The 72,089-nt window shown below is 35.7% G+C and overlaps 2 protein-coding genes across 4 annotated transcripts; one reads left to right on the top strand and one right to left on the bottom strand.

Moving 5' to 3' along the window:
• The first annotated feature begins 34,296 nt into the window (after window positions 1-34,296).
• Window positions 34,297-45,770, top strand: LOC129880388 (uncharacterized). Its single transcript, XM_055954393.1, has 4 exons — window positions 34,297-35,060; window positions 42,810-42,962; window positions 43,053-43,258; window positions 45,427-45,770. The coding sequence occupies exons 1-4, from the start codon at window positions 34,566-34,568 to the stop codon at window positions 45,632-45,634; spliced, it is 1,062 nt and encodes a 353-aa protein (XP_055810368.1). The 5' UTR covers window positions 34,297-34,565; the 3' UTR covers window positions 45,635-45,770.
• A 626-nt stretch (window positions 45,771-46,396) lies between these two features.
• LOC129880386 (protein DETOXIFICATION 30-like) lies at window positions 46,397-61,085 on the bottom strand. 3 transcript variants are annotated; one of them, XM_055954390.1, is made up of 9 exons: window positions 60,726-61,085; window positions 60,345-60,540; window positions 59,867-60,212; window positions 51,649-51,735; window positions 48,461-48,517; window positions 48,096-48,334; window positions 47,774-47,892; window positions 47,572-47,658; window positions 46,397-46,793 (listed from the first exon to the last, which is right to left on the bottom strand). In XM_055954390.1, exons 1-9 carry the CDS (start codon window positions 61,053-61,055, stop codon window positions 46,713-46,715), a joined length of 1,542 nt encoding a protein of 513 aa, XP_055810365.1. In that variant the 5' UTR covers window positions 61,056-61,085; the 3' UTR covers window positions 46,397-46,712. The 3 variants fall into 3 exon arrangements, with proteins under 3 accessions (XP_055810365.1, XP_055810366.1, XP_055810367.1); XM_055954391.1 differs by having other exon boundaries at window positions 46,397-46,773; XM_055954392.1 differs by lacking the exon at window positions 51,649-51,735.
• Between the last annotated feature and the right edge of the window lie 11,004 nt (window positions 61,086-72,089).

The raw sequence follows: 72,089 nt of genomic DNA, 5'->3' as shown, positions 1-72,089 counted from the left end.
TTAAGTCGGGAAATTAGCCCATTTTTCATATTCCATAGTTTTTGCTCGGTTTGAAGCTTAGAGAGACGATTCTTGGGGAGATTTTTCAGAGGAAATCATTTGGGTAAGTTTATCTATTCAAATATTTATCGTTTTCCATCAATTTCATCTTCTTAAATCATTGTAAAATCAAGATTTCAAATGGGTTTAGGAGGTTTTTCTTCTCAATTTTAAGTTTGAAGATTTAATGATTTCTAACTCATTTCTTTACCAACTTTTATAGGTTTTTCAACTACAAACTCCCCTTGATGAGTATAACCTGATCTTAAAATAAATTTCCACATTCGCCCTTTTAGTTTTTAAGTAGTTTTTGGATGATTTTAACCCCGATTTTAAAACTTAGTAATACGGGTATCATTAGACTCCTTTTGATGAACTCTTATCATTCTAGATAGTGAGTAATCATTTCATAGTCGGTATTCGTGGGTTGAGCTCTAGTTAGAGCATTCGTGTAAACTTTTGGCATTCGAGATAGGTTTGGCTATCCTTTTTTGAGATTGGGATTGGATAATTACTCATTCGTATGTTATAGACTTTGGGATAGGGTTGTAGTATGAGTTGATTGTTAATTTCATTATGATGTCATGTGGGGGCTTATTTGTCTTGTGTAGCTCATGTGGGATCCTTATTTGCCATCTTATTTGCTTTGAGAGCATGTAATCTGTGCTTTGCTTGTGATAGAGGCTTCAGGAGACTTTTTGACTTGTTATGCCCGTCTAAGGGGTTTCGTTGGTGTTTTTTGAGTATATTTGAGTACTGAACATTTTCAAAAAGGGTGTACACTTATTTCAATGTATTTCCTTCCCATTACTATCAATTGAGGGTATATATCATGTGTAGGTTGAGTTTTGAAAAAGTTGAACCTTATATTACATATAGAGTTGAATATGGCCTCCATGACATATATGTTATGATGCATTCATCCCCATTCATCATATCATTGATCATGGAAAGTTTGGAACTGTGAAGAATTCTTTTTGAGAAAGAAAATGTGGCACCTTTTTATATCCTTGAGCATGAGCTAGCTGGCAAGTTTATGAGATATTGAGATTATGATTTGGTATGTAAAATGTGATCCCTCATAGGTCCTTTTCTGAAGCCTTAGGTCGACAAGTGTATACGACAGGTTGTGCGACAACCTTGATTTCACTATACCACCATATCATTGCATCATCATATTACATTGTATGACATTGCTATTTGTACTACTTGATCTATCTACTTCATTGTGATACTGTACTGTCTTTACGTGTTTACTTTAATAGTGTTATTTTAAATAAATTGGTGGCACCGATGTCGGAATAAGACTTTTCTATATGCAAGCGGAAGCGTTCCTTAGTTTATTTCATAGGTTTGATTAATTCCTTATTCTACACATTCAGATTAGTAGTGAGATTCTGGGAACCCGATCACCACTAGTCCTATCCTCTATTTTTCAGCCCTTTGTAGTATTCAAAGACTTATGATGTATTTTCAGATTCATACTTCATATTAGATGCTTTTTAAACTTATGAAATAAGGTTTTGGGATATCTTCATTGTTATCTTTCTTTTCCTTTACTTTGTGTCCTGACTTCCCCTTTGGGAGTCTTGTATGTTACTTTTAGGCTTACACATCAGGTTGGGTATTAGGATATGTGCCATCATGAACTCAATTTTGGGTCATGACAAATTGGTATCAGAGCACTAGGTTACTGATATCATAAGTTAAAGAGTATGATATCTAGTAGATTCTTGCAGATCGGCACATAGACATCCGAACCTATATTTGAGAGGCTATAAGATACTTAATAGGAGAAACTTCTTTCTTTGATTCCTTTCATGCAATTTATTCATATCAAATATTGTATACCTCTAATTTATTCTTTCTGCGTTAAAAGTGATGGCAGGGTTTGAAAGGGTTGCTCCAGCTTGAGAATGATCTAGTAAGGCCCTACCCGAGCTTGATTATGAGTATGAGGATATGGAACAATAGAATGACAAGGTGGGGAAAATGATCGGTTAGACTCCGAGTGTTGGATTTTAAATTTTGAATATCTAATTAGCCCCGTTTTTCATTTCTTTGAGATTTATGACTTCACCTATTTTTGTTGGTGTTGCTATGTATACTTCAGAGTAGAAGAGTTTGGGAGAGATGTTTTAGAGTAATGCCTCCCAAGTTTGATGGTATGACTAGTGAGAAGGCTTATGACCTTTTGACCAAGTATCAGGATAGGTTATTCAACTTGAGTATCTTAGAGACACATGGAATGCCTTATATCTCTTTACATCTTGCGGGAATGACTAAGGAATGGTGGATATTGGTACTAACTCATAGGCCTGTTGGTCTTCTTATAATGAGTTGGTAGTGGTTTACTAAGGTATTCCTCAAGAAGTTTGTCCCTTGTATCCTACGTGATCAGCATAGGGATAAGTTTAACGAATTGGAGCAGGGCTCCCTATCAGTTTTTGAGTATGAGGCTAACTTTCATGAGTTATATTGTATGTTATAACGAGTATACCTACAGATTTTGAGTAGATTCGTAAGTTGGTAAAGGGATTCGCCGGTTATCTTTAGGAGGCTACAACCTCTATTATATTATCAGGTGGCTCATTCTAGATTATTATCGACCATGTCAAGATGATCGAGAGTATTCAACATACAAAATAGGGTAGGGCCAAGAGGTTTCATCGCTAAGTCCAGTTCAATGGTCATTCATTCAGAGGTAGAAATTATTTGGGTCAAAGAACCAGGGATATTAGGAAAAACCAGTACAAGCGGCGATTTAGAGTATAGATAGTACAAGTGGATCCCGATCGAGTCAGGCTAGTTATAATAGTTCTTCAAGTTTAGGAGGATGTATTGACATCCCTGGTTATCCTTTGTAGGGTTTGGGTCCTTGAGGCTACTTTGTGTGTGATGAGTTCGGGCATAAGGCAAAGGGTTTCCCCAGACATATTTTTTCTACTATTCAGCCTAGGACACCGGTTGTTCATTATACACCCGCCCCAGTTGTATGAGGTGCATCGTAGAGTGCTAGGGGTGGCACTCAAGAGGCCAAAGGTGGAGCTCAAGGTGGTGCTCATGGTGGTTCACAAGCTGGTAGTGACCGTCGAGTATGCTATGCTGTACTAGGTAGATCTGAGACAGAGACTTTTGATGCAGTTATTACATGTATTATTCCAGTTTTCCATTATTCCGCTTCAATATTATTTGATCTAGGGTCTACCTTTTTTATATGTCAACTTATTTTAATGTGGGTGTTGATTATGTGTGTGAGCCCCTTGATGTTCCTACTACATATTCTACCCTGATAGGTGAATCTTTAGTGGTAGATCGGGTATACCAGGGGTATGTGTGATATTTTTGGGTAGAGAGACCCAAGCAAACTTGATTTTATTAGATATGCTTGATTTTGATGTGATACTAGGTATGGACTAGTTATGTCCCTATCATATGATCCTAATATTGATAAGCCAAGGCTGTGACCTTAGATTATCCCAGTTTGCTTGGTTTAGTGTGTAAAGGTAATTCGAGTTTGTATCTAAAGGGTATGATAACTTATATTCTTGCTCGCCATATGATGGATAAAGGTTTCTTGTCTTACTTGGATTATGTGCGTAATTTTCCTAAGGAGTCATCTTCTTTAGAGACTATGAGGGTTGTGAGAGAGTTTATGGATGTATTTCCTACATACTTATCTGGGGCTCTTCCCGACCGTGACATTGATTTTGTGATTAATTTGGAACCAAGCACGAAGCCCATCTCTATTTCTCCTTATTAGATATCTACGGTAGAATTGAAGGAGTTGAAAGAACAATTGGAAGATTTGTTGAAGAAGGGTTTATTCAACCTAGTGCATCTCCGTGGGGTGCACCGATATTATTTGTAAACAAAAATGATGGTACTATGTGGATGTGTATTGACTATCGACAGTTGAACAAAGTCACCATCAAGAAAAAGTATCCTCTTCCACGCATTGATGATATATTTGATTAGCTTCATGGTGCATCGGTGTTCTCTAAGATTGACTTGAGTTTGGGTTACCATCAGTTGAGAGTTTGGGAATCTGATATCCTGAAGATTACTTTCAGGACTCGTTATGGGCATTATGAGTTTGTGGTTATGTTCTTTGGGTTGACTAATGCCCTAACAATTTTTATGGAGTTGATGAACTGGATATTTCGACCTTATTTAGACTCATTTGTGATTTTGTTTATCGATGACATCATGGTTTACTCCAAGAATGAGGCCGACCATGTTAGTCACTTGAGGGTTTTACTTTAGATATTGAGAAAGGAAAAATTATACGCAAAATTCTCTAAATATGAGTTTTGGCTTGAGTCAGTGGCATTCTTGGATCATGTAGTGACCAAGGATTGGTGGTTTTTTCAGAGTTTCTCTTTTATTACATCCCCATTGACTAGGTTAACTCAAAGACCCTGGCATTTCAGTAAGTTGATGAGTGTAACACGAGCTTTCAAAAGCTCAAGGAGTTATTGACTTCAGCACCTATTCTAGCTTTACCCGAGGAGGGTGTAGCTTTCATTGTATTTTGTGATGCTTTGGGTGTCGGTTTGGGTGGTATATTGATGTAGAAGGGGAGAGGTATAGCCTATGCTTCTCGACAACTAAAGCTTCATGAGAAGAACTACCCTACTCACGACTTAGAGTTAGTGGCAGTTATATTTTTCCTGAAGTTGTGGAGGCACTATCTCTATGGTGTGCATTGTGAGGTCTTTACCAATCACTGTAGACTCAAGTATATCCTTTCTCAGCTGAACCTAAACATGAGACAACATAGGTGGTTGGAGCTATTAAAAGACTATAACATCACCATTCTTTATCATTCGGTAGAGCTAATGTAGTAACTAATGCTTTGAGTTTGGAAGCACCTAGTATGGGTAGTTTGGCCTTTCTTAAGGTGGATGAGAGGCCTTTGTATTTAGAGGTTCAGTCATTGGCTATACAGTTGGTCCGACTTGATATTTTTACACCTCATAGTATTTTGGCCTTTGTGGAGGCTAGGTCTATTTTGATGGATCATATTTGTGCACACCAGTTTGATGATAACAAGTTGAGGACTATTCGAGACAAAGTGTTAAGAGGTGAAGCTAAATCAACCTCTCTTGATCCCGAGAGAGTTTTGAGGATTAGCGATTGTATTTGTGTGCCCTAGGTTGGTGACTTGGTACATATGATGTTGGATGAGGCTCATTGTTCTAAATATTCTATTCACCTGGGAGAAGCAAAGATGTTTCATGACTTGAAACAACACTATTAGAAGTGTGGCATGAAGAGGAACATCATTTAAATTATAGACAAGTGAAGTATGATCATCAGAAATTGGTTGGTCATATGCAAAAGATGCCCATTCCTAAGTGGAAGTAGAAGCACATTACCATGAACTTCATGATGGGGTTACCCTTGACTTTGGGTAAGCATGATTTAGTTTGTATGATTGTGTATTGGTTGATCAAATCATCTCATTTCATTCCAGTGAAGACTAGATACAATGCGGGGCAGTTGGCTAGAATTTATATCCGTATAGTCAGTTGCATGGAGTTCCCATTTCTATTGTGTCTGATAGAGGTACACAGTTTACCTCTTACTTCTGGAATTCTATGCAGGAGCAGATGGCTACCAAGCTTAAGTTAAGCATAACTTTTCATCCTTAGACCGACGGTCAGATGAAGCGGACTATCCAGGTGCTTGAGGACATGCTCCAAGCTTGTGTCATGCACTTTGGTGGTCATTGGGATAGATATCTTCCTCTTATGAAGTTTGCATATAATAACAGTTACTATTCTAGTATCCAGATAACTCTATTTGAGGCCTTATATAGGAGGAGATATAGATCTCTCGGGGATGGTTTGATTCCTTTGGGGTACGACCTTGGGGTACTAATTTGTTGAGAGATCCCATGGATAGAGTAAAGTTGATTCAGCAGCGTCTTGTGACTGCTTAGAGTAGGCAAAAGAGTTATGCGTATAGGTGTATTCATGATGTGTCATTTGCTATTGGTGAGCAAGTTTGCTCATGGTGTCACCCACTAAGGGTGTGATGAGTTTTGGGAGGAAAGGGAAGCTTAGTCCGAGGTTTATTGGCCCTTTTGAGGTGTTAGAGAAGTATAGAGAGGTGGATTATAGATTGGATCTACCCCAAACCTTTCATCTGTTCATCCTGTGTTTTATGTATCGATGCTTAAGAGGTATCGGCACGATGACTACCATGTGATTCAGTGGAACCCGATTGCTTTGGATCAGGACTTGTCATTTGAAGATGAGCATGTTGTTATCATGGATAAGCAGACTAGACAGTTGAGATCAATGCATATTGATTTAGTAAAAGTGCAGTAGAGGCACCGACCTATTGAGGAAACTACATAGGAGGTAGAGTCCGACATATATCGCAGATATCCTCAACTTTTCGCCTCTATAGGTGCTTTACTTTACTTTTCGTTTGAGGACGAACATGTATTTTAGTAGTAGATGATATAATGTTCCAATTCTTGAAAACTTACATATCCGTGAAAATAACTATTTTTCCTTCCTCATAGTGTTTTTGTACTTTTTTCTTGATATGGGGATGGTTGGCATGTCAATGCGATTGGGTGTGATTTTAGCGATTTAAGGCCTTAAGTGGAAAGTTTTATTGATAGGGTTGACTTTGGTCAACATATTGAGATTCAAGCATCGGATGAAAATTCCATCAGCACCGTTGCATACGGCCATCGTGTTTGGTATAGTTGAGTATTGACTTAGAAGCTCGGAAATTTAGGTTTTGTTTTAGTAAAATAGGCTAATAATTGAGTTTTAGGCCTAATAGGGATCCGGGAGGGTGATTTCATCATAATAATCTTTTTTTTTGGAAAGTCAATTATTCCATTGAGTCTAGAATATCAAATTCTGTATGGTAGTATGTCAAGTTTAATTTTATCTGACCTCGAATGAATCTCGAAAATCCAATCGGAGACTTTGAGAATTTACCAAATAAGGTTTCTGGTACAGGTGTCTTCTTCTTCATGTTCGCGGCCACAGGCTCTGCGTTCGCGAAGAGTAACCCTGTTGTTCTTTGCGTTAGCGTGGAGGGTCCCGCATTCACGGAGGTTAACCCCCCTTATGATTCACGATCGCGATAGTGATACCCATGTTCATGAAGGATTGGCCTCTTGTACTCCGCGATCACAAAGGGTAACTTCCAGCGATCGCAGAGGGTGTCGACTCGCGAAGGCCATTTTTCAACTCAAATATTGTTAAGTCGGAAAATTAGTCCATTTTTCATATTCCACCATTTTTTCTCAATTTGGAGCTTAGAGAGTCAATTCTTGGATAGATTACTTAGAGGAAATCATTTGGGTAAGTTTATCTATTCAATCTTTATCGTTTTCCATCAATTTCATCTTCTGAAATCATTGTAAAATCAAGATTTTGAATGGGTTTTAGGAGGGTTTTTTCCCAATTTTAAGTTTGAAGATTTAATGATTTCTAACTCATTTTCGCGAATTTTTATGGAATTTTTGTCACGCCCCAAACTCAAGGGGCGCAACTGTCACCTAATTCCAAAACTCAGGCCTGAGCTGACCCTGCAGAACCATTTCTCCTAGCACATGATAGCCACATGCAATCAAGAAAATAAACAAGTATATCTCAGCTTAAAATTAAGCCCTCGGCTGACAAGGCCCCTGTCAACATCTCTATAAAAGAAATAGCTACACTAAACAATTCATATAAATAAATAGCAAACTAGCACACAAGTCATGATTCGGCCATCAAGGCCACCATAATCTCTATACAGAAGCTGGAAGTAGGTATATAAAAAGACAATGTATCAAACAACTATCAAGCCTAGCTAACCCAACAAACTAGGCCAACGAGGCCATAATATATACGCACTAGTCTGCAAGCCTTTAAAAGTAGTAAGACTTTATGGGATAAGGCCCCAGCCTATCCAAAAAAATATATAAAACGAAAGTTAACAAACCTCAAAACTCTGGTAGCTCTAGAAAAAAGGGGCTAGCCAATCTGATAGAAGTCAACCCTGTTGCTGAGGAGGTATACCTGATTATCTATTGAGACCTGCAGGCATGAATGCAGTGCGTCAGGCAATAGGGCATCAGTACGAAATAATGTACCAAATATGAAAGGTGATAGACTATGAGCAGGTATCATAATATACTGCGAGTAATAAGATAAATAAACCAAGACTAAGATAAGCATACTGACCTGCTCCTAAATATAAATACATCAAAAATAATAAAACAACAACCTAACCAACCCCCCATAAGCTCGTCAGGTAAAACAACAAACAAGACTACATGCATAGGCCCCTATAAGCCTAGAAGGTGCCAAGTCAGTATATATACCCCTATCGGTAGTCCCCTAGCCCCGTAGACAGTCACATAGCCCTCTTAGGCAATAATATAGCCTCATAGGAAGCACATAGTCTAGGCATCAATATAATCTCATAGTCAATTCATAGCCCTCTTGGCAACAACATAGCCTCATAGGCAATATATAGCCTTCTCAGAAATCATTATTGCCCCGTAGGCAACTTATAGCCCTCTTAGGAAACACCATAGCTCAGTAAGCAGCACATAGCCTTCTTAGGCACCAATATAGTCCCATAGTCAACACATAGCCTTCTTAGGCATGATCCCATTCCTGCAGCTAACCACAATAGCCCCAAGGGCAACAATAACAATTAAATAGGATAAAAGCGAGCAATTTAGCTATAAGTAGCCTATACAAATAGCCTTCAAGCCATGCCCACCTAGGGCCGCTACTAACAGAATATGAATCCCAACAAGTGAGTATTACAATAACTCAGGAAGCCAACAACCAACAATCCTTGCTAAAATATAACAACGATAACAACAACCTTCTTATAGCTCCTAAGCTTTGAGGAGACATGCCAAAAAAAGAAAATAGCCTTAACATACCTTTTTTAATGATTTCAAGATGCCTATGGACTTCTTAACAAACACCCTTTCTACTACAACATAAAAGTATAACAATTAACACATCGAATATAAGACATCACGACAATCCAATAACAAAAATGTGGATTTCAATCGTAGATTGCTATTTGCGGTATATTGAAGCTAGAATCAATAAAAGAAGGGTGTTGGCTTGATCCTAAGCTTTTAAAATACCTCAAAACCTTAAAATATGGTCTAAACCTTTCTTCCCCAACACCAAAGTGTGATACACCATAAAATCACTAAAACAAATTATACCACGATGACGAGCTCAACGCATAGAACAACTTCCGCCAAGGGCTTAGTTCGAGAAAATTACTAATTTGGGTGATCCTAAGAATGGGTTTGAAGGATTTTCTGGTTAAAAAATGAAAAAAATGAAGAAGAAGACATATATAAAGTTCCGCCAATCTAGGGGACCTGCTTCACGTGCCTTTTTGTGCAATCTTACAAAAAATGTGAATATCTCGCTATTCTAAAGTTGTATTAATGAACGGTTTGATATGTTGGAAACTAGACTTGTAAGCCTTTTATTTGATAGGTCGTGGGCCCCATAACTCTTTATATATTTGGAGAAAATCTCCAAGACATTTTACCCAAATTTAAAAGAAATGTTTATAAAGGAACTTACGATAATTTTCGTCAACTTTTATTTTGCAACCAGCTACACTTCAAAAATTAAAATATGAACCTTGAACACTTAAAATGTGATATACCACATAATTCTTAATTTATTAATCACTCTCTTTGTCTTGCCGCAAAGGTACGACCTAATTTAGATTCTTTGAAAAGTCGGGGTATTATATCTTTCCCCCTTAGAAACATTCGTCCTCGAATGAAAAATCTGAATCACGCAGTTAAGTTCTTAGGAGTTGCCAAAATTTGGCAGAGTCTCCTCTGTAAATTAACTATCCAAGAACCTGAAATGCAAAAATTCCAACCTAGGCATCTCACAGGATAACATCAATAGCTATGCACTATAGCTCTACAATATCAGTGCAAGCAAAAGAAATACAAAAAAGACAACAATAATAATAAGCAACAATATAAAAAAAATAAGTAGCTTACCTTACTGCACTGATATAAAATGATATGCCATTACCCTGGGGTATGAAACAAGTGAGAATATTTCGACCTCATGTCATCCTCAGCTTCCCAGATCACCTCTTCTCAATTCTTGTTTCTCCAATACTTGAACCGAAGTCACATCTCTGGTCCTCAATTTTCATACATGTCAATCTAATATGATAACTGGAGTTTCCTCATTGGACAAATCCTTTGTGATTTGAACATCCTCAAGTGGAAAAACCCGATAAGTGTCTCCTATTCACTTTCGTAGACCTGATACATTGAAAACCAGATGAAAAAATTATAGCCCCGAAGGAAATACTAATTCATAAGATACTTGTCCTACCCTCCAAAGGATCCGGTATGGCCCAATGAATCTGGGACTAAGCTTTCCCTTCTTTTCAAATCTCATAACGCCCTTCATAGGTGAGACTTCCAAGAATACCCAGTCATCAACACAAAACTCTAAATCCCTTTGCCACATATATGAATATGACTTCTGCTGGCTTTGAGCTATCAACAACCACTCTCAAATAAGCTTAACCTATTCCATTGTTTGTTGTACTAAGTTTGGTCCAATCAATCATGACTCACCTACCTCGAAACATCTAATAGGGGATCAACGTTTCCCCCCATACAAAGCCTCATAAGGTGCCATCATATCTGGTCCAATCAATCGTGACTCACCTACCTCGAAACATCCAATGGGGGATCAACATTTCTGCCCATACAAAGCCTCATAAGGTGCCATCCTGATGCTAGAATAATAACTATTATTGTATGCAAACTCAATAAGAAGTAAGTGGTCATCCTAAGTTTCCTTGAAATCTAGCACACATGCTTGTAATAGCCTCAAGCATCTGAATTATGCGCTCAACTGGCCATCTGTTTGAGGGAGAAAGGATGTACTAGGATCAATTTATATCCCTAGTCCTTTCCAGAAAGACTTCTAGAAGTTAGTGGTAAATTGTGATCCTCTATCAAAGATAATAGATACTGGGACACCATGTGTCCAAACAATCTCTCTAATATAAAGCCCTGTATAGTCTTTGGCTATAAAAGTAGTTTTGACTAGTAAAAAGTGAGCCAGTTGACCTCTATATCTGAGGACTCCATCTCCATCTATATAAAATTCTAAAGACTTTTTGTCTTGAGCCTTGGCTCTAAGCTGTTCCAAGCTAGGATACTCATGTTGTCGTGCCTTTATCTCCAAACTAGAGATGATATAGTTGTGTCCTGAATTATGGCCCTACTATCTTCTACCTTAGTAATAATCTGACTCCCAAGCTACATAATTAATGAAGCTCTCAAGCTAACTCGTGCCTCTCAACACCTAAATAGGATAAACTACCATAGATCTGTAACTAAAGGCATTGGCTACCACATTCGCCTTTCCAGGATGATATAAAATATCAACATCATAGTCTTTCGGTAAATCAAGTCTTTGATGTTGTCGCAGATTTAACTCCTTCTATCTAAAGATATACTGGACGCTCTTATGATTTGTGAAGATGTCAACATGAACACCATGCAAATAGTGTCTCTAAATCTTTAACACATGAACAACTATCAGATAGCTCTTCTAATGCTTCCTCAATTGCCTTAAAGCATATGTGATCACCTTACTATATTGCATTATAACATATCCTAACCCAACACCAGATGCATCGCAGTACACTGCATCTCCCTCTGAACCATCGGGCAAGGCTAGAATTGGTGCAAATGTCACCCTGTCCTTCAGCTCCTGGACACTATACTCGCAAGCCTCAGTCCACTGAAACTTAGTTTCCCTCTAAGTCAACTTTGTCAGTTGTGTCGAAACTAAAGAAAAACCCTCCACAAACCTTCTGTAGCACCCAACTAATCCTAGGAAACTACAAACCTCTATTGGAGTCGTGAGCCTAGGACAAGTTTTCACTATCTTGATCTTCTTTGTATCCACCATAATTCCTTTATCTAATATAATATGACCAAAAAAAGACATAAATTTTAACCAAAACTCGTACTTAGATAACTTTTTGTAAAGTTCCCAATCTCAAAAAACCTGAAGGACTGCTCGCAAATGATGTACATGGTCAGATTTAGAATGTGATTATACCAAAATATCATTAATGAATACAATCACGAACAAGTCTAGATATGGATTAAATATTCTATTCATCAAGTCTATGAAAATTGCTAGGGCATTAGTCAATCCAAAAGACATTATGAAAACTCAAAGTGCCCGTATCTGGTTCTAAAAGTTGTCTTTTGAATGTCTTTTTCCCAAACTCGCACCGAATGGTACCCTGATCTCAAATCAATCATTGAGAAGCACTTAGCACCTTGCAACTGATCAAAAATTCATCAATCCTTTAAAGGGAATACTTGTTCTTTATAGTCGCCTTATTCAACTGTTGATAATCGATACACAATCTTAGTGAGCTTCTATACCCTGAATATTTTTAAGCTAAGACCCAAGCCATTCTTCTTATGCGTATAGGCTCGAGACCGATGACTTCTAAATGTATATATGTTTTCGGATCAATTCCTAAGTATTCGAGATGTATTAGAGGTAAATTAGGGTCATTTGGAACCCTTAGTACTAAGTCGAGTTCAAATATCCTTTATCAATTGAGTTTTTGTATAAGAGCATATAAGGGTCAACTTCTAATAACCATATCTCTCATAATATTAAAATTTAGATATCCCATGACCTATCAAATTAAATATCTCTGTATCCTCTTTTAACCTCCACCAAGTTTGCCTTTTTTGGAGTTTGGAGTAGACAGGTATGGTCGTTTTACTAAAGCATGTTCAAATAGGAATATTAGGTGAGCTCAATAGTCAATTGGGCGATCCGCCGATTAGTTCGGCGACCCGCTGAATAGTTTAACGACCCACCAAATAGTTCAGGAGACCCCAACTTAGCTCGCCGAATGGACCTAAAAACCTCCACAAATTGTTATTTTAGGCGATCTAAATCACCTTTTTGGCGACTCGCTGAATAGTTCGCGAGGAGACCTCTATCTTGCTAATTTGGCCAATGAGACTCGTTAAAAGGTATTTTTTAAAGTTTTTATAGTTTTCTTATATTTCTAGAAGGGTACTCTTGACCTTTTATCCTCAATTAACTTCCCTAATTCTATCTTATAGCCTTATAACCTCCCTGTTCATTCCAAACCCTCAGAAAAACCAAAATTCACACGTTCTAAGTTATTTTAAGAAGAGAAAAAGCTAGGGTTCCAAGAGTATTCATCGAGTTCTTCAAAGTTCTTCAAAAATTTAATTTTTTCAGGTATGTAAGGCTATTCATAGCATTAGATTGAGTTCGTCCACTCGCCCTACATCTAAATTCTATCAATTATTGAGAATGAGTTAAGTCTAACCCAGTTTCTTAAATTTTGAATGAGTTAATTCTTCTTCTATTGAGTTCTTTATAATTATGCATTGATATTATCATTATCTTATATCTCTCAATTGATTGGAATTTTTATTCATGACTACTTTCCCATGAACCCTAGTTGATTTGATTATCATGACTTTTACATGCATAATTTTTTAGTAAAGGTGATGACTTTTATGCATTGACGAAGAGAGTGATTTGAACTAGTATTATATATATTTATATATTGAGTCTAAATGAGTATCGAGATCGAGCATGATTGATTGAAATTCAGAAAGAGTTTTGACGAGATGTGAATGATTTTGAAAGCATATTTTACTGAAAAAACTTGATGGTTTGAGCATGAGCATTGATTTTACATGAGTTTGAGTTTTCATATGAGTTGAGTTTGAGAAGTCTTTAAAATTATTAATATTTAAACATGAGTATTTTGAGTATAAATGATTATTTGAGATAGAGTTTTGAGGACATCTGATTGAGTTTGATAGCATGTTTTTAAATGAAAAGGCCTGATGATTTGAGATGAGATTGAGTATTGAAAAGGGTCCAATGAGACCAGATGAGATGATTTGAATATTTTACCTGAAAGATATGAGCATCATATATTTTGAGAGTAGTATTGAGTACTAATTTGGGTAAGAGTATACATAACTTAAACCAATAAACTATGTAGCCAATGAAGGATGGAGGGTTAAACCTCTAAAGTCCTAAAATGATGGAATTTGATTGATTGTGGATCCAATGATAGTAATTCATCTCTTACCCTGGCAAAGTATTGGACGGAAGTAGGAATGACACCGCTTTATTATACATCACCGCCTCATAGGTGATAGTTGTCGGATAGAGAAACTCCTAATTAGGACATGATCTTGGATGATAGGATTGTTTGATTGAGATTGTAGATAATTGAGTCGATCTCAAAAAGGATTGCTAAATTCTTAATTTACATATATTTTGAGTTGAGTCCTTTGAGTTGATTATTGAGATTGAGGTAAGTGTTGTTGACTATTTCTCCTTCCTTCCATTTTACATGCTCATACATTCTATGTACTAACGTCATTTGGCCAATATCATTTTATGATGATGACACAGGTATTAGAAATTATCAACAGGCGTATTATTGAGGATCTACTTCTCCAATTTTGGTGAGGCCTCTTGGCATTTGGAGGAGCTCCTTTCTTTTCGGTCATTCTTTTATTATTTAGTACTTTTTTGAGGTAGCCGTGGACTTATCTCAGCACCTTTTTATGAGTCAGTTAGAGGCTTCATAGATAAAGTAGAGTTTAGTAGAATGATTCTTTTAGAGTATGTTTTTAAACCATAATTTCATTATTGAGTTTATGACGTTGAGTTACATTATACTTTGAGTATTTTTAATCTATTATTTATTTATTGATGACAATGTTCTAAATTCCCACTTGAGTTAATTATCTATTGAGTCGAGTCTTTCGCTGAGTGATTAAATGAGTGATCAGACCAAGTGGTTCACTTGGAGCCAGCGATGTCCTCGAGTGCCGGCCATACCTAGGGTACCCTCTCGGGGCGTGACATGAGCCATCTTTATTTCTCACAAATAATACTGGCGTACCCTACAGTAAAGCACTAGGCCTGATAAAGACTTTATCCAATAAGTCTTTCAGTTGATCCTTACACTCTTTTAGCTCAGTAGAAATCATTCTATAAGGAGGGATAGATATGGGTTGTGTACCTAGTAGCATATCAATAGCAAAACAAATTTCTTGTTCTAGGCGAATATTAGGAAGCTCATCTGGGAATACATCTGGAAATTTATTAAACACCAAAATTGAATAAAGAGTTGGTGGTTCTGCATCTATATCTTGAATGCGTATAAGATGACAAATACAACCCTTTATAATCATTCTCATTGCCTTAAGATAGGAAATAAACCTGTCTTTCGGCGTGCTGTACTACCTTTCCATTCTCGAATTGCCTCTCCTAGAAAGTGAAATTTAACAATCTTTTTCCGACGCTCAATGTTAGCATAACAAGAAGTTAACCAGTCCATACCCACAATGACATCAAAATTGACATTATCTAACTCTACCAAAACTAATAGGTCTGACGGTTGATAATTTTTATTGTGCAACCTCAATAGACTCTCTTAGTAATAATAAACTCACCAACTAATGTAGACATAATAAATGTTTGATTTAATGACTTTAATACTATACCCAACTTTCCCGCGGTAAATGGAGTAACGTAGGATAGAGTAGATTCGGGATCTATCAAATCATAAACATAATCAAAGCAGACAATCAATGTACCTATCACAACATCTGGTGACGACTTTTGAGTCATGTCATTCAGCAAGTGCATATGTATAGTTTCGGCCATTACCAGAACTAGATGCTCCCTCTTTGCCTCTACATCTGCCTTTGGAACCCTACATGCAACTCCTAAAATGCATCATAATGCAAGTAACAACACGCAGTGGGTTTGGCCTAGCATGGCTTGAACTCCTTTTCCTTAAAAGTCTGATGTTCCTGAACCATCACCTAGGCTTGACTGTCCCCAATGATCAATTCTACTATCTTGGAACTGCTGAGGTGGAGGTCTAGGTGGCCTGCAGGAATATCGGGGTCTGGGACCACCCTGAAACTCTCCCTATAAACCAGTAGTCCTAGCCCTCTTCCACTACTCTCTCTCAACCCTCTTATTCATATACTGATGATGTCGGCAATCCACTATGTCCTATGCAAAGGCCAAAATTTGCAAGATATCCATACTATTATTTAGTGCGGCACTAGAACAAGCATCAATATAGTTTGAATCAAGCCCTCAAACAAATCTACGTACCCTATCATACATCGTATCAACAATTGTTGGTGCATATCTAGCCAATGAATCAAATTTCATCCTGTACTCTTGAACATACATGTTGCCCTGTCAAAGGTTTAAAAACTGAACTACCTAGGCATCCTTAATCTCTCGAGGAAAATAGCGATCTATGAAAGCTTTTATAAAGATATCCCACATGGGTAGAGATGCACCTTTTCCCTTAGATCTCTCCCAACTCTCATACCATAATACTACAATATCACGCAATCAAAATGTTGCTAACTCAACTGACTCAGTCATTGTGGCATGCATGACCCTGAAGATGCTATAAAGACGATCAACAAAGTGCTGACGATTCTCTCTATTATCTATCCCTATAAATAGTGGAGGATTCAAGACAATAAATTCATGAACTCTCAAACTTCCAGGCCCTTCAGAAGTTTTGAAAATATATGGCGCAACTGGTTGGCGATTTGCAGCTACTAACTATGTTAACATACACACTGCACTCTTGAAATCCTGATTAGATGGAATAAGAAAAGCTAGAAGTGGTACCATTAGTGGGGGCGGGGATCCTGTAGCCCTTAGAGTCTCTTAAAGTGGTAGAGAATCTTTAGAGGGCTGAGAACATATCTCCCCATGTGTCTCTGGATGGGCAACCTACACCTGTGGTACCTTGTTGGCACCATCACCTATAATTGTTTCTATCCTTTGGCAAGCTCTGGTCAGTCTGTGTCTGCCATCTCTCTGTGTAAATAAATATCAATTATAAGCCTAAAAAACTCAACCCTTAAGACACCGCTCTATTGCACGAGGTGAGCAAAATAAGGTGATTATTTTAATATGCCTTGTACCTTCTTACTTCTCGAATGTGGTGCAGAACGCATTTATAAACAAGACTCTACTTGACACAGCTTGTAGACTCCCTAGGATATGACGTTGCTCTGATATCAAGTTTGTCACACCCCAAACTCAAGGGCTGCAACTGGCCTTGCTGAACTATTTGCTACTAGCGCATGATAGCCACACATAATAAAAAAAAGAAAATAAGTATATCTCAGCTTAAAATTAAGCCCTTAGCCGGCAAGGCCTCTGTCAACAGCTTTATAAAAGAAATAGCTACTCCCAATAGTTCATATAAAGAAATAGCAAATTAGCACACAAGTCCTGATTGGGCGATCGAGGCCACCATGATCTCTATAAAAAAGCTAACAGTTTCTGGAGGTTTTTAGGTCCAATCGGTGAGTCACTGAACCTTTCGGCGAGTCTCCAAATTGGAATGTGAGCTCGCTGAATTTTATGATTCGTATATACTTTAGTGAAACAGCCATAACTTTTTACTTTGAATTTTGAATAATGCAAACTTGGCCTCTTTGGAAAGAAGAATCATAGACCTTTAATTTCATAGGTCAAAGGCTATCTAACTCTTTATATAATGAGATATATGGTCATTTAAAGTTGAACCTTATATGAACTCATGTAAAAACATTATCGATACACTTCAAATACCTAGGAAATTAATTTGGTGTTTCAGGTTCCTTATGACCCTAAACCACATTCAATATACTTCAAATACCTAGTAAAAAACTTTAACATCTATGCACAACTTAGAAGTCATCAAATTTTGCCTATATGCATATAGAGGATAGTTCAGATTTGTGCTTAGAAGTTGCGGGGTATTACAAAATAATATCATAAGTTATTTGGATATTTGATATGGACACCATATTTTCTTCCATAGCCATACTTCAGAATTTTATCAAAGTAAAAGGCATTAATTATCTCCTAAACTTGTCATGAAAAGTCAGTTACATGTTTAAACTATCATGACGAGCTATTACACACCTGAATTACTTAAAAGTGAACTTATTTTCATTTAGATGCACAAAAAAAAAGTCACATAATGAGAAAGTGTTTCACACTCACAAAACATCATCACCGTGTCACTACCATGTTAACAATTATGTCAGATTTTAAAAAAGAATGATGATACATCAATTGTTTCTTCTTCTCTATGCACCATCAAACCCACCATTAAATCACCATTGCCGTGATTATCACAAAATTGACATCTCTACCGCTATAGATTTCACCATCCATAATCAAATTCTCCACAAAAATCTTTCCACAATCAAATTCGCCATGGAAATCTTCCCACAACCACTGCCACCATAAAAAAATTACAAACAATTATAATAAGTTTAACTTAATTCACCATTGGAATCACATCACCACCATAGAGATTTAACACAATCATAACCATAAATTTCAGCAAGCACAATTAAAATCACATAAATTTTATTGTGACTTATCAAAATTATAAGTCATATCACCACTAATTTTATCACCCATCACCAAACGCACAACAAAAAATTACAACGATTACCGATTTCGTTCAAGCACAAAGAAGAATGGAGAAATATAAAAAGTCGATCAATAAAAGAAAATAAAGTGATTTGATAAGATAAATGAAGGAGAATAGAGGAGTGGCATGAAGAAAAACAATCAGTTGGAGGGTTGTCCATGTAGAATGGACCGTGTTTTTTTATTCATTTATGTGCTTTCTTTTTTTTCTTTTTTTAGTTCTTGGAATGACCTATTATGTTGTTACTAAAAATATATGCAATAAAGCTATACAAATCTTATTCATCATAATATTAGTATTAATTCCTTGGTATGCGAGTACAATAGTTGTTAATTAAGGTCATACAATGCTTCTATTTTAAATTTGAGTTGAAAGTATCTTTCTGATTTAGTTTCATACTTGAGTTTAAACTAAGATCAACTTCAAACAATCATATCTCTCATCCTATAATGAATTAGGTAGCCATGATGTATAAAATTAAGGGTCTATAAGTCTTTTTTATAACACCACTAATTTTTCCTCATTTAAAGTTCGGAGTAATATGTTATGCCCATTTTACTAAATATTGTCTGTACTGATGCCGCTGTAGCGGGATTTAGGCTGCCGTAGTGGGATTTGATGGGCTAGAATTAAAAAAGGGCAAATTTTTATTATCTTAATCTTCCAATAAGTTCCAAAATAGATTAGGGTTATCCTAAAAAAAAAAAAAAGCTGTTCTAAGTTTGGAGATAAGGAAGAAAGAGAATTTTAGCGCAAGGAAGGTTAGAACCCGCAGATTTCAGGCATGTCTCCATAGTTTCTCCTTTTGGAAGTCAGGAATAGTGCTATAATCCTTCTTGACGCCCAAGTAGGTTAGATTTTCTTAATTGAGTAGTTATAAATGTGTTCTCATTGCTTAATATAATGTAGATTGATGGGAGATTTCATGCCTACGCCTTTAGGCATAGAGTCTAGATGGTTAAATGATTGTCAAATTATTGGTTATAGTGGAAATGTATGATGTGGGTCATGATTACTATACGACTAGTGATAAAGATTTAATCTTTGAATGTCAACCTTGGTAAACTCTGTTTAGAAGGTCAATGACCCTTATAAGATTAAATGTAGACAATTATTAGGTTATTAGGAGATCTTGAGACTTGTGGGTTATGGGCTATTGATGTATATAGAGGGATGTATTTATATACTTGAGCTATGTGTATCACGAAATAAAGGGTGACTATAAATAACTTAGTGTTAATAAATCTCATGCCATGCACCTATTTGATTATCTGTGGTTGTAGGTTATGGTTTAGTCTATATCATAAAGAGACTCTTAATAGTCATTTATAGTGCTTGAGTAATGTTGTGAAGTTTTCTACATATTTAATAGTTTTGGTTGGGTGTTTGATATGTTTTTGAGATTACTCTATAATTCTAAAACCATGAAATTCATAATCTGAAACTTGCTTTATCAAAAGCGATGCCTTGAATAAAGAATGCTTGATAAAATATTGTTAGTGAAGGGGAAAATAGAATGAAACTAATAAAATGACTATTTGTGAACAATTACATGCAATGAACTCGTCACTTGATTATATAAATATTTAAACTATTCATTATGGATTGTGATTGTGTTTGTAATTATGATATTCGATCGTGCATCACATTTTGACATATATATTAGATTGGGTATCACATTCTGCCATATATATTAGATTGAGTATCACGTTTTGATACATATATTAGATCGAGTGTCATATTTTGATACATATATTAGATCAAGTGTCATGTTCTAATACATATATTAGATTGGGTGTCATATTTTGATATATATATTGGATCAGGTATCACGTTCTGACACAAACTAATTATTGGATAGGATGTCACACCGACACACTAACAGTTAGGGTATAGGTTTGATGAGAGAACCATTGTGTAGCTATCATCTTTGAATTGCTCTTGACTATATGTGTGATGATAGAGAAACTGGACAGATTATAATTGAGCAATCCTATTCTATGTAATAATTAATATAAAAGGACGGAAGGTCTAAGTGTACCATATTGACTATTGTATTTGAGATTTACATTATAAAACTGTATATTTCTCTTGAAATGGTAAATTAGTAATGTGTTTCTGTATATGACTGTTCAAACTATGTTATGGTGGTTAGATGCATCCACATTGTAGGTATGATGCCGTGGGTAAGCAAATGGAGAGAATTTGATATGTGTTTTAAAAATATTAGTGACTTAGAGTTAGATATTGATGGTGTCTTGTTAGTACATGTGAAAAGGGAGAGATTGGGAGAGAATTCAGAGATTTTATCTTGTAGGCCATCCTGGAGTGAGGAATCCCGTTGTGGTAAGGCTGCCAGAGCTGGTTAGGTCCTGTCATGGCAAGATAGTAGATTTAGAAGAGGAGACTTAGTCCACCTTAACATTTTCCTTTTGCAAGTGAGATGTTCTTTATTCTACGGCCAGGTGTTGGTGTAAAAGCTTAAGAAAGTAGACTTGTTAGAAAGTGTTAGTGGTGGCTCGTAGTTTGAAAACTCCTCTACGTGTCAGAAGGGCTAGGCCTTGATCTATATTAGATTTGACAATGGACCAACTAGAAGGGATAAACATTAGGCTTGAATGACAGTAAAGAGTTAATTGGGAATGATAAAAATTTGTGCATAAAGGTTTGGCGATGTATTTCCACAAAAGCATCTTTTTTGTTAATTATTTATATTACGTGGTGGGTATTGGGTTAACCTTTGATGCCTACCAGTGCATATAATTTGTACTAAAACTACTCTTGTTATACCACTTGACATAGTCTAGTTGCAGGGTCAGTGATGTTTTATAGGTGAAGATGAATACGATTCTCCAACTACTTCTACTCTTCTTTTTTAATGGTGGGAGCTATGTCATTATTATATTCATATATTGTACTCTTAGAAGCTCTTGTAATTGGATGTTAGAATGATTCTTGTAATAAACCTTAGAGTTTTAAAATTCAATTATGGTGTATACCTGACTCTTTAGGTTGTTATTTTGGTATTTGTTAAACTTTCGCATGATATTACTATAAGGATTTTCCTATCTAGGTATTAGAGTAGGTGCTCGCACGGCCTGGTGGGTTTGATCATGACAAGTTGGTATCAGAGCCCAGATTATCGGTCTTTTAGTTCAAGAGCAGGTATGGAATAGACTTATGGCAATTAGTGTGTTGACGTCTACATCTAATCTTTAGGAAGCTATGAAGCATTCTATAAAGTTGTTCCATTTTTTCTCTCCTTTCATGCGATTTGTTGCTTGTGGTATGGATTGAGTCCAATTGGTATCTCCAAATTCCAATTGGTATCTCAAAAAGAGGTGAACCAGATATTATTTTTGTGGCTGAAGAAACGCAAGGAAGGAAAGTTGGAACCGAGAAGGTTCCAATTGGTATTTTGCCATAGAGGTTGTGTAAGTGTATGGATGATCAATTAATGGTCACTCATGAAGCGAATTAAGTTAATGAGTTTGACTTGCTTGTGTGATGTGGTTCCAAAATTTGTGATTTTATACATAGTGCTGCCTACCTCATGGATGATGTGTGAATTATGCTTACACTAATAATATGATGTGTGAATTATGGTTGAATGGATGATATAATGTGTTGTGAATTTTATGTTGCCTGAGATAAACAGCAGGGTCATAACTTGGTTATGGGCAATGGCCTAGTGATAAACTACAATGTGAGTAATGAATGAATCTCTGACGTATCATATGTTATACTTGTGTGAGGGAATACAACTCTTAATTTTGCCTAGACTTACCATTGGTAAAGATGGTAAAAAAAGAATGGTTTGTGAGTGAAGGAAAACTCTGGTTTTAGGACGATCGGGATTGATTGAAAACCATATGAGAAAAAGGCTATTGTTGCATAATAATGGACATGTTATTATGAAAGATTTCTTTAAAATGTTTCATAACTTGTTTTAAATAATATGATGCCTAATTTTTGTTTATACATCGCCTGGTTTGATCTTGGAATTATGGTAAAGGCCTTAATGAGATGTCATGTGTTTATTAAGTCAAGACTTAAGACTAGGAGTCCGGGCTATTCTGTACTTATGATTATGATTGTTTTAACTATTGGATTGAGTTTATAGAGACTTAATGCTTTAGTTGTTGCTAAATTGTGTGTTTATTTTTCCTAATATTTTTGACTATCGGATTGAGTTTATAGGGACTCAATACTTTTTAGTTGTTCCTAAATTATATTTCTATCTATCATAATTATTTCAACTATTAGATTGAGTTTATGGGAATTCAACGCTTTAGTTATTTCTAAAATGGTATCTCTATTTATGATGACGTCATTGGTTTAAGATGGATGATGAACAAATCTCTATAGTGTGTATGTTTGTTGTAATGACCTCCAAGGTCATTTTCGTATTGTTGTATGTTTTTACCATTTTACCCCTTTTTGTACCTTTTTTTAGCTCATTTGTGATGTTGGGATGGGTGGCATGCTTTCAAAGGTGTCCAATTAAATTTTGAGGTGGTTTGGCAATTTTTGAGGCTTAAGGTTTGAAAGAGTTGCCTTTAGTCAACATCAAGAGATTCGAGTGTCATATGAGAATTTCGACAGTTCCATCAGCTCCGAAAGGTCTATTTTGGTCTAAAAGAAAGGTTGGTTTGGATTATGGAATTCGTTTTGAGTTTATATGATTTTGCCATTTTAACTTTAAAGTTTGGCCAAGTTTGACTTTAATCAATATTTTGAGTTAACGCACTCAGATAAAAATTTCATCAACGCGGTTAGCTCGAAAACGCCAAGTTTGGTCTAGGATGATTTTTGGTTCGGTTCCCAAGGTGATCAGAACAATTTTTGGCAGTTTGTGCATTTTAAGTGTTTTTTTTGAAATTCTTTATCTTTGGACAACATTCTATCGAAATGACCTCTGTTGGAAAATCTATCGATTCCATTGAATACGGAATGTCATTTCCATTTGGGTTACATACCTCATTTGTGCGCACGGGGTTCTGAACGAATTTGGAATGCCCATCGGAGAATTTGGCATGGCAAGACCAAATTTGCACCGGCAGTACCTAGTGCCATCGCTAAAGCAACTCTTGATCGCTAAAGCGAATGCCGCTAACGAAACCAAGCTGCAGGGCCGAGTGTCGCTAAAGCGATCAAATGTCACTAAAGCAAACTGTCGCTTAAGCGACCTGTTATCTAAAGCAACCCCCGCCTCTCTGAGGTGGTCGCTTAAGAGAACACCGGGAGCTCGCTAAAGCGACATCAGAGACCTATTTTTGGTTTTTTTTTTTCAAATTTGAGCCCCAAACTTCCAAACTCAATTTTTCTCTCTATATTTGGGTGATTTGGGTTGCGTGGATTTTTTAGGGGAATCCGTTGGTATGTTCATAATTAGGAGCAAAGGCTTCCTTTGAGGTACATTGCCCTTTTCCTTGTATTTTTTACTATTCTAGGGCTTGAATTTTGGTGGTTATTTGAGCTCTTTCGGTGCTCGAAATGCGCCCATTTTTGGAGTATCAGTTCCTTGAGCTAGTTGGGACCTTAAGAGGAATTGGTTTTTCAATTTTGTGCAAGGATTCCAATGTCGATTTTTGATCCAATTTTAGTTCCATTTTTAATTATAGCAATATGGGTATCATTGTCCTTTTTTTGATGTTTCCTTTGATAATTTGATAAAGAGGAATCATTTAGAGGCTGCCTAGAAAGGAAAGACTCAAGTTTAGCAATTCAGGTACGGTTTCGGCTTTGAGGTAGGTTATGGCTTACCTTTGTTACACCTTGCTTGGTTAGAATTGGAATATTTTGAGTAGTAATGCATGATCAGGTTGGTGATTAATGTGTTGATATCCATTAGACAAGTAGGATTCAATGATCAATAGATAGTGACTAGTTTGGGGTTTTAGTCATTGGATTCTTAGCCTAGGTGATAGCTTGACTTGTTTGCATCGATTAAAATCCTTAGAGCTTGCTCCTAGGTGATTTGAACATAGGATGCCGATTGCTTGACTTGATTGGTTTTGATTGTCGTTTGATGTGATTTCGGTGTGTTGCTAGATCTTGCTTGTTTTTTATATTGAAATGTTGGGCCCGAGGCTGTGCTTTCAGTATACCAGAGTCTCGGGTTAGTGATTTGTCTCCTTTGACAAGATTTTTACTCAGTTCGAGTGATATGTGATTTTTACATGCTACTTTATTTAAATTACCTCGCCGGTGTTAAAAGCCTTTTTTTAAGAATGAAATGGTGATATCAAGTATTTTGATTGACGAATAAGTATTTTCATTAAAGGAAATACCGGTGATATTTTAATTATGGCACTTCTTATCGAGAAGCTCGAGGCGTGAATTTTGTGCAACCCATTGATATATATATATATATATATATATATATATATATTTTGGATTATTATTATTATCATTATTATTGAGAAGCTCGAGGTGTGAATTCTGGGTGGTCCATGATTCATATTCAGGTTACTAGTATTACTACTACTATTGGAAAGCCGAGGCATGAATTTTGGGTGCTTCATGATATTTTTGGAAGATATTGAGCCTTATCTACGAGTTTACATTTGTGTATTCTTTCGGTGTTTTACCATTTGGGATTATTAATGTGCTTACATGATTGGTCGGTCTTTCTTGACTACCGTATGATTATTTTCGTGCCCTCTTTCCCCGTATTTGTAGTTTCTACTCCTCTCATATTGTTATTTGTATCATCGTGTCGCTTATTATATATTTTATTCTTTTTGAACTCGGCCGGCCTAGGATGCCTACTAAGTACCCCATGTTTTGGTACTCATACTGCATTTCTGCATCTTTTTGATGCAGCTTCCAGTTCGAGCCAGCCCCAGCGCGCGCCTGATCATCCATAGCAGTGCCAGATCCAAATTATGGTAAGCTCTCGATGTTTAGAGACTTACCACATCCCCTCTTTTTCTCTGACTTGTATTTTGTATTTTGGACTGTCAGATTTGTATTATATATTTATACATATAGTCAGCTTTTGTACTTAATAGCTCTTGTATAAGTGACACTAGGTCCGGGGTTTAGTCTAGTGTCAGTTAGTCAAATCTTTTGGTCAATAACGGACCTTTTGTATATTTTATATCGTATTTACATATCTATACCTTGACTCAACTTTTCTTTGGTTATATTCTTTTGCTTCCGACTTCTTATGTTATTAATTATTTAATTAGATTGAGATTTATTTTCCACTTGTCTTGGGTTTGGCTTGCCTACTCAGGGGTTATAGTAGCCGCCATCATGGCCTGGTGATAGAGTGGTATCAGAGCTTAGATTCACCGGTATCACTAATTTAGGAGCAAGTGTCTAGTAGAGTCCTACGGATCGATACGATGACATCCATATTCGATCTTCAAGAGGCTATAGGACATTGTTAGAAATTAATTTACTATTCTTGTTTCTGATCGTGCGCTAATGATAATGAACACTTCTAAATTCTAATTGTTTCACTCTTTCTGGCGAGGATGAGATCTACTAGGGGTGGATGAGAGACCCTTGTGCCTACAGATAGAGCCCCAGCTCAGGGTAGAGGTCGAGGTCGACATAAAGGCCGGGGTAGAGCTCAAGCCACAGCACCAACATCTGAGCCAGACATTGAGGTTGAGCAGTTTGAGCATCAGCTAGTAGAGGAGGATCCAGCCTAGTCTCCACTCGAATTCTTTGCCACACCACTGTTATAGAATACCCGAGACTGGATCCTCAGCTTCATAAAAGGTGTGTCCCAAAAAGGGACCCTACCTAACACATCTCTCGAACTCTAGGTTCGACAAGAGGCTCAAACTTTAGTAAAGGTAGGGGCACAGTATGATCCGGCCCCAGTTCTACACTCTACTACTACATCTCCCTATCTAGTGATACAACCTATTCCTACGGTTGTCTAGCACATGACAGCTAGGCCAATTATGACTACTGAGGAGAAAAAGATGTTGGGCAGATTTATCAGATTGGGCCCTCTCAGGTTCTCAGGTATCGCGGGCAAGGATGCCTACGAATTTCTGGTTAGTTGCTAGGAGAGGTTGTATAACCTCGGGTTGGTGGAGTCTCACGCGGTTGATTATACTGCTTTTCAGCTGGATGGACCAGCGAAGCAATTATAAAGGTCTTATCTCAGCTGCAGACTCATGGGATCACCATCGATATTATGGACTCAGTTCTCCGATACTTTCTTGGAGAAATATATACCCTGCAGTTTGAGGGAGAGGTAGAGATATGAGTTCACATCACTGGTATAGGGATCGATAATAGTCATAAAATATGAGTCTAGGTTCCATGAGCGCTCTAGGCACGCTATCATGATTATACCGATAGAAAAGGAGTGGGTACGCCGATTTTTTAGAGGGTTAACTGTTCCTTTGACGTTGTTTACAGAGTAGATGGTTGCATTCGACTGTTCATTCTTGCAAATAGTAGATCATACCCATATTATTGAGGCTATGCATCATGAGACCTACGGAGGCAGCGATAAAAGGCCTCGCCGCCAGGGTAGTTTCAGGGACTCCAGTCATATGGTAGGGGTTCTTTTTTTAGAGGTCATCCCCAGCAGTATCCACCTAGTAGACCAGTTTAGGTAGCCTTACAGCTTACCGACAGTGGATAAGTAGGTACCAGCGGTTAGGGGTTCTTTTTTTAGAGGTCATCCCTAGTAGTATCCACCCAGTAGACCAGTTCAGGTAGCCTTACAGCTTACCGATGGAGGATAAGTAGGTACTAGCGGTTAGAGCAGACAGACTTTGATTTAGTCTTCTTGGGGTCAGACTTTCGGGTATTCAGGTTGTGATGGCCATTCAGGTTCAGCTAGGACATCACAGTGAGGTTAATTCAGAGGGCCATGCTACGAGTGCGGTGTGATAGGCCCCTTTTCCAGGGAGAGTCCTACTATTAGCCATCACAGATGCCAAATACAGCAGGGTCAGCAGGTTTAAGCCCCCAAGACCCCAGTTCAGCCGCCCAAAGAGAGTGTACAAAGTGGTAGAGATGAGTCTTATGCTACTTGGTGGGATATTTTATGTAAGCCATTTCATGTGTCTATGTGTGTAGCTACCTTTGTAGGTGATTTTTTAGTAATGGATAGAGTTTATCAATCCTGTGTGGTGACTATCGTGGGGTATCATATTAGAGAGGACCTAATTATGTTAGATATGGTAGACTTTGACTTGTTTCTAGGCATGGATTGGTTGTCTACTCATCATGCGATTTTGGATTGTTTCTCCAAGAATATTACTTTGTATATGCCTGGTATTCCTCCGATCGTATGGGTAGATGTAGTTAGTCATGTGCCGTGTGGTGTGATTTTCTTCTTTATGGATCAGTGATTAGTGGGTAAAGGGTTTCTAGCCTATCTTGTTTATGTTTGTGACACTAGTGCTTACACTCCTTCTATTGATTCTATTCCGGTGGTCCGAGAGTTCCCAAATGTATTTCAACCAATCTATCTGGCCTTTCTCTTGAGCGTGATATTGATTTTAGTATTTATGTTAAGCTGGGAACATAACCATTCTTTGTTCCACCATATCGGATGGCTCCAGTTGAGTTGAGGGAGCTTAAGGTATAGCTCCATAACCTCTTGAGTAAGGGGTTTATCATACCCAGTGTGTCTCCCTGGGTGGTCCTGTTCTATTCGTGAAAAAGAAGGATGATACCTTCGACATATGTATTGATTACAGGCAGCTGAATAAGGTAACCATCAAGAATAGGTACCCGATGCCACAGATTGATGATTTATTTGACCAGTACCAGGGTATAGTAGTGTTTTCTAAGATAGATTTGAGGTCAGGGTATCACCAGTTGAGGATTAGGGAGTCAGATATCCCTAAGACTATTTCAGGACTCAATACGGTCACTATGAGTTCTTTGTCATGTCTTTTGGGTTAACTAATGCCCTCGCAACATTTATGGATTTGATGAACCGTATGTTTAGGCCCTACTTGGACTTCTTTGTCATTGTATTCATTAATGACATTTTAGTCTACTCCAGGAGCAGAGAGCAGCATGATTCGCACCTGAGGATAGTACTTCAGACCTTGCGAGATCAGCAGTTGTATGCCAGATTCACTAAGTTTGAATTTTGGCTTGAGTCTATGGCATTTCTAGGGCACGTAGTGTCCAAGAATGGGATTATGGTAGATCCAACGAAGATAGTGGCAGTTCATGATTGGGCTAGGCCCATTTTTCCTACCGAGGTTCACAATTTCGTCGGGTTGGCATGGTATTACAGATGGTTTGTGGAGAGGTTCTCTTCTATTATAGCACATTTGACTAGATTGACTCAGAAGAACGTTCCTTTCCGGTGGTCTTATGAGTGTGAGGCGAGCTTCTTGAATCTCTAAGCCTTGTTGACTTCAACTTTGATCCTTATTCTTCCTGTTGAGAGTTAGGGATTTACAGTGTGTTGTGATGCTTCATGTATTGGCTTGGGTTGCGTTCTCATACAGCAAGGTAAAGTTATTGCATATGCTTCCAAGCAGGTGAAGGTTCATGAGCGGAACTACCTCACTCATGATTTAGAGTTAGCGGTGGTAGTCTTCGCATTAAAGATTTGGAGGCATTACTTGTATGGAGCCCATTGTGATATTTACACAGACCATTGTAGTCTTCAATACATATTCAGCCAGAATGACCTTAATTTGAGACAACGCAGATGGTTGGAGTTGCAGAAGGACTATGATGTCACCATTCTCTATCACCCAAGTAATGCAAATATGGTAGCAGATGGTTTGAGCTGGAACTCGGTGAATATGGGGAGTTTGGCATTATTATCAGTTGAGGAGCGGCCTCTAGCTTCAGACATTCAGTCCTTAGCTAACCAGATGGTTCGTCTTGATGTTTCTGAGCCGGGCAGGGTACTTATTTGTGTAGAGGCTAGGTCTTCCTTGATGGAGCAGATTCGGGCACAGCAGTTTGAGGACCCACAGTTGAGGGTGATTCATGATAAGGTACTTAGCGGGGAGGTTAGGAAGGTGACCTTAGATCCGGAGGTCATTTTGAGGATTGATGGTCATATTTGTTTTCCTAGAGTTGGAGATCTAGTTAGGCTCATCCTTGAAGAGGCCCATTATTCTAGATATTTCATTCATCCTGGTGCGGCTAAGATGTATCACGATCTATGGCAATATTACTAGTGGTTTGGGATGAAGCGGGACATTATAGCTTTTATGTCTAGGTACTTGAACTGTTAGCAGATCAAGTTCGAGCATCAGAGGCCAGGTGGATTGACCCAGCGACTACCCATTCTAGAGTGGAAGTGGGATCGGATAGCTATGGACTTTATAGTGGGCTTACCACGTACCTCCTGAGGTTTTGATTCTATTTGGATCATCATGGATCTATTTACCAAGTTGGCTCACTTCTTACCAGTTCAGACTACCTACACTTCACAGAAGTTAGTTCAGATTTACATCCGAGAGGTAGTCCGATTGCATGGGGTACCAATATCTATCATTTCAGACCGTGGTACCCAGTTCACTTTGCATTTCTAGGGGGTTATACAAAAGGAGTTGGGTACTCGAGTTGAGCTCAGCACAACCTTCCACCCTCAGACCGATGGCCAGATAGAAAGGATTATTTAGGTTTGGAGGACATGCTATGGGGCTGTGTTATTGATTTTGGAGGTCAGTGGGATTGGCAGAGTTTGCATATAATAATAACTACCATTCGATCATCGAGATGGAACCCTTTAGAGGCATTGTATGGTAGGATATGTTGTTCCCCAATAGGCTGATTTGATGCCTTTGAGTTTAGGCCTTGGGGCACCAATTTTCTTTGTGAGTCAATGGACAGAGTTCATATGATTTAGGAGAGGCTCTATACTTCCCAGAGTAGGCAGAAGAGTTATGCTGATCGGCAGGTGCAGCCTTTGGAGTTTATGGTTGGAGACTGGGTATTTCTGCGAGTGTCGCTCATGAAGGGCATGATGAGATTTGGGAGGAGGGGTAAGCTTAGCCCCAGGTTTATTGGCCTTTTTGAGATCTTGAGGTGGGTAGGGGAGGTAGCTTATTAGTTGGCCTTGCCCCCAGTACTATCAGGTGTTCACCTTGTATTCCATGTTTCTATGCTACAGCGGTACATTCCAGATAAGTCTCACATTTGGAGACTGGGTATTCCTGCGAGTGTCGCCCATGAAGGGCATGATGAAATTTGGGAGGAGGGGTAAGCTTAGCCCCAGGTTCATTGGCCCTTTTGAGATCTTGAGGTGGGTAGGGGAGGTAGATTATTAGTTGGCCTTGCCCCCAGTACTATCAGGTGTTCACCTTGTATTCCATGTTTCTATGCTACAGCGGTACATTCCAGATAAGTCTCACGTGCTTCAGTGGGATTCGGTCTAGTTTGATGAGTCATTAGCCTTTGAGGAAGAGCTTGTAGCTATTTTGGACAGGCAAGTTAGGAATTTAAGTTCTAAGGAGATTGCATCGGTGAAAGTCTAATGGAGGCATCGTCCAATCGAGGAGGCTACTTGGAAGATCGAGCAGGACATGCGGACCCGATATCCTCACCTTTTTTAGGCACCAGGCACCTTTCTCCTGCCTTTCTCCCTTAACTTTCGAGGACGAAAGTCCTTTTAATAGTGCATGTTGTAATGACCTCCAAGGTCATTTTTGTGCTTTTGCATGTTTTTACCATTTTACCCCTTTCCGTAGCTTCTTTATAGCTCATTTGTGATGTTGGGATGGGTGGCACGCTTTCCAAGATGTCCGATTGAGTTTTGAAGTGGTTTGGCCATTTTTGAGGCTTAAGGTTTGAAAGAGTTGACTTTAGTCAACATCCAGAGATTCGAGCTTCGTATGAGAATTCTGACGGTGTGATTCTCCAACGGCTTCTACTCGTCCTTCCTTATGGTGGGAGCCATGTCATTATTTTATTTTTATATTATACTCTTAGAAGCTCTTGTACCTATTTAGACTAGTATTCTTGGGGGTGTTAGAATATTTCTTGTAATAAACATTAGAGTTTTAAAATTCAATTATAGTGTATTCCCGACTCTTTAGGCTGTTATTTCGATTTGTTAAACTTTCGCATAATATTTCTGTAAAGATTTTCCTATTTAGGTATTAGAATAGGTGTCTGCATGACCGATGGGTTTGGTCGTGATAATTCTTTTTTCACATCAACTTCTAGAGTGAAATAAATTCACTTTTAAATAATTCAGATATGTAATAGATCGTCATAATTGTTTAAGCATGTAATTGACATTTCGTGATTAGTTTATAGGGAATTTATGTATTTTTCCTTTTATCAAATCAAATAACTATTAAAAAAATAAGTACAAAAAGATAGCATTGTTTGCGAGAGGCCCCTTAAAACGTGAATACAAATTTAATCAAACTCCAATACATATATCAAATATTAAAGAAAAAACAACAAGTAATCGTGCTTTCCATATGGAGCACAAGCTACAAGGTAGCAATTAATTTCTTGTTATTTTTACTTTTTTGGAAATATATATTAGTATGCTAATAAGTTTAGGTATTTAATTTGTCTAATGGATATCAACGTAGAATAAAACCTTGTCGATTATGTGTGTTTGTTAGGAAAGAAAATATTTTTTAATTTTCTTATATTTGATTGAACAAAATGTTTGGAAAACATTTTTTGTAGGGAAATAAATTTCTTAAAAATGAAGAAAATGATTTTCCAAATGAAAGTAGGAAAACAAGTTGTATAAGTGACATTTCGAATTTGTTTGGAATGCCACCTGGTCATTGGAATTAGTGTAATTACTAGGAGAATAATTACTAGCCTAATAGTTACACAACCTAGTAATTATGATGATATGTTTGTTTGTCACAATGTAATTACAAGTGTACTGTTTGGTTGCACAAATGCAATAAGGTTATATTAAATTTTAAAAATAAAAATTAAATATCTTAATTTTAAAAATTATATTAGACAAATAAGGGCTTTTATAATGATATTAAATTAAATATTTAAGATACATTATCTTTTAAAAATATATTAATTAATAAACATATGTTCTTAACTAATATTATAAAAAAAATTGATTTATATTTTTCAAATTAGTATATTTTAAATAAAATTAATCATAAAAACTAAAAACACAAGATTTCTATGAGCATCATGAAATGCATGTTTAACAAAAAATATTAATATTATAAATATAATGTCATAAAATTATTACAACATTTGACAAAAAGATAATTTATCAAGTCTAACTAAAAAATAAATGACTTGCATTGTGAAATATCAAGTCAATACTATCAAAATAAATAATATAAAAATATAACATAAGTTCTAAATTAAAACAAAAAATTTAACATAATACTCTTATGTCAAATTTCAACATAATGTACATAAATATGATTTAAAAGAAAAGAAAAACCTAAGTCTATAACCTTATTCAATAATGAATTTTACTTTATTTAAAAATTAAAATACTAAAAAAATTATGCTAATGAAAAGAATAAACATAAAAAATAGATAATATAAAAATTGCATGGAATCACATGAAGTAAATGTTGAGAATGAGAAAAAAAGAGAATATCAATCATAAAAATAATAATTATATTTTAAGAAAATATTAGAATGATAGAAATAAAAAAGAATTTCAACTAATTAAAACAAAAAATATATTAAAATAAAAATTAAAGAAAGAAATTAAAAAATAATTAACTTGTAACTAACTCATATAATTACTAGTAATTCGCAGTCTTCCCTGAGTATTGAAGAGCGTAATTACCCCCTGTCAATTATATCAAATTATATGATGACCAAACAATTATATGACCAACCACATGTAAAACAATCTAATTACACTCAATTACACCAAATTCAACTACTCCCTCTATTCCTTTTTACTTGTCAAAAATTTTCTAATTTGATTTTCTTTTTTATTTGTCAAATTTGACAAATAAAGAAAGTACAATTTTTTTTTATCAATTATACCCTCAATTAATTGGGAGAGGTAATATCTTTGGTATCAAAATGTTTTGGAATTTGAATTATGGCTTTAGTGATTAGTAAAGGTAAAATGGTAAACTTATCATATCAATAATTAATTTCTTAATATGTGTGTCAAATCAAAAATTACCAAGTAAAAGAAAATGGAGGGAGTACTAGGGTGGCTTTTCAAACACGCCCCCCCCTCCTTCCAATCCTTACTCCTTAACTATTCCACCCCCCATCTCGAACCCCACTTCCCCATCCCTACCCCTTTCATAATACTGTTAGATAAAATATAAATGCTTTTAAAATAATATAATAAAATATAAATTTTTTTAAAATAATATTTTCTTATTTATGTATCAAATACTAAAAAATAAATAAGACTACTTATTTTCAAAAAAGTATTTTCTAGGAAGTTATTTTTAATGAAAGACATTTTCCTTTTGGCCAAACACAGAGTCTAGATGAACTTATTTTAAGTAACTTATTATTTTGACTTATAAGTAATTTTTAACTTATAAATTCTTTAAAATAAGTATATTCAAACAAACTCAATTATTTATTAGAACTTATTTTAAGTACAAAATGAATTTAAATTAATTACTCAAACACTCAAAGAAAACACCTAATAAGTAACTCATAAATCTATCCTGTCGCATACTTTTTTTATCTCATACTTATTTGTTAATTCGTCCGCTACATCTACGGCGGAGAACGGTGGGTCACCCGTGAAACCAGAAAAGTTTCATGCCGTGACAAAACTCCCAAGTCCGCACTGCTCTGAAAATTCTTAGACCCAATTTCACTCACTGCCACACGGCTCTTGTTAGTGATGGGCCACGTCTCCATTTTTCTTGCACCCATTAATACCCACACAATTTCTCAATATTTACAACAAACTTATCATCACAAAACCACAAACGAAAGGCCTTTTTCGCCATTTCATCACTGATATGCTAAAATATCTAGCTTCCCCAGTTTGAAATTCCAACTCTGTTTTCCTCCTCCACTCATTTGAATAGTCACCGGACATGGCAGTAGTAGTCGGAAACATAGCACTACTCCTTGACGGAACTCACGTGACTACTCCACGTGCCGTCGTCTTACCAGATCGGAAAACAAGGGACGTTCTTTTGAACTTTTTTGTGAAGAAAGACCCATGTCAGAATCAAGGCATGTATGCTTCTAGTGGGTTTGAAAATGAAAGAGAAAGAGTAAATCCGAAAGTGGGTCTTCGGGGGAAAGCAAATTCGAAAGTGGGTGCGGTAGATTATGAGAATTCAAGTGATGATGAGAATGGAAATGGTGTTGAAGATAAAGGAGAAGAAGGGGGAGGAGGGGGAGACGAGGTCGATTGGGAGAAAGAAATGAAGAGGAGAGTGAAGGAGATAGAGGAGATGAAGGAATTGGAGAAAAAAGCAGAGGAATTGCAGAATCTTGTTGATGAGGAATATGGTGAAGAAGGTGAAATCAGTGAAGAGACTGAGGAGGAGAAGCGGGAAAGAGTTCGAAGGGAGCTCGAAAAGGTGAGGCCTTCTTCCTTATATTCTTCTAGTTAAACCTTCAGAGCTCCTCTAGTTTGCTGCAAAAAATAAAATAAATAGAAGCTATCATAGCCAGCCTTATCATTCCCTATATTATTATTGATGTTATTGTTATTAAACTGTATTGGAAAATATTAAACAGTAACAATATTTTCTGAAAGTAATAAAAGACAGAATCTGGAATGAATCTGAAAATAATAACAGTATATGAAAAATTATTGTAAGAATAGAATCGAGCCCACTGAATACACAGTGTGTCCTTAAGAAAATTATTACTCTCAAAGTACCCGAGGTTTTGAAATCTTTCCTCCTAAGATAGAATGATTTACTCACTAAAGTAGATGTACTGCAAATTTTGGTGACTGTGAACCACTCGAAGGTTGTATATCACACGATTTTAGGAAGTGCAGAAAGAAGAAGAAGAAGATGTTATTTCAGAAATTTCGTATGGAACATTCTGAGGATTAACATATATATATAGATTGTTTACACCTTTTAAGAAAAGACACCTGTTGGGAAAATGTTTGCAACTTTTCGGACAAGGTTGCAATCTTTCAAAAATCCGTTGGAAAAATGGAGGGAAATATTTTTTAAATTAATCCGGGAAAGAAACGGATCGCGGGTCACGGGTCAGGATTTTTCCATTTAATTAATTAAATAAATAATATTAATTAATTAAAATTTAAAGAAAATTTGGTCCAAAAAGATTATCAATCAATCGACCAAATCCAAATTCAAATCCAAATCCGAAGCCGTGGCCGAATCCGAGCCGATCGAGCGACGACGACGACGGCGCGAGGGGAGACCCTCTTTTTGACCCTTTAGCAACATGAAGGAGTGCTTCTACTTTTAAGTAGGAGACTTTTTCTTTCCACCACCTATGTAGGACCAAAACTTATTTAATAAAGCAATAGAGAATAAATCATTTTTCCCTCCACTTTTTTTTCCTCAATTTTCTATTCAAACTATCAATTAAACTCAATAATCCCCCACATGAATGGGGAATGTCTCAAGATAAAGGAATGCACGGATAAGTGTGTGATATACAAGCGAAGATTAATTGCATCTGGATAAGTAGGTTTTCCTTTGAACTTTTCATATTGAAATTATATAGGATATACTCGATCAATCGGTAGATGCGATATTTTTGAATCGTCGAACTTTGTTGTATAACTAGACAACATAAGTCACACAATTAATCATCAACCATCTATGGTTCTCACGGTTGTGTTCGTTTCAGCCATGAACACCGCCTGGTTTCGTGAATGCATAGAGAATAGACCTTTACCGTCATTCCCCTTAAAGCGGCTTATACTTCACATTCACATAAGTGATTTCTAAACGTGTAGTCCTATAGACACACTATCTAGTCATTTTTCGCCAGACTTAGATAATCATTAAAAAATCTTTAATGCTTTATTAACTCATTAAAAAGCCTTAAGGTTTTATCCTTTGTCTCTGAACATTGTCATCATCACGAGAATGAGTTGAGTTATTTGACAATGTTGAACCGCCAATCATAACTTTGTTTGATCTCTTTGAACCTAGTTCTTGGAATCTCTAGTCTACTAGGTAGAGTTACCGCCATGATGACTTGTCCTAGGCCTTAACCCCATTCCCCTCGATGATCTTTCAACAGCCTTTCTAGATAGTTTTTGTCAGTGGATCCGATACGTTATCTCTTGACTTTACATAGTCAATAGTGATAACATCACTAGAGAGTAGTTGTCTAACAGTATTGTGTCGCCGTCGAATGTGACGCGATTTTCCATTATACATAACGCTTCCTGCCCTCCCTATTGCCGCTTGACTATCACAATGTATACATATGGGTGCCAAAGGTTTGGGCCAAAATGGAATATTTTCCAAAAAATTTTGGAGCCATTCAGCTTCTTCACCAGCCTTGTCTAAAGCTATAAATTCAGACTCCATTATAGAGCGGGCGATGCATGTCTGTTTTGATGATTTCCAAGACACTGTTCCTCCTCCAACGGTGAAAACATATCCACTTGTGGATTTAACTTCAGATGATCCGGTGATCTAGTTTGCATCACTATATCCCTCAATTACTGCGGGATATTTATTATAATGCAAAGCATAGTTTTGGGTGTGTTTCAAATACCCCAAGACTCGTTTCATTGCCATCCAATGAGTTTGATTGAGATTATTCGTGAATCGACTCAACTTGCTAATAGCACATGCTATATCTGGTCGTGTACAATTCATAATATATATCAAACTTCCCAAAACTCGTGCATAGTCCAATTGTGAGTCACTTTTACTTTCATTCTTTTGAAGTGCAAAACTTACATCAATTGGAGTTTTTGCAACATTAAAATTTAAATATTTGAACTTATCAAGAATGGTTTCAATATAATGTGATTGTGATAATGCTAGACCTTGTGGAGTTTTATGGATCCTAATTCCTAAGATCAAGTCAGCAACCCCTAAGTCTTTCATGTTAAATTTGCTAGCAAGCATACGCTTCGTAGGATTTACATCGGCAATGTCTTTACTCATTATCAACATGTCATCAACATATAAACAAACAATGACTTTATGATTTGGAGTATTTTTAATGTAAACACATTTGTCACACTCATTAATCTTAAATTCATTTGCCAACATTGTTTGGTCAAATTTCGCATGCCATTGTTTAGGTGCTTGTTTAAGTCCATAAAGTGACTTAACAAGTTTGCACACTTTCCTTTCTTTACCTGGAACTACGAAACCCTCAGGTTGTTCCATGTAAATTTCTTCCTCCAATTCTCTATTTAAGAAAGCCGTCTTAACATCCATTTGATGGATTTCAAGACCATATACAGCTGCAAGTGCCACTAACACCCGAATAGATGTTATCCTTGTTACCGGCGAGTATGTGTCAAAGTAATCAAGGCCTTCTTTTTGTCTATAACCTTTGACCACAAGTCTTGCCTTATATTTATCAATAGTGCCATCAGCTTTCATTTTCCTTTTAAAAATCCATTTTGATCCTAAAGGTTTATTTCTAGGAGGAAGATCAACCAATTCCCATGTATGGTTATTCAAAATTGATTGAATTTCACTATTGATTGCCTCTTTTCAAAATGCTGAATCAAAAGAAGACATTGCAGCTTTAAATGATTGAGGCTCATTTTCAAGTAAGAATGTCACAAAATCTGGTCCAAAGGAAGTAGATATCCTTTGACGTTTGCTACGCCTTGGATCCTCTTCGGTTGGTGTACTTTCCTTTGGTTCTTCTCGCGGTCGTTTAGATCTTTCACTTGAGGACTCATATTTGGTTTTATACGGATAAATATTTTCAAAGAATTCAGCATTATCTGATTCAATTACCGTATTAACATGAATTTCAGGATTGTCTGATTTGTGAACCAAAAATCGACAAGCTTTGCTGTTTGTAGCATAGCCAATAAAAACACAATTCACGGTCTTTGGTTCGATTTTTATCCTTTTGGGCAAAGGAACTTTGACCTTTGCTAAACACCCCCACACTTTGAAATATTTCAAGTTGGTTTTTCTTCCTTTCCATAGTTCATATGGAATAGATTGTGTTTTGCTGTGGGGCACTCTGTTGAGTATTCGATTAGCTGTAAGGATAGCTTCCTCCCACAAGTTCTGCGGTAATCGAAACTTATTAATAGAGCATTCATCATTTCTTTTAATGTTCGATTTTTTCTTTCCGCAATTCCATTTGATTGTGGTGTGTAAGTGGCAGTAGTTTGATGAATAATTCCATATTCTAAACATATCTCTTCAAAAGGAGATTCGTATTCTTCACCCCTATCACTTCTAATCATTTTTATCTTTTTATTCAATTAATTTTTCACTTCGTTCTTGTATTGCTTAAATGCATCAATTGCTTCATCCTTACTACTAAGCAAATACACATAACAATATCGAGTGCAATCGTCAATAAAATTTATAAAATACTTCTTCCCACCACGAGTTGGTGTAGACTTCATATCACAAATGTCTGTGTGAATCAATTCTAAGGGATTAGAATTCCTTTCAATAGATTTATAAGGATGTTTAGCATACTTAAATTCAACACATACTTGACATTTTGATTTATTGCAATCAAAGTTAGGCAATATATTTAAGTTAATCAGTTTTCGCAAGGTTTTATGATTGACATGTCATAAATGTGAATGCCATAAATTATTTGACTCAAGTAAGTAAGAAGAAGCTTGAACTTTATTATCATCAACAACCATTACATTTAGTTTGAAAAGACCCTCAGTGAGGTAGCCTTTTCCTAGATACATTTCATTCTTACTGACAACTACTTTGTCTGAAACTAGAACACACTTGAATTCATTCTTGATAAGAAGACCGGCAGACACCAAATTCTTTCGCATTTCTGGAACATGATAAACTTTGTTCAGCGTCACCACCTTGCCGGATGTCATTTTCAGAAATACTCTTCCATATTCTTCAATCTTAGCAGTTGCAGAATTTCCCATATAGATCGTCGCATCAGGTGCTGCAGGGGAATAAGTAGAGAAGGCTTCTCGGACTACACACACATGCAAAGTAGTTCCCGAATCAAGCCACCATTCTTTGGGATTACCTACTAGGTTGCATTCTGATAGCATTGCACATAGATCATCCATACCTTCTTTATTTTCCACCATATTGGCTTGTCCCTTTCTCTTGTCCTTTTTCGGAAGACGATAATCTGGAGCTTTGTGGCCAACTTTCCCACAATTATAACAATTGCCCTTGAACTTTTTCTTGTTCTGCTCTTGATTTTTTTCAAAAGGTTGCTTCCTTTTCTTATTCTTTGGAGCAGCATCTTCAACGATGTTCGCTCCCATAATTGTTGAATTTCCACGTGACTTCTTTTCTGCTGTTTTGTTATCTTCCTCAATCTTGAGACGAATCACAAAATCTTCCAACTTCATTTCCTTGCGCTTGTGCTTTAGATAATTTTTGAAATCTCGACACGAAGGAGACAATTTTTCTATCATTGCAGCCACTTGAAATGCTTCATTAACTATACCTTCAGCAATAAGGTCATGAAAAATAAGTTGTAGTTCTTGAATTTGGGTTCCAACAGTTCTGTTATCTATCATTTTATAGTCTAGGAACTTAGCAACCACAAATTTTTTCAAGCATGCGTCTTCAGTCTTGTACTTCTTCTCAAGTGCATCCCACAATTCTTTAGAAGTTTTCACAACATTGTAGACATTGTACAAATCATCATCCAAAGCACTTAGGATGTAGCCCTTGCATAGAAAATCCGCTTGTGTCCATACCTTAGTAATTATAAATTTTTCATTGGCCGGCATATCAGCAGCGGGCACAGGAGAGTCTTCGTTGGTGAACTTCTGCATACCAAGAGTGATAAACCAAAAGAACACCATTTGCTGCCATCCTTTGAAGTTGGCTCTAGAAAATTTTCCTGATTTTTCTGCCGGTGGCACTGAAATGCGGCTTGTTGCAGCAACAGTCGCAGAAGTAGTAGCAGTATCACTTGTCATTTCTTTTCACTGTCAAAATAGATAAATTGTCTTAATATTTCAGAATATCAGACCTTTTACAAAAACAACGATGAAGTTTTTATACTCTTCAAATCGTTGTACAAGTATGAACTTTAATATTCCAACGAAGTTTTTATACTCTTCAAGTCAGAATATTTATTTCATACAGAGTAGAAAATCACACAGGTTTTAGTCTCCAAAAATAGAATACAGTTTAATCAGAAAAATAAAAATAACGCTAATTTCCTTAAGATTGTTATTAAACTATATTGGAAAATATTAAACAGTAATAATAACTTCTGAAAGTAATAAAACACAGAATCTGGAATGAATCTGAAAATAATAACAGTATATGAAAAATTATTGTAAGAACAGAATCGAGCCCATTGAATACACAGTGTGAGCTTAAGAAAATTATTCCCCTCAAAGTACCCGAGGTTTTGGAATCTTTCCTCCCAGGATAGAACGATTTACTCACTAAAGTAAAGGTACTGCAAATTTTGGTGTCTGCGAACCACTCGAAGGCTATATATCACACGATTTTAGGAAGTGCAGAAAGAAGAAGAAGAAGATGTTATTTCAGAAATTTCGTATGGAACATTCTGAGGATTAACAGATATATATAGATTGTTTACACCTTTTAAGAAAATGCACCTGTTGGGAAAATGTTTGCCTATTGAGAAAATGTTTGCAACTTTTCGGACAAGGTTGCAACCTTTCAAAAATTCGTTGGAAAAATGGAGGGAAATATTTTTTAAATTAATCCGAGAAAGAAACGGATCGCGGGTCAAGGGTCAGGATTTTTTCATTTAATTAATTAAATAAATAAATAATATTAATTAATTAAAATTTAAAAAAAATTTGGTCCAAAAAGATTATCAATCAATCGACCAAATCCAAATTCAAATCCAAATTCGAAGCCGTAGCCGAAGCCGAGCCGATCGAGCGACGATGACGGCGCGAGGGGAGACCCTCTTCTTGACCCTTTAGCAATATGAAGGAGTGCTTCTACTTTTAAGTAGGAGACTTTTCCTTTCCACCACCTATGTGGGACCAAAACTTATTTAATAAAACAACAGAGAATAAATCATTTTTCCCTCCACTTCTTTTTCCCTCAATTTTTCATTCAAACTATCAATTAAACCCAACAGTTATAACAATCCATGCCTAACTATTCATGTATTATTATTATTTTATTATAATAGCGTTCGGCCCAGTTTGTGCACACCACTGTGCACCTGCTAATTTCCGCCCATCTAGATTTAGGCAGATTATAAGATGAACCAAAGGAATCTGAAAGTTTATATCTATGCATCCATAATATGCTTTATTTCTTCACAGTATAATTACCTGTTTTAAGTATTAACACTTGGAGATAAATAGCTGATGCACCTACCTAAGATAGGATCAATCTGGCCTTTTCCGGTGTACTAATAATAATTTATTCAACTTTCGTCTATGTTTAACTCGCTGCTAATAGCATCACTTTTGAAACTGTACTCGGATTGAATTTTGGATTTGGTGACTGTTAAGTACTCCTTCCATACCAAAATAAGTGTTGCTTTAGCTCATTTCACGCCCATTAGGAAAAATAATTAATAAAAGGTATAGTTTACTAAGTTACGCCTATTTATTAGATGTTTCTTGAGAATTGAGGACTATTAATACAAGGGTATAGTTGGAAAAACATGCTATTTTGTAATCTTGAATTCCTAGGGTGACACGTATTTTGGGACAAATATTTGTGCTAAAGTGACATTATTCTAGGATGGATGGAGTTGTAATTTAATTTTGAATTGTGGTAGCCACTAGCCAGTGAGCAAAAGAAAGGAAACTATAGCGGGTAAGGTACAACTACAAATTTGTATCTGGAATTGCAGAAATGAGTTAACTATTTCTGAGTACTCTTTAGCACTATATTTTGTAGTGCATCAATGGCTAGAAACTATTTTCCACTAGTTGAAAAAAGTTTTCTAATTTGAATAATATATATTTGCAAGCAAGACACCCTCGAAGAGCTGTAGTGACAGTAGAAATTTGCTGCAAATTATCCTAACAACTATTATTGCAGATATTTCTCTTGCATGCTTTATAAAATGCTTACTGCTTTATGTGGTGAAGCTTTATCGTGATGAGTTAGTAAAGGGTGAAAATATCTTCTAAATTACTTTGCTAAAAATTGGTTTGATGAAAAATTTCAGATCCTTTAGTCTCAAAACCATCGTTTTAACTCTGGTTTGAAATTTAGGTGGCAAAGGAGCAATCGGAACGCAGAAAAACTGCTCAATTAATGTTTGATTTGGGCCAGAAGGCTTATGAGAAGGGCATGTATGGACGTGCAATAGAGTTCCTTGAAGGTGCTCTTACTATCATTCCTAGACCAACCTTGTTTGGTGGAGAGGTTAGTAGCATGCTACTTCCTGGGTAAACCACACATAAGATGTGCTAATTTTATTCTAAGACTAATTGCATTTGCAAATTGAACTTTCAGATACAAATATGGCTTGCAATGGCCTATGAAGCTAATAACCGCCACACAGACTGCATTGATTTGTATAAGCAACTAGAAAGAAAACATCCCAGTGTCAGCATCCGACGTCAAGCTGCAGAACTTCGTTATATATTGCAAGCACCTAAGTTGAAGATATCTCAAGAAGAAATGGTCACTATACCACTTATTGGTTCTAGCTATGATAGGTAAATCCCATTCATCTAATAGTGCATATGTTAGCCAAACAAAACAGTACCAATAACTTGCTTCTATGCAGGGGGCATGATATGCAAGTGCCTGGGGCAATCAATATGGTTATTTAGTGGTTCATTCGTTTTAATATGATAGTGACTTGAACGTGAAGTTACTAGCTGACATCAATATAATTGTAAAAATAATTTATTAAACACCAAAGAATGTGACTTAGTGGTAAATGAAGGGAGTGCAAACTTTGAAAACCATGGTTCAACTTCCAGCAGAGACGAAAAAATCTAGGTAATTTCTTGTGATCTGCTGAAGTCTTGATAAGCATTGGGCAAAGTTACCTGATACCTTAATGTCCTAGTGGGAGGTAGCATAGGTATGTGGTGTAACAGTCCAGCGAAACTGACTATGAAACCACTGTTATTTGTGTGCTACTTTTAGCATCCATGGATTATTGGAAAATTTTGTAGTATATGCCTCTAGGATATCTATTCGTTAAAGCATAGAAATAGCAGGGCAGTTGAACAATTGAAATTATCTTTTGTTTTTGGGGTAAGTAAAAGAAATTATATTTACCAAGTGGAATATTTACAATACAAGCACTTGAAACTAACTGAAGCTGAGCAAAATGGCTCCAGCATAAGCTACTTTCTACTGGTCCATGCACTCCTCTATCTTATAGTACATCAACAACTTATGTTGCTCGGACTCTTCAAAAATGTCACCGCACCCGTGTCGGATTCTCCAAAACTGCACTACTTTTGGAGGATCCGACATGCACCCGCCAATATTTTTGAAGAGTTTGAGCAACATTGTCAACAACAACAACATACCCTGGGAAATACGACAGGTGGAGTCCGGGGAGAGTAAAGTGTACATAAACCTTCTCCCTATCTCGTGGAGGTAGAGAGACTGTTTCCGAAAGACCCTCGACTCAAGTAATCCATATCAAAGCAGTTTGGAAAAAAAATACAAAAGTAAAGAAGACACAACAAATAATAGGGAAAGCCTTAACTTTTAACAACAACAAAATACTGTGATAACCGAAGCACAAAGAACAACAGGTAGTGACAAAAATTGGAAGATAAGAAACTACGAGAATAATGCTAAACTATCTTATCGTACATGTAATCAAGCTCTCCATCATCTTTGCTAGTTTTGCCTTCAAGGTTCCCCTTAAGATAACTTCTTGGATAATCATCCTGACTGTTGTTCCCACAGACGTGTGTTTTCCCTGGAAGATTCTCATATTCTTCTCTTGCCAGACATAGTATAATGAACAAGCCATTGTCATTCTATACACTTCAGCAGCTGAACACTTCCCCTTGCAATTTATTGCAGCCCACCTCACCTCTTCCTGCCAAAGCAGCATTGCCTCTGTATCCCCTGCTATTACAGAATTTTACACCATATATTAGCAGGTATCTCACATTCAAAGACAAAGGTGAGAGATACTTTCCTTTGCAGCTACACCAGAGACAGCACAGATTATCAGTACTCCAGTGAGCTAGTCTGTCTCTAGTGTAGAGCTTTCGATGAGCAGCCAGCCTCAGCATGAAGATCCATTTTGGGGTACCTTGGTTCGACACACTACTCTTCTCCCTGGCATCTTCACAAACTCGCCTCTCAGCTTCACACAGATCTTTCTGATAGAAGATGTTTGCAGTTTGAACAAGTCATTAGGTTTTTTTAACATACTATTCCACTATGCTCCCTCTCTTCCCTCTTTTGTTAACAAATGCAAATTTCTCCATGGAAGTGGATTGCAGAGGTCCACTGAGTAGGAATGCGACTTCAGATGATTAAGATCAACTGAGAACTTTTTCAAGTTATATTAGAGACAGACATTCTGAAGTTGGAAATCGATTGAGTGAAGCTCATTTAGACTCATTTAACCATGCTAGAAGATTAATGGTAACTGAATGACAACATGTGTATAGTACGTGAGGCCACTATCTGGTGTAATATTCTTAAACAGTTCTAACACATCATTGTTTTCTTCTTCTTTACTAAATATTAGGTGTTTGCTCAATTTCACAACATTAGGGACTACTTATTCACAAGAATATTTCTACAAAGTAATTCATTTGAGGGACTCATGCTTCCTGTGGCTGAGTGCTTCCAAGCATCATTGAAGATCAGCACTAATTTCCCTTCCTTTTTTGTATAGTTATGCTGGATCATGGACTGATAAAAACAAGGACAAAGATGAAAGACAAAGTCGGTCTACAACGAATCAGCTTCCATCAAGCAGGGACTGGGTGGGAGACTTTCTGGTCTGGAAGCCCCCAGTTGATTTGGAGAAAAGCCAATCATTCTGGGCAATTTTAACAATATGGATAGCCTTGGTTGGAGCTGCACTCTTTTTGCAAAAATGAAGCATATATATACACACACATGTAAAGATGTTTGTTGTTAGCTTCCTATTCTTTATTGGTAAGTATAGGCTGATGCGTATACTACTTGTATATTACTACCGTTCTCTAATATAATTAGCAATTATCGATTCTGCTATGCTCTGCACTTTGCATTTGTTTTCTGTTTGCGTTTTCATGGTATTCTTCGTCTTCCCTAAATCCTAGTGAACCAGTATTGTCGTTTTTTCTCTTACACTGGGGATCGAAAAGGAATTAATGAGAATTGAACTCATGCTTATTATATTAAGAGACTTTCGTTTTTCCTCTTTACCTATTTCCAGAAAATGTGACATACAAATGAATTCCATGAAAAAATCCTTTTACAGTCAATATTTGGACCACATTCATGGCGCAGTTACAGCTTATCGAAGACATGACCTTAGATAGGAGGGTGTGGAGGAACCATATTAGGGTAGAAGGCTAGTACATAGTCTCGTTATTTTTTCGTATTAGTAAGCGCATTAGCGCACTATAATTTCTTGTGCTCTGATTTTTGTTATTATTTATTACTTTCTGTACTTTAATTACTCTATTTTATCCGTGTCTCTTTCGTTATTTGTTTTCCCATATCGCTTTGAACTTCTTAGCCTTATCTGACCTCCTTTTATGCTTCTATTGAGTCGAGGGTTTCTCGGAAACAACCATCCTACCTTGGTAGGAGTAAGGTCTACGTAAATTTTACCCTCCTTAAACCTCACGTTGTAAGATTTTACTGGATTGTTGTTGTTGTTTATGGGTAAAATGAGCAAGTATCCATTTGAGCAGAGTTACTGTAAATGTGTAGAAGACTTATAAGACCAATGCAAAGGAGAGATGTATTCTTGATTTGTGTGTGTCATCCTTTTGCGGGCAACCAACACATGCTCAGGATAATCTACTCATCTTTTTCAAGCCATAGAGGCTACTCTCTAAGCTTTTGCGGCATCCAAACTATGCAGTGGAAACCTTTGGTTCCCTTTTTTTGAATAAAGGCCGCATATTTTAGTTTACATTCAAACCAAAGTAAACCAAGACAACATGATTTCAATCTCATCTGCAGTCAGTTAATAAGGTTTTCATCATTTTCTTTGACCTTTGAGTCTCCTCCCCATTGTTTTATCCTGTATTTGGCAAGGGAAGCCTGTATTGGATATCACCAAAATGTTAAAGAAAAGAAAAATGAAGACAATGTCTCTTCTAAATATGAGATCAGTATTGTATTATGCACTGATGGAGTAACACATATTTGAGAAGATGACAGAAAGGGCCCCTTACATTTGAGGTAAATTGAAAATGGTCCATAAGTATATTTCTGGTAATTTTTTGTCCTCTTTAAGTTTTTCAAAAAATGCACATTTTTGGCCTTCATCAAGCAGTTAGCAAAATCTAGTTATCAGATTTTACGCTATTTGTGAAAAAATATATTTAATCAGAAACATTAAGAACGTCTCTCAAATCTTGAAAAAAAAAACATCATCAAATATTGCACCAGACACTAAAAATAGTTTAAAATAGCAGAAACAAATCTTAATAAGTTGGTGCAAGCTCCGAAAATAGATCAAAAACCTTCATATGTGAGCCCACGCTTTTTCTTTTTTACAATTCCTGTTGAATCTATGAATGAGTGTTCGTTACACATCAAATAGAAATCAGAAGTACTCATTGATAAACTTAACGGACCAAAATTATTTAGGTGTATATTTAAGGGATCCTTTGAACATATTTCCAAACTTAAGGGACCATTTTTGTCATTTTCCTCAGCAAATATTTTTACAATCAAGTCACTTGTAAGGTAACGATAGGTAACAGTGATGATAACTAACCTACATCAAAAGTTAAACCACACCTATATTAGTGTTAATATGTTTTACTTGCCTCTATATTACTTGCAACAATTTGATTATTGATGTGTGCCTTACCTCCTTTTTCCAATTAGTTCGAAGGATCATCATGATCAACACACCAGTTTGAACAGTTGTACCTGCAAGCATCCCATACCAAATTCCCTACAAAATCATGAACAGACATGTAGTAAATAATAATGTCTTATGCAATCAAAAGTAAAATGTTTTTTTTTTTGAAAAAAATAAAACAATTTAGTGTAGATAAATTAAATTGTACCTTAACGCCAATGTCAAGGAGGAAGCCAAATATAAGACCTATAGGAATACCAAACAAATAGTAACAAGCTATGTTCACATATGCAACATAAGCTTGCCATCCTGCTCCAATAGCAACCCCTGCAATTGCAACAAATATACAATTAAGTGAACAACCTTTACTCTATTCAAATCAATCAGCCGGTCTCGATTCTAAACTAGTTGTAGTCGACTAACATATTACCCCCTAATCTTCTCTGTGCTTCTACTTTATGATCAGCAAATAAAATAATTGTACAAAAAAGTAGTAATAGTTAAAAGAGCAGGTGGTAAAAATAAAGTACCAGAAAGAGTAGGTTGAAGACTGCTAACAACAATGGTGGCTGCTAAGATAGGAGTGAGCTCATATACAACATGTTGTACTTGTTCATTGTTTGAAAACAATAGAGGATACCAATTCCGACAAAAAAGAAGAACTATTGAGAGGAAGATCCCGAATACAACTGAAGTCATGGAGGCTACAATTACTGAGAATTTTGCGCTTTTTGGATGCCCTGCTCCTAATTCATTCGACACCCTTACACTGTACGTAAATATTTCAATTAGTATATACTGAATCATACAAGGGTAGATTAGAAACCTCTGATAAAATGCAAGTTCATTAGACTTGCTTGCTTGCTCTAACAACAACATTGAGAATTAAGATTACCTTATTGCTGCGTTAAATCCAAGTGCCACCATGAATGTCCAGCCTTGGATATTCATACTACAATCAAATGATATTATTGTTTAAAAAAAAATGAAAGATAATAACTTTTATTCATTGATCATGTAAACAATTTGTATGTATTAAGTCACGTAAAAAAATTACTATTTGTGAGGTAATTGCCCAAGTGACTAGCCAACTCAATTTCTTTTTAAAAAGTTACACTTCTTATGTATATATATACAATTCATTTTATTTAAATGTGATTTTCACACTTGTAAAAGTTCCTTAATAGGAGTAATAATTTAGTTTACACTCATATAATAGATTTTTTTGCAACAATGTTTCTACACTTGGTATTAGAGATGTACATGGATCGGGTTTGTTTGGATTTTTAAAAGAGATTTCTTTTTAAAATAACAAATCAAATTATTTGTGTTGGATTTTAAAATCTATAAACCAAATCAAATCAATAATAATTGGGTTTTCAACCTTAAATTTTTCCGAATATTTCAATTTTCTTGGGTTTTTTGGATTTTTTATCGATAAAGAGTCAGTTTTCTTCAGATAATTTTAAAGAAATTGTTGAATACTAAACTTCATTTTATCTCCCGAATGGTTGTGCAATTTCAAGCACAATATACATCAGAAAAATTGAAAATCGATAAGGTGATATTAAACATAAGAAATTTATACATCAATGATTTGGGCTTTTGTTTACCCTGATGACAAGTAGTGGACTTAATTATGTAAGTCTAAATCTGATATTAAACATAAAATTATGAGAAAGTTAAAAGAAAATTATATAAATTATATAATAATAAATATATTTTACGTATGAAATAGATTTTAAAAATTATATATATAATATCAGGTTACATTGATTTGATCTTGGATTGACTTTTTTAAGTTAAAATCAAATCAACCCAAGTGTAGTCGGGTTATATTTTTCAATATCAAACCAAGTCAAACCAAATAACTAGTTGGATTATTTTTTTTGATTTTACTCAATTTATGGTTTGGTGCGTTTTGCGGTTCGATTTTGTTCACCCCTACTTGATATATAAGATTATACAATATTCTATACGCATTGTTAACAATGTATTAATCGTGTATAAAAGTGTATAATTATGTATAAAAGGTGTCTATGCACACCTTTACTCTTATATAAATTATAAAAAAATTATACAAAAATTGAATTTCGTCTCCTCTATACAAACTTCAGCCCATAAAAATCACCAAACAATTAAAATCTTCATTAAATAGCTTTAATTTTTAACCTCAACTTCAAAATGACGTCCTCAACGAACCACAATCATTAATTTATCAAAAAAATTCATAAATTACAAAATCTATTTGTGAGTTTTCAAGTTTTAATAACCCCCAACAATAGATTTTTGATTTTTTTTACTTTATTCATCCATTAATGTTTAAATTTGTGATAATAATATGAATATCACTCTCAATCAATTTGTAATCATCAAAAATGGAAATCATAATCACAAAGTAAGAAATTTTTTTCCTAAATATTTCAAAATATATAAACATGAATATCATTCTCAATCAATTAATGTCACTGTCTTACTGGTTATTGCCTTTGCTCTTAAACATCAATTCACACTGCACAATGACTTTGAGTTCACAAGAAACAAACTATTTTGTTTGTGTTGCACTTGTATAGTTTTTTTTTTATTTTAGGTACTACTATTTCTATTTTATGAGCATTATATAAAGTTACATTATTATCCCATCATGTCAAATTATTGGAGAAGTCACATATTTATTGTATGAATTGATATAGCAGACAATGTTTATTATGGTTATTGGGTCATTTTTGGCCCAACAGTTCTGCCATTCTATCAATAAAAGGACCAACGGTCCAAGTTTAATTAAATATAAAATAAAATATTGTATGAGCATTTTTTTATTGGTTAAATTAAAAATCAAATCGTTAAGAACCAAAAATTAATAAATCAAAAATTGATAAAAAGTTTTTTTTTTGATTTGATTTTTGGTTTAACTGGTAAAGTTGCTGCCATGTGACCAGGAGGTCACGGGTTCAAGCCTTGGAAACAGCCTCTGGCAGAAATGCAAGGTAAGGCTGCGTACAATAGACCCTTGTGGTCGGGTCCTTCCCCGGACCCTGCGCATAGAGGAAGCTTAAGTGCACCGGACTGCCCTTTTTTTATATTTAAAAATCAAAATCGATAAACCGAATTAATAATACATAAAAAAATTGAACCGAACCAACCAATCCACACCTCTATCCATATATATTGCGAAAAGGGTATGGTGGATATAATTTGGGCCAATTCAAAATTCAATCAAAACTTGAATTTTTTGGATATATGATTTAGATTTTTGAATTTTGGGATTGTGAACTCTATTTTTAAAATATATGAACTTCGGATTGGGTATCAAATTTAGAACCAAGCATTTGTGGATATTCAAAAGCCTAAATTTTTTATGTCTATGTTCAATTCTACCCCTATCATAAATGTCCAATGCTAATAATTTCAATTTTCGAGATTTGATTACTAGTAACCTACGCCTTTATCCATTATAGTATTAAGTTCAATATGAAATTATGTGACATGAACGACAATGTGCCTCAACCTTTTGTTTCTTTTACTTTTTATATGAGGGGTAGAAAAGGAAAAATGGGGAGGAGATTATAAGATAGAAATGAAACTCTCGGTAACAAGGTAGCCAACCAATTAAGCTATCAATATTTTTCCGCCTCAATCCTAATAAATCATAAAAAGTTATATATTCAAGGATTAAACCATTAGGTGCATTGATGTTGCTAATTGATATGGTGCACCTTAAAAGCTCAAAAATCAAAATCAAAAAAATCCACAATATCCAAACTGATCATCTAAAATCAAACTTCCAAAATTCAATTTAATCCAATTCAAACTTATTTAAATTATAATCTCTTCAATTTCATATTCAATTCCAACGACCCAAACACATACATCCTATGAAAGTGTTATGAACAAAAAACTTAACAGTAGTACTTTTCGTTAATAACATACGATCGAGTTATCAGTCAACGGGTACCCCTACTTATTACTATGGTCAATACTTAAATTGAATAGAAAAGGTCTTATCAGAAGCCTAAAGATTCGTGCCAAATTAAAAAAAACCATGTCAGTATCAGTGTATCACATAAAAAATTATGAACTCACCAAATAGAAATTGCATCGACGGCCACTTCAGCATTCTTGAGGTATCCAGCAACAAGAATTAATGCCATGAAATACCATATTTCTAAGCTGCAATAAATCATGATAACATTAGATTACTCTCTCCGTCTCATATTAGTTGATCACTTTTATTTTTTACGATACTTAAGAAATCATAAATATAAAAATAATTTTATTAATTCACCCCTTAATTTATTTATTTTTGGAGATTCTACTCCCCTTCTTCATCTTTACTGGGCCACTATAAGATTTTGGGATGTTCAATAATACTTGTCTAATTTATAAAATAAATGAATAATTTACCATGAAGTGTCTATTTTTCTTTACTATTAAATACTATTCATTTTTCAATATTTAGCTGACTTGTATTTAATAAGGGTGATTTCATAAATTACCTATATCATTTACTGTTTCTTAATTCATGTGTCAAGTTAATAGCGGACAACTATTGTTGGACAGAGGGAGTACAAACAAATGTCAACACTTTCAAAAAGAAAAAAATCAATTAATGCTTTCTTGAAGTAGTAAGGTGGACAACTAATATGAGATAATTATTTTTAGTATGATGATCAACTAATATGGAACGGAGGAAGTAAAATATTACTCTCGCCGTCCCATTTTAGTTATCATAGTGTATTTTTCGAAAGTCAATTTGACCAATTTTTAAAGGTAAATTATATTATTTTAGCGCCCCCGTTATTTCCCGTATCATATCGCTTTGAACTTATTAACCTCTTAACATCTTAGTCTTATCTAACGCCTTTTTATGCCTTTTTATGCTTTATTGAGCCGAGGGTCTTCCGAAAACAGCCATCCTACCTTGGTAAGAGTAAGGTCTGCGTACAATTTACTCTCCCCAGACCCCATATTGTGGGATTTCACTGGTTTGTTGTTGTTGTTGTTGTTGTATTATAAAGTAAAAAAAATTAGATATTCAAAAACTATACGAAAAGTACTATAAGTTACAATTTTTTTTTCATATCAACATGATAAAAAACATATCTTAAAATATTGGCCAAAGTTCATATAGTTTGACTTTCAAAAAGAAAGTCATGACAACTAAAATGGGACGGAGTGAGTAGATGTAAGTTATTGAAATGTAGTCAAGAATGTAATTGTAATTGTAAAGAGTAGGAAGTTAAGAGAGTTTGTTAGAGTTTGTCAGAAAAGGTGCAGGTTAGTTAATTAGTTACAGCCGTCAAGTTAGTTGATTAGCACGTGACGATCAGAAATGTGAAGTGTGTGATCTCTATAAATAGAGACTATGTAAAGATGATGATTAATAAAGAAAACTACTTCTCTTCTTCCTCATTTCCTTTTGTTGCTCTTTTCTTCAGTGAGCTTGTAGTTCATAACAATGGAGGTTTACTCCATTAGCTTATAAACTTGATATGGTATCAGAGCAGTGTTGATTTGAGTTTAATTTTTCACAAAATTGTAGTCTTCTTCAAGTCTGAGATATGGCCATGGCAGAGCTAACTGTGGCAACACTTTAGCACAATCATCCACTATACTTGTAACCTTCAGATGCACCTAGTGTGGCACTCATTGCGACTAAGCTCACAAGACCTGAGAACTATGGCCTTTGGAGTAGATCGATGAGGTTAGCACTGTTGGTTAAGAATAAGATAGGTTTCATAGATGGAACTTGCTTAAAGAGCATGTATAAGGATGAGCTAGCAGCCCAATGGGAAAGGTGTAGTGTAGTAGTACTATCATGGATAAGCAGCACAGTAGCAAGTAATTTGGTAACCTCAATAGTATATGCATCAAATGCTAAATGTGTGTGGGAAGATTTCAAGGAGGGATTTGACAAATTAAATCTTACTAGAATATATCAACTATGGTCAGAGATAGCTACTCTGAAGAAAGGTACAGATTCTGTCACAAATTACTAATCTAAGTTGAGAGATTTGTGAGATGAACTTGATGTATTGGTGCCTTCTCCTTCGTGTGAATGTGTTGGAGCTAAGACCTAGATTGAGCATCTACATCAACAAAGGCTGATGATGTTCCTAATGGGGCTAAATGAGTCTTACATAACGAGGAGTGATATATTATTAAAGACTGAAGTACCTAATGCGAATCAAGCATATGCAGCAGTGATTCAGGAAGAGAGTCAAAGAACCTTAGGTGTAGTAGACTCAAACAAAAAAACACTTACTATGATGGAAAGTAAGGGACAAGGTTTCAAAGGAAGGAAGTTGAATCCAGAAAATAGAGGATGTGAGATTTGTGGCTATAAAAATCATGTGATAGAAAAATGTTATAGGTTGGTAAGATATCCTCCTGACTTCAAGAGTAAGAAGAAGCAGTTAGGATCAAGTGGATCTTATCAGAATAACAATGATACTTACAGATCTAGTCCTCATAATCAGATTGAAAATTTTAGACCTCAAGCTAACAATGCTGCAATGGAGAGACAGAAACAAAAATATGAACTCATAGAGGAAGAGCACAATCAAGTAAGGAACTTACTATATAACAGGTAACCAAGTGAATGCAAAGCTAACTTGGCAGGTAATGTTTCTTTAATGACTGAATCCTCTGCATATGATTGGATAATAGATTCAGGAGCAACTCATCACATTACTTCGTATGAATATTTACTGAATGAGTTGAAAAATATGAGGGGAGAACAATCTAGTACAGTGCAATTGCCAATAGAAAATAGAGCTCAAATAAAAAGAACAAGAAACTCAGCCATTTTTAAAAACCTAACAGTGAAAAATATACTTCATGTACCTAATTTCAAATTCAATTTACTCTTAGTAGCAAGATTCACCGAGGATATATCCTGCAGTGTGAGTTTTTTTCCATATTTTTGTGTGTTGCAGGATCTTTACAGTGGCAAGGTGATTGGAATTGGTAGAGAGAGTGATAGTCTGTACATACTGAAGAATCAAGTCAGAGCAATAGTGAATTCAGCATCAATAAAGGACACCAGTCTAAAAAAGTTGTGGCATTTCAGGCTAGGACATCCATCCATCAAAGCAATGGAGAACATCTCCTATCTCAAGAAGCACCTAGGTACTAAAGCGCACTATGATTGTGAAATATGTTCAGTAGCAAAATAAAGTAGGCTAAGATTTTCTGATAGTATAACTAAGTCAGATCATGCTTTCAGCTTTTACATATTGATGTATGGGGACCTTACAAAGTTCTTACCTATGATAGAAAGCAATACTTTGTGACAATAGTTGATGATTACAGTAGATTCACTTGGCTATGTCTAATTCAGTACAAAATTAATGTACACATGGTGTTGAAAGATTTCTTAATGCTAGTTAATACACAATTTGGTGTCAAGGTGAAAATTGTGAGGTCTGACAATTGTCCTGAATATTTTAATTCCAAATACAACACCTTGTTCACTTTTTTGGGTATAGTTCATCAAAGCACCCGTGAATATACTCCTTAATAGAATGGCATAGTTGAGAGAAAACACAGACATATCTTGAACACACCCTGAGCCTTAAGGTTTCACAGTGGAATACCTATTAGATCTTGGGGAAATTGTGTTAAAACAACAGCTTATCTGATTAACAGGATTCCTTCAGCAATCTTACATGGCAAAACACCATTTGAGATGCTATATGGCGAGGAACCTAAAGTAGATCACATGAAAGTGTTTGGGTGCCTATGTTTTGCCTCAATCTTGCAAAAGTTGGATAAGTTTTCTCCAAGATCTAAGAGGTCTGTGTTCATGGGCTATTCAAAAAGACAAAAAATGTATAGAATCATGGATCTGGATACTCATATTTTTTTGTTAGCAGAGATATCACATTCATGGAACATGTATTTTCATTCAAGAAGGACACAATAGATGCACTATATCCTTCTTATGACTTTAGCGTGCAAACTGATATGTTTGTTCCTATTCCTGACACTCTTCATGACCACGTAGAGGGTCTTCATGGTGATCCACCTTCAGAGGTTATAGATCATGTGAAGGTACCTGCAGATTATACAGCTCCACTGAATCCTATACCTCATTCTTTGAATCCTATAAATGAGCCACCTATTTTGCCTTCTATAGCTGAGACACCATAGCATCCATCAGCCCATACATCTCCTGAAGTTGATATGGTTACTCCTATTCCTGCTAGGAGGACTGCCAGGATCTTTAAACCCCCACTCTGGCATAAGTATTACAAAACTAACATGACTTGTCTATATCCTATAGCTAACTTCCTATCTTATGACCATCTTGAACTGTCCTGCCAAGCCTACATCTTAAATTTTTCAGTAGTAGTGGAGACAACAACTTTTAAGGAGGCCTCTAATTACTAGGAATGGATTAATGCTATGCAACCTGAAGCTGATGCACTGGAACAGAATCATACCTTGATAGTAGTTGATTTACCTCCTGGTAAACATCCCATTAGTTCCAAATGGGTTTACAAGGTAAAATACAAGGCTAATAGTGAAGTAGAGATATATAAAGCTAGGTTGGTAGCCAAAGATTATAACCAACAAGAAAGACTTGACTACCATGAAACTCTCACCAGTAGCAAAGATGGTTACTGTGAGAACTGTCATTGGAGTAGCAGTATCTCATAACTGGCCCCTTTTCCAAATGGACGTCCACAATGCTTTCCTTAAATGAGATCTTCTTGAGGAAGTCTACATGGAATTGCCTCAGGGATTTCAGAAGCAGGGGGAGCATAAGGTTTGCAGACTTCTCAAGTCATTATATGGGCTCAAACAGGCTTCTAGACAGTGAAACTCAAGCTAACTGAGGTACTGAATACAGTTGGATATCACCAAAGTCCATATGATCACTCACTTTTTATAAAGAAACTTAACAATGATATTGCTGTTATGTTAATTTATGTAGATGACCTGCTTATAATAGGGAATATCAACACTCTAATTCAAGATTTGAAAGCCACACTGCATGGCAACTTTAAAATGAAAGACTTTGGTGAATTGAAGTACTTTCTTGGAATTGCAGTGTTGAGATCCAAAAATGGCATTATACTTAATCAGAGGAAGTATGCATTGAAGTTGATTTCTGACTGTGGTTTTGGAGGTTCTAAACCAGCAAGTACACCACTTGAGGCAAGTGTAAAACAAACCACTATTGACTATGATGAGGTTACAGGGAAAACAAATGATCCTATACTCACAGAGATCACTGCATATAAGAGACTCATTGGTAGGTTGTTATATTTGACAACGACTAGATCAGACATAAACTTTGTAGTATAAGTATTATATCAGTTCATACAAAGACCCAAGGTGTCTCATTGGGAAGCTACATTGAGATTGGTAAGATACGTCAAAGGATGCCCTGGACAAGGATTATTACTGTTTAGTGGTGCTAGCAATCAGTTAGAGGCTTAATATGATTCAAATTGGGCTTCATGTCTAAATACTAGAAGATCTGTGACTGGGTATGTGTCAAGTTAGGAAGCTCATTGATATCCTGGAAGTCCAAAAAGCAGCATACAATTAGTAGAAGCTCAGATGAAGTTGAGAATAGAAGCATGTCAGCAGTTGTCTCAGAGGTCATATGACTACTTGGTGTGCTAAAAGAGTTGAATGTGAATGTGACAACTCCCGTGACATTACATTGTGACAGCAAAGCTGCTATCCAGATTAGTGCTAATCCTATCTTTCATGAGAGGACCAAGAATATTGAAATTGATTGCCACTTTGTGAGGAAAGGATCAACAGTGGATTGATAAAGATAGAATATGTGAACACAAAAGAGCAACTGACAGATCTTCTAACCAAAGGTTTGGGAACATCTCAACATCACATATTATTGAACAAGCTTGGAGTTTTCAATGTCTACACAAACTCCAGCGTCAAGAATGTAATTGTAATTGTAAAGAGTTGGCAGTTAAGGGAGTTTGTTAGAAAAGGTGCAGGTTAGTTAGTTAGTTACAACTGTCAAGTTAGTTGGTTAGCACGTGAAGATCACAAATGTGAAGTGTGTGATCTCTATAAATAGGAATTATGTGAAGATGATGATTAATATAGAAAACTACTTCTCTTCTTCCTCATTTTCTTCTGCTGCTCTCTTCTTCAGTGAGCTTGTAGCTCATAACAATGGAGGTTTACTCCATTAGCTTATAAACTTGATATAAGTGTAATCATCCATTAAAATTGCGATTAGTACACTAAATTAAAATACAAAACAAGTTAAAGTACAATATTTTTTTTTCTTAGTATGTATATAAGTTAACTACTTAAAATTATAGTCACGAATTCCGAAATAGGAGAAAGGAATAGCTTTAACGTTGAATTTATCTTAGCAATGAAAGTAGGTTAATTATCTAATTCCCTTTATTCAATTCTTTAATTATTTTTTTAAAAAAATTTCACCTGACATGTTCTTCCTTTTGGAATTTTACTAATCCAGATTCACCTAGAGAAATTTCACTTTAAAGAGTAAAGCACATTTTATCAAAAACGATTTGAGATGACCTATGATCAGGGGCGGAGCCACCTTATAATGAGGGGGTTCATCCGAATCTCCTTCGGCGAAAATTTATACTCCATACAATTTATACATGATTAAATAATTTTTTGTGTATATAATTTACGTGTCTACTTTTTCAAATTTTGAACCTTTTTACTAAAAATTTTGGCTCCGCCACTGTTTATGACTCTTGAAAGTGGTGAATATGAGATAGGCAATACTATATGCCATAGTTTTGTGAAATATATATGAATTATCTTTCATTAAACCACGAAGTATCATATAATTACATGTTAAGAGAATCTTCATTGGCAAAATAAAAGTTGAATCACACGATTGTTTATTCTTTCTTCTATACAAGAATTCAGAAACCCTAAATAGGTTTTGAGATGCTCAACACTCTGCCCAAATGGCGCCGGGATTCAAGGATATTTTTTTTTAAAGGAAGAAAGAATTTAATTAGTATATTTCATATTTTTCTTTTGAATTAATAGTTAAAAATGTAAAGCTATCATTTTTTTCTGTGAATTTCTTATCTTTAATTATTTATTGTTTCCTTTACCTACCTAATTAGTCCTTATGTATTACAACACATCACAATGTTCTCACGTATTACAATACATCACAATATTAAATTGGTCAAATATTTATTTTCAATTAACAATAAATACATGTAAACTAATTCAATATCGAAATGTGTTTGAGTACAAAAGAGTAATAATTTCTAATAGATAAATAAAACAATGAATTCATAACATGAAATTTGCGGAAAAAATAATAATTAGTTAGAATTAATTTTTTATCACTAACTCTTTTCTTTTTCATCAGTGCAATAGCCTCATTTATTTGGCCATTGGATAGCGAATTAAAATTGTGGGTCTAATGTACTACAGAACGTGGGCATAATTTAAAGTCATTAAATTATTTCATCCCCCAATGTCCCACTTCCTCCCTCGTAAAATTTATCTAATTGGTTTATAAGTAATTCAATTAATTAAAATATTGATTAAATATAAATATGAGCTGAAATTGCCGGCTCTATACATCCTATATACATAAAAGTTATGTCTTACATTTCATGATAAGATAAGACACACAAACACACCTAAATTATGATGAAATTGTCAATTGTACATCTACACTGTTCTAGGACACCTTTAACTTCTTTTTTTTTCAGATTAGGTTCTCCCTTCAGTACTTGATTAAAAAAAATTAAAACGTAGCATATGCAAAGACACGTAATCAAGACTTATAAAAGGGTCTTCAAAAAAGAAATTTGTTTTGAAAATACCCAAGAAGTACATTCGAGGCAAATTTAGCAATATTCAAACTACTTGAGGATCTGATCTACTATCTCAACGAATCATGGTGCTAGGTGTATTTTAGTTTGAGATGCAAAATAAATAAGCACGTGTTTAGCCATGTTGCATTTTAAATTTTTTTTTTTAATAAAAAAACTAATGAGGAAATAAATAATATGAAAAGAATAAATTGAAGGAGATTATAAGACCCTAGCATATAGTTTCAATATGTAATTGATAATCTCATCATAGTTTAGGTGTTTCACTGTCGTTTTCCTTTCATAATTCATAAAAGACGGGGTATAACTTACATGTGTAACATATGTAATTTTATTTTTCTTGCTTGTATAGCTCACTAATCGTTTGGTTTACGATAGAGTTATAATGCATATCATTTGTATATAGTAAATTTATTTTTAATACTTCAAACAAAATGTCCCCAAAGGAATTTGAATAAAAAACTCACCAGAGCATGACAGCAGATGCAAAAGATAGTTTAACGAATTCCCAAAGATTTTGAAAAGCCTTTATAGAAAATCCAGACCAAGCTTCTCCACAAGCCCCACTGAATATGTACACGAGCTTAGCAACCACTACGAACCACCATGAACCGTTCAGCACCACCGCGGCACCCACCAGTCCCCACCCTAACTTGAGCATAAATAGCCAACTAAACAAAGAGTGTCCGGCAAGACCAACCGCCGCTATGGCGGCCATCACCATGATCTTGCTCTGAGCTTGCAAGAATATTTGTATCGGAAAGTTTAGTGCATACGCGAATAATTGTGGAATCATCCACAGGGCAAACATACCTGTAGAGGCGAATTGAAGATTGAAAATAATTTAATTATATTATTTTGCATAAGTTTATACATAATCAAGATAAAATATCAAGGAGTTAAGTTGAATTTGATACAATCTGATCTAGATTCGCCTTTGTATACCTGCCCATTTCGATATATCTGTTGTTTGACCGATGAGTCTGAGAAGTGGCATGGCAAAAATGTAAGGGAACATTAGAATTAAAGCTGTAGAGGTAAGGATTATCCAAGATCGTTGCATATAAGTTCCTAGCATGTCTAGTTGTTTTGCTCCAAATGCTTGTCCACATAGTGTCTCCAATGCACTTCCCATGCCCAACTATAGTCACAATAAAATCCGTTAATAGTAAAGGCGAATCCCTAAATTGATCGAGTTCAGAATCAATGTGATTTTCAAAACTAATAGTTATTATATCAGAAAATCATTTTCTCTATTGAAGAAAATTGAAATCAAGAAGAAAAATAGATTTTTTGAGTTAATAATTATTAGTTGAGTCAACTTACCATGACGCCAAAAGAAAAACCAGCGATGACAGAGTTTTCAATGGAGACGGCAGCAAGTTGAATGGTACCAACATGACCAGCGAATACTTGAGTTATAGCACCAATAGAGTATTGGCAAATGGAAGTGAAAATGGCTGGAGCAGCAAGGCACCATAGTTTTTTCGACTCTGCTGAAAACTCTCGTACTAAATCTTTAACTCCATGGATTTCTTGTATATCATATGAATCTGCTTTGAATGAAGAATTATTAGTAAGAGAATCATTTGAGTGATTGTTCACTCTTGATGTTAGAAGTGGCACCACACTATCATTCATGTCCATCGTTGCCATATTAATGAGAGGTATAGCTAGGGGCTATTATTTGTGTTCACTCTTGCTGTTAGAAATAGCAATCGTTGCCATATTTAATAAATGAGGGGGTGGGGTTACTCCAGAAATTTTATACTATATGTGAGTTAATCAATATTTTTGGTAGGTGGATTCATGGGTCCCAGGAGCTTATTTTTAAATATCCCTCGTGTTCACTTTTACTTATTGCGGGCTTGACACATCAATTAAAAAAATAATGATTGAATAATTATTATATAACATTATCCATATTAATTGATGTTTAATATTAAATTTTAAAAAAATAATTTGAAAAACAAATAATCAATGCTACGGGTAAATCGTAGAAATGACAATTGGGGCAAGGCAAGCTCTTAACGGGGCGAGGAAAGGGAAGATTTAAACGGGGTGGGGCAGGGCGGGGTAAAATTTATTTTGCTATTTAAATAGGGCAGGGTGGGTGATGGGTTTGTTAATAGATTTCAGTGGCTATATATAATGGTTTAATGGTTAATAGATTTCAGTAGCTATATATAATTATGCTAATTACCACACATAATTATATTTTAAGTAGTTATCATGTTGTATTTAAGGTTTTTTTAAAAAAAATTATATACTAGTATACATATTCAATTTTAAGACATTAAACACGGTAGAATCTATTTTTAAAACGATAAGTTCTTAAATTAAGTTCATTAAACTCACAGACTTCCTATATTAACCTACCATTTAAAATTTATTCCTTCAACACTTAGCCGGCTAGAATTCTTATCGGTTTAACAAAAACTGTTCTACAAATATACAAGTATATAACTATCAAAAAGATTCTAAGGAACTAATGTCTGCCATTATAATGGTGAAATCACAAGCTTCTACAGAACCATAGAAAATGGATGAAACAAATGCACTTAACTTTCAAAAAAAAGTAAAGATAATGCATAACTACCCCCTAGATTATGATCGAAATTCCAATGACATACCTCAACTTAACTAGGGTCTTATTACCCCTCCCCCAAACTATTTTAAAATGAAACAAATACACCATAAATGCTGACATGACATAGAGAGTGTGCACACAATCTTGAAGGCAATTGATGAGCGGAAAAATTGGACATATATATAAAACTGTTTTCTTTTTCATTATTTCTTATCTTTTCACTTTTAATTATTTTTTAAAAAATGATGTATATTTTTTTAAAAATAATTAAAATGTGTCCTTTAATTTTAACATTTTAATTTTTAAAATATTTTTATTTGATTTTCTTCACCTATTTTGATATCCGTCTGAAATTAACTTATTTAAAATACAAAGCATTTGAAATTAAATTTGAAATCAAATCGAAAGAAAAGGCAAGAAAATAAAAAAGAATAAATAAAATCAATAGAAAAAAATAGAGAAAAAATATTGAATGAAGGTTAAAAAATGAAGAAAAAAAGTTTTTAAAAAAGGTGATTTTTTTTTATAAAAAAATATGTGTATTAACTTAATTTAAATATAAGATAAAGGAAATAAGAAAATTAAAAAAAATTAAAAAATTATTTACACACGTGGCGTGCATGTATTATTTACAGACGTGGCACACATGTGTTGTATAAACTCAGTTAACAAATGCGTAATGAATTTCTAATTTAGTAAAATTATTTACACACGTGGCGTGCATGTATTATTTATAGACGTGGCGCACATGTGTTGTATAAACGCAGCCAACAAATGCGTAATGAATTTCTAATTTAGTAAAATTATTTACACACGTGGCGCGCATGTGTTGTATAAACGCAGCCAAATGACATTTTTTCAAATTAAAGCAAACAAAATGACTTTTTAATTTAGTAAAAAATGCCTGTTAAGTAAAAGGGCATATATATGTCATTTTCATAAAAACAAAGGTATATATAGACTAGTTTTTAAACGAAGGATATATTAGCTTCATATTATAAAGTTTATGAGTAAATCAAGCCCTTTTCCCTTTAAATAATAATAACATCAACTTTTCCAATCATTTTCTTTCACATTTCTAACCTTCCAAAAATATTGGGCTTTGTAATTATCAAACAGTTATTTCTTAAAAGTTTAAATTTAAGAGAGAATATATTTCTAAATAATATTTTTTTATGACCAAGTCGATAGATTTTTTATCCATGTTATATTTATCCTGGGCATATAATTTATTTGGTCCACAATTATATCAGAACAAAAATTTCACTATCTACCTCAAGTTTATTTTTATAACCCTCTGGTCATTATGGGTAAACCAACGATGAAAGATGTCAGGTAAGAAAAAATTTGAAGTAGTGACTTGAAAATTTTAGGCTAGACCAATTTCAGACGAAATCTAAGTAAGGTGAGGTTTAGGGCAATCTGAAAAGGGATTGGGTAAAATGTCTAAACTTTGTTTTTTTTCCTATTAGCTAAGATGTTAAGGAGTCTATAGAGCTTTTCGTAATTAAATTTGGGTAAGTAGAACTCCCGATATCGAACTTGGCGTGAAGGAGTTAGTTTAGAATGTCAAGGTTCAAAGGTGTGCTGCGAAATAGAAACTTTTGGGAAGATTTTTGAGTTTCTTTCCCGTGCAAGCTGCTACAGTGGGTGGAATCCTGCCATAGCAGTCTCGGGGCACTATAGCAGGGTTATTTCGTCAAAAAGTGCAGAAACCCCTAAAATCGATCATTAATTGGAAAACTCATTTTGGAGAAGTGCAAAGGTGACCTAGGGAGATTTTCACATATTTTTCATCGTTTTCATATGTAAAGGTAAATTAATTATTCTCCTAACTTAGTAACTCGATTCTTAAGCATTAGAATATATGGTGGCAATCTTAGGGGAGTGTTCTAACTTGAATTAATGGTATAAAAACTCTAGTTTGGGTTGAATAATTATGAAACTGGCCTGGAGTTGAGATTACGTTATAATCCGGGTATAATTAGGCCGTTGTGTTGTGCTGTTCAAATTCCTTTTCATATTATGACACATATTGCTGACAAACTGTTTGTTAAAATGCCTCAGTGAGCAATCCTTTACCTGTAGGCTGTAGTTTTGTAACACATGCATTTAACTAAACTAAAGGGTTAGGCAACCAAGCAAGTTGTTGAATTTTTCGTTGGCATCTGGGCTTTTATGAGGAGTTTCAGACACGGTGATGGTTTTGAGTGGGTAAAATCTAATGACTTAATAAAGAGTACAAGCAATAGATCGAAATACTATCACAATTGCCTGTCCAACAAATGACATCAAACTATTTGCCAAAAAAATGGTGAGGGTGCAAACAAAGTTAAATTTGTAAAAAAGGGATAAAAGACAATTGAGTTATATTCAATCAAACCTCCTTATTTTTTGGCTAAGTCCTATAAAAGTAAAAAAAAAAAAAGGGCAGCCCGGTGCACTAAAGCTCCCGCTATGCGCGGGGTCCGGGGAAGGGCCTGACCACAAGAGTCTATTGTACGCAGCCTTGCCTTGCATTTCTAAAGTAAATGAACGAAAAATATTTAACTAAAAACAATTTGAATACTAAAATGTAAGATCTAGAGCAAAAGAAATAAGAAGGTGATTTTATTCTCGACACTCAATCATGAAATTCTGAACTACATGTAAAACTGACATGTCCTCCGCTACCATGCAAGGGTTTACTTGTTGTCACGAGCTAGACTGCTGTGAATGGCACCCAACCAACCCGTACTAACCAAGTAACTAAAACAACAATTTTTAAAAATAATAAAGATCAAGTTCTAATAAACAAAATATTTATCAAAAATATATTGTGGAAATTAACCCCCTAAAATCTGAGAGGGGCTACGTGTTCAGATGCACCTAAATTGTTGGGCGAATCTCAATTGAAAGAATTTCCTTCAAATGATGTGTTTTTACTACAATTAACTGTAGGTCCTAGTTACTCTTCGGGATGGAGTGGAAGAAGTAGGGGATTCTCGAACGCGGAAAAGGATCCATCGAAGAGTTGGTTGAGTGATTAATAGCCCCAGTCTTGAAAACCAGTATAGTTTTGGACAAAGAACTATCATAAGTCGTAGTTGATCGATCGAACTAGGATGATTAGAATGAAGACAGACAGACTTCTGTGTGAAAGACGGAAGGGATTATGAAATTTTGGAAAGGAATGGAAAAATAATCTACTTTTATTAAGTAATTTATTAGATAATCGAAAATAGAGGATCATAAAGACCTACAGACAACACCGGCGAGACCTGGAAAAACAATCCGATTAGGTGTTAGAAGAACCACAGTTCCTGCAACCTCCCAGCTGGACACTAGTTGTAGAGTGGCCAGAATGAACCAACTGGACCTAGTCATCCTGAACTGTTTTGCTATCTTATTTGGCAAAAAAAATAGAGTACGCTATAAAGAATCAATTAATCAGTTGGACATTCGAGAGACAAAAACTCCTTAATTTGATTAAATTAATTTTAAGAGTTATTTCATTTTCACCCCTAAATATCCATTTGAGAAAATAGATGAATAAATAGGTCAAAGCCAGTAGAAGGAAGGTTCGTTAGCGCCTCCTATTTCAAGTCTTTGTGGACCCGGATGTGGTGAGAGTCGCATGTATGGTAACGAGGGGGTTCGTGTCTATACGTCTAGTGTGGGGTTGGATCAAAAGTGGTACTACGAGCCCTCTGCCGACCAGATCTTGATGTAGAAATGAGCTCTCAAGCTGAGGTGGAGAAGAAAGCTTACTATTCTTTTGGTGTGAAGTGAGCTCTAACAATCAAAGTGGCTAAAGGAGCTTGCTCAGGTTTGCACTCAAGGGACAATCTCCGTCCGTCCTAGAAAATCTATCAGAACTGTTTCCACATCTGGAACTTCGGAGAGCCGCTATATAATGAGGTTCAATATCTGCTTGAGAAGGAAGAAGAAAGGTTTCATTTTCTTAAAGGGACATTTTCGCACTCATTTCAGATCATAGAGGTCAGGCTTCAGTCAAAGAACCTTCTCCCTCCCTTACACTTATGAAACTACTCTTGCAAATTCATTCGTATAGCCTTCATTCAAGTCGAATAGATTATATAAAAGCAAAGACAAGAGGCGATAGTGGCATCGATCTTCTTGTTCCAAATGCGGCTAGAAAGGCCCATTTGAGTGATTTATAAACGGATGCATGGCAATTGAGGGAGGATCCAAAAAGAGAAAAAGCGGACAAAGACTTTGAGGGTTTGAGGATAGGTTTAGTCATGAATTTCATTACATATGTACTCCACTTTAGCCACTAAAAGGTTCATATCTTGTTGAAGAGGAAGTGAAAGGAGTGAGACCTTTCGGAGAAGGTACGGGCTTATCGGCTTCCAACAATCCAACAAAGTGAGATTCACAGAAAGAAGGTTAGCGAGATCCCAACTCTGAGGAAAGAAAAAAGGCTCAGAAAAGATAAACTAAAATGTCTAAATAGTCTGAGTCCGAACAAATAGACTAAGGACTAGAGAGGAATTCATGGTAGATCGGAAGAAATAACTCACCCTTAGATTCAGGAAACAGAGATCTCATAGTTTAGGTCAGGTCATGAAGCTTCCGCCTGAATATGTCCCGTACTAAATAAAGAAAGAACAAGTGTAGTATCAGTACACAAACCATAATGTATTGTTAGGATCATCGATCAGTTCGAACAATATTAATATAAGCAAGTAACTGTCACGAACTGACCTAGGGCCTAGTCGTAACACGGCGATCGAAACCCCGAAGGGGCTCCAACCAAGCCTCTTATACATATCATAAGAATACACAAGGTAAAGTAAACGCGGAAACATCATAAGAGAGTCTAAACTATGAATAGTAAATGAAGAATGTCACATGACAACATAGACTCGAAACATTTGTCCCACTAGATGCCTCTATACATGAGTATGGGTGGGGGCTAAGACATGTCCCTAGATCACCCTCAATATGAAACATAACAAAAGACTTTGAAACAATAACCAACTCGATGACTAGTCCCCGATAAATGAGGACTCACCATAAACACCACCGGATAGAAAAGCTTAACTAGCCACGTGGATGAATATAATCTTCAACCTCAACCCCTATAATATAAGCAAAAAGTATGGATTAGTACGTTGGAATGTACTAAGTATGTAGGCAATGCAATGCATAAAAACCATGTTTGTACAAATGACCATTTTAAATAGCATGATAGGAGAAGTAGTAAAAATCATAAGTATTCTTTAAGAAGGATCATTGAATAATAAACCATAAGAGTATCATATAAAGCAAAAGATAGGATTAGTCATTTAGAACATGAAAAGGACCATACATATGTGGGATAGAAACCATAACCGATAATAAGACCATGCGAACTATAACATGGAATCCCGTTGTCTCTCCATACAATGAAGAAAACGGGAATCTACTTGCCAAGGTAGACTCTACCCCTCTAGGCGGGTCATACATACTCTATATATGGATTCAATAGCTAGGACATGAAGGTAACCTATGGTGGAACATAGTTTATAGGACCTGAGGCTGCTACTAAGTCTTTTGGTAGGGCCCCCACCTCAAGTCCATTCGGTGCTAAGTCAAATTCCATGGAATACATACATAGCATAGAAATTATAATTACATATATCATAGTCATGATCATAGGTTTGAAATCATAAAGTAGATCATTTTCATAACATACTTGTAATGTGAGAATTGTCCTTTCATTATTACAAATCATACATACGTAGTTCATATCATTAGGCCTTAAGGCACCATATTGGGCCCTAACTCACCCTTTCCATAATTTGCATGAAAATCATCATTTGAAACATACTTATAGTTCAAGATCATAATTGAAATACATAATCATAATTCATACTTGAAAATTCATGATCATAGTTTATACTTGAAATTAGGGTAAGATATGAATGCATGATCAATTGACTTGAAAATATGCATAATCATAAAATCTCTTTCAGACCATACATAATTCATATAGATAATATCATTAGGAAGTATAATTGAAAATACTCATGTTTTATATCATGAACCCTAAAAATTAAAATAGGAGAATTCACGGGAAAACTCTTCAATTTAATGCAATAACTATCAATTTATATCAAAATAGACTCATGATCATACTTTGAATCATAATTCATGGAGTTGCACAAAAACATGCATCAGCCTTTTCTCTTCCCACAATTGCTTGCCCCTCTGTTAATTGCTAATGCAGGTTCACTGATGCACACCTGCTACAACTTCAAAGTTGAGAATACTTGGCATCACAAGGATACTGCAGCCTTCATCATCAACCACCATTTGTACCTACCATATGCAGCACAGCAGCAGAATACAGCATATGCAGCACACAATAGTTTGTTTGTGTGTTTTTCTGGTGTTGTTTGCCTGTGCAGGTACCAAAATAGGTATCTACTACTGAACCTAACCTGCAACAACAATCATGCTACCACTGCAACTATAGAGGCAGCAAGGAATTGGGTACAAGACTGCAACAACCATGTTTGTTTGCTTCCTTGGCTAATTCAGGCTATCAATTTTCTCCACAACAACTCCAAGGCTGTTGGAAACTATAGCTCCATATATTTCAACTCTTTTCAGCCCCCGTAGTTGATAATCATGATACTGATGCAATGGCATATTTCATCTGGATTTACTTGGTACGACAAGACTAAAAAGAGCAAAGATGAAAAGAATTTTCCCATCCCATGCGAGATAGAAGTTTCGTATACTTGTTCTTCTTCAATGTAGCTATGTCTGGTACGTAGCATAGTTGGAATAGGACTAGTGTACTTTTCTTTTCTTTTTTCTCATGGAAGGGGAGAGTCTCCCTCATTTATGCTTTCATAGTTGAATTGTACCGGGAGGAGTCCTCTCACAGGTTTAATGCTTTCTAGTTATAGTTAGTATCTTCTCTGTATCGGGGATGAGTTAGCCGACCTTTAATAGGTTAGCCGACTTATGAACCACCATAGGATCGGAGGTAAGGTTTATGTCCCCCTCCTTGTATTTTTACTTTGATTATTTATGTTAAGGCTTGGGGGTGTTGCTTAACCCCTGACTGTGCACGAGAGGTGGGAGCCTCGTGTAGGGTCTGTTCCCATAAAAAAAAAAAAAAAAAAAAAATAAAAAAAAAAAAAAAAAAAAAATTCATGCAATAGGAATAGAGATCATAAAACCCATAAAATACCATACTTTAATTTGATAGAAAATCTTGAGAAATTGATTGGGCTTCATGGATGAAAGGATCCATGAATCAATACCCACATACCTTAAGTAAGAAGACCGAATAATTTGGAAGAACTTGAGAGTTTTGATGGAGAGCTTGAGTGAATTTACTTGAAGTCTTCAATGGAGTCCTTTAGAGTCTTTTGTAAAGAGAAAAATATTTGAGTAGGTGAATTGTAGAAGAATAAATAGAATTAGAGGTTTAGGTTAATTTATAGAGTTGAACTAGGTCCTAAAAACATCTAGGTTAGCTAACAATTTAGGGAAAAATCTAAAGTGCCCTTGCTATAAACTAATTTTGGCTAAAAAACACATTGCCAGGTCCGCGACGCAGAGGCAAGCAAGTCTGTGATGCAAACTTGTCGCGGACGTTACTGGTTTGCGCAGTTCCTTGAGAAATCTATCTTTCGATCTACGGGTCCTAAAAATTCACTGAAACTATTTTTCTGCAGGTTTTGATCCCCTGATCGATATTCTAAGCTCGGATTTTCCAAAAAGATTAAGAATAATGCATTACATGAGGGACCTAATTCCAAGGCATTCTTAAGGCACTTATGAGCATTTTGAGGAATGTTATAGTAACTCCCCCTTGGGAACATTCGTCCTCGAATGAGATTCAACTAACTTAGGAAGGACATGGAAAAAGGACTAGCAACCCAACATGAATATGAGGACACTTTGAAAGATGCATAGAACATGTAAACTTCATACTTAAATAAGATAAAGTCCTTGAGAAAAAATCATTTTCATGAATCATGCATGCATATGAATGACTATGGAACTGGAACGCAGGAGTTTGATCGATTTAATCATGAACTACTTAGTACCTTTAGGCTCGAGTGGAAAGAAAGAGATACGAATAATGCTTCATCATGTCCGATTCCTCTTCCCATGTAGCACTCTCTACTTATTGATTCCTCCGTGACACTTTGACGAATGCAACATCTTTCTTTCTTAACCTCTTCACTTGTAGGTCTAAAATCTCAATCGGGATATCCTCATAAGTCAAACTCTCTTCAATACTTACATTCTCCATTAACACAATAGAATTTGGATCACCCACAAACTTCCCAATATTGACACATGAAATACCGGATGAACCCAAGCCAACTCAAATGACAAGTCTAACTCATATTCCATTTTGTCAATATACCTTAGGATCCTATACCTCCATAGGAAAATTTATCCCAAGAGCACTACTTCTTACTACCCGTATTCGACAAACCTTGAAATCTAATAAAGAAACACACAATGCGTCGTACATTCACCCATATGCCATCAACACTACATTCAATCCTAGTTCTATAACAACTCTAATACACTCACTTGAAACCCTTAACAAGAAGTTATCAATATACTACCACTAATCATTCACATATCTACAACCACACATTCACGCCTACTATTCTAACCACTTTATGGCTCCCTTGAAGTCAACATCACTTAATAATAATTTTTTTTCCGTGTCTACTCTAGCATCTCTATATACTCATTGGTATTCACTTCTACCAAAGGTCACACCAATATACTCTTACCCATCTATTGTACATAAAAAGATCCATCTAAATCTCCATCCATTTCTATAACCTTAAATGGGGTGAGCATGCCATAGTTTATCAAAACACAAAATGGTCACTCTCTTTTTACCTATCACGACCCAAAACAAGAGCCTTAAGACAAAAAGTAAAGCTACCCTTAACTACTGAATCATGCCCCTTCCATTATAGAATAGACTCATTTGGGAATTGAAACTTGACTCAATGAGTTATACAATCTATAAAAGCATAAGATGTATGCAACCAATCCCTACCAATTATTACCATTTCAAAAAGGGAAATTCACACTTACCGGATGAAGCACTAGGCTAAGTTTGGGGACCTGAAGAGGGGTAGGGTTGAGATCACTGATGACTATCCTTATCATTCTTAGGAACCCATGGACAATGCCTCAACTTATGATCCTTCGTACCACAACCAAAACATACACTCAAATGGGCTAAACAATCTCCTGGATGGTACCTTCTACACCTTTGGCATGAGAGAAAAGCTTGACCACTATAATTGTCACCTTGATATCTATGGTTAGGCACCCTATCCTTGTGATACTTAGGCTCTAAAGTGTTATCAAAAGATGATCAATTCTCAATACAGGCCTTCTTAGTCATCCTAGGAACCTCCTTAAGCTTTTCCTTTTCAATTTGCTTGGCATGAGTCATGAGTCTGGAGATATCCATTTCCTTTATTAATATGGCCTTCCTACTTTCTTTAACAACCAAATCTAAAACCCTTGATATAAACTTACTCATTCGGGCATGAGGGTCGGACACCTAAGTTGGAGCATACTTGGACAACTTCATAAAGTTGAAGGCATATTCCCTCACACTCATACTCCCTTGCTTCAAGTTGATAAATTCCATCACCTTCGCCTCCCTCAACTCTAAGGGAAAAAAATGGTCAAGAAAAGCAACTTTGAAATCCTCCCAACCTATAGGTCCTCTTTCAACCCTTTCAGCCTTCCATTAGTCAAACCACAATCGAGCGATACCACTAAGTTGGTAGGCCGCCAACTCTGCTTTTTCTCCCAAAGTGATCCCCATAATATCCATAATATTATATACCTCATAAACAAAGTCTTGGGGATCATCATTGCCTTTTGAACTATGGAACTCAGGAGGGTTCATCCTTGCAAAGTATCTAACTCATGAAACTGGTGTGATCACATTTGGAGGAGCCATTACTCCTTGGTTGGACACTATGTGAGCTAGCATAGTGATAGAGTTCTAAAACTCTTAATTAGTTACTTGATCGAGAAGAGGACCATTAGCTCGAGGGATTTGTCTTCTCGGAGGCATGTTCTAAAAATTCCCAAAG

The sequence above is a fragment of the Solanum dulcamara genome, chromosome 2 (assembly GCF_947179165.1).
Source record: "Solanum dulcamara chromosome 2, daSolDulc1.2, whole genome shotgun sequence".
Taxonomy (NCBI): domain Eukaryota; kingdom Viridiplantae; phylum Streptophyta; class Magnoliopsida; order Solanales; family Solanaceae; genus Solanum; species Solanum dulcamara.
This window is presented reverse-complemented; position numbering and strand designations above follow the sequence as displayed.

What these genes read in the sequence shown, in the direction of transcription:
- LOC129880386 (XM_055954390.1), bottom strand. Translation starts at nt 61,055, where the DNA reads ATGGCAACGATGGACATGAATGATAGTGTGGTGCCACTTCTAACATCA. An exon ending in GCATCTGCTGTCATGCTCTG is followed by an intron (nt 51,736 to 59,866) that starts GTGAGTTTTTTA and finishes GATTTATTGCAG; the next exon opens with CTTAGAAATATGGTATTTCA. An exon ending in GGATTTAACGCAGCAATAAG is followed by an intron (nt 48,335 to 48,460) that starts GTAATCTTAATT and finishes ATTTACGTACAG; the next exon opens with TGTAAGGGTGTCGAATGAAT.
- LOC129880388 (XM_055954393.1), top strand. Translation starts at nt 34,566, where the DNA reads ATGGCAGTAGTAGTCGGAAACATAGCACTACTCCTTGACGGAACTCAC. An exon ending in TTCGAAGGGAGCTCGAAAAG is followed by an intron (nt 35,061 to 42,809) that starts GTGAGGCCTTCT and finishes TTTGAAATTTAG; the next exon opens with GTGGCAAAGGAGCAATCGGA. An exon ending in ATTGGTTCTAGCTATGATAG is followed by an intron (nt 43,259 to 45,426) that starts GTAAATCCCATT and finishes TTTTTTGTATAG; the next exon opens with TTATGCTGGATCATGGACTG.